The following is a 72,089-nucleotide window of genomic DNA, read 5'->3' as shown; positions in this document are numbered from 1 at the left end:
CATTTGTAGCACTACGCCATGCGCTAGAGCCATGCCGCAAACAAAAACAAAACAAACGTGCTCCTGTGAGTAAGAGGTGAGCCCTTGGGACCCCGGTGGGGTCTAGTGAGGCGGAGGAGATTCCCAAAAGACCTAAAGAAAATGGCCCTTGGTCCAAGGGAGAGATGAGAAGTAGGAAGGGGGAGAGTTACTTTGACCCCAGAAGAGGGGATGTGTGCCACAAAAGAAGCGCTCCTCAAATCCATAAGAAGGGGTGCTAGGAAAGAGAGAGAGAAAGAGAGAGAGAGAGAGAGAGAGAAAGAGAGCGAGAGAGAGAGAGGCACCATATCCCTAGGATAATGAGCAGGGCACTATATTGCCAGGTGTGGATTAGGGAGCAGGGCACCATATCCCTGGCTGTGGAAGTGATTGCTATGGAGAGGAGTATATATATACCTGGGTCACCTGAAAAGTGGAACACAGTTCCCAAAACTGCAGCCACTGTGGCACCAGCTTCTGATCTGCACATGATCAGATGACAAAAAATGCACACATGCCCCCAACATGGGCCCTAAGTGCTTAAACTGACATTGTCTGCTGGGCATGGTGTAGCCATGCTCAACTCCTCCTCCTGCTCTCAGTGCCAGAAGCAGGAAAAGCAGCTGTAGAGCCCATGTGCCTGAAGATGGAGACAACCCACCTGAGCGGCCCTCGCTTGCCAGCAGATCAAAGCGGTCACAAAGCATGCAGTGACTGCAGCTGCATGTCCCAGACAAGGCTGGGCTGAATGGATGATGATGGGATGACTGAAAGGCGCAACAGCCATATGTGTAGTGTATTTGGCATTTGTGTAAAAGACAGCCATTTAACACTAGTATTTAAGTTAGGGGCAGTAGTGTTCACTTCAGTTGGTTGCACGGCAGTGAAGAGTGGGTTCAACCTAAAAGCTGCAAAATGTGTAGAGTAGTTGAAAATTAATTTGAAGCCGAGAAGGATATGCATTCTAGCACCTCTGATAAAGGGGTGTCAGGGTCCCCCCTCTGCCCTGAACTCTACCAAATCCTCCCACTTCACACAATATATCTCTCTCCTTCGCTGTCAAGCCCACACGTGTTCATCTACCCTCCAATCGTTGCCAGAGTGGGACAGGATGGCCTTCTATCTTGGTTTTCCAGTTTGAAACACAAATCCATTGTCACTGCTCCTGTGGGGCATATGTATAGCACACTCCTGTTGTCAGAGTCTGCATGCTCTGCTTCACCAACTCCAAAGATATGTTCTCACTGGCCACGGGAAGTTCTGTTATTTTTTCTACTACCTTTTCCTGTTGTTGTTGGTCACATTCATACACTTAAACTGTCTTAAGCCTGACTCAAACCACAGAGAATGGAGGACAGAGATGGAATGTGTGAACAGAGAAAAGTGAAGGCCAGATTATCATGCTAGTTCCATTTTTAGAATCGGATCTAAGCAGACCTAAAGAAATACACTTCGAAGTACTGAGTAGCAGAAGGCAGGGAAGGTAAGGGAAAGCAATAAATAGACAAAGTGAGAGGCGGATAGAACTATAATTTGTTGTGGCTATATGAGGGACTGCGTGTTTGAATATTTAGTGGATGGAAGTTTCTGGTGGGAGCTATTTTAGTGGTTTGCAGTATTTTTTATTTGTATTTTACATTTGTATCGCGCACATGACGGACCAAAACGTATAGAGGGGCAGTTGGAACAACACATTCATGTAAAGCAGAAGCAAGCCCAAGAAGGGAGGCAAACAAAAAACACAGGTATAGAATAGTCCTATCTAAACATACATTTCTTCCGGGCCCTACGGAACTGATATAATGATTTGAGGGTCCTGATTTATATTGGGAGCAAATTCCATAGTTTTAGGCCAAAGACAGCATACACTGAGTCAGGGATAGACAAGAGATGACAATCTCTGGATCGCAGATGTTTTGTAGGTTGGTACGGTTGCATCATTTCCCTCAGATATGCTGGGGCAAGCCCATTCACACACTTAGAAATATGGCAGGCTACCTTAAATCTAATGCGATCTTCTACCGCTAGCCAGTGTAGAGCACAGTGTGACGGTGAAACATGGGCGGTTTTGCCCAATTTAAAGATCATCCTAATTGCTGCATTTTGTGCTTTTTGGAGTCCCTGGACTTGTTTGGACGGAATGTGCATTAGTCAGGGCACCGACCACCGAGGCATGGAGGGGAGTATCTGCCGTAAGAGTCTGAGACCATAGTACACCACCTGGACTATTGCTCCAACCTGACCTTCACTAGCCAGATCATCCTGCCAGTTACAGCCCAAGTTCTTAACCTTTAAATTTGTTCCTAGGAGGGTCGGTATAGGCAGCTTCTTGGCAGAAGTTAGAAGGTGTCTTGGGCCGAACAGAATAAGTTCAGTTTTGGCTGCGTTTAGTTGAAGTTGAATATTGGACATCCAATGACCAACGTCATCCAGGAACTGCCCCAATCTACTAAATGCTTCATCAAAATGAACAATCCTGATGAAGATTTGGGTATTGTCTGCATAGGAATTAAAATTCATTCCATGTCATCTCAGAATCTCCAACAAAGGGCGCATGTACAAATTAAACAATAAAGGTGAGATTGATGATCCCTGCGGGATGCCACAGTTCAACCTCATAGAATCTGACAGAAACTCGCCCAATCTCACCTGCTGAAGACGATCTGTCAAACAGTATTTGAACCAGCCAATAGCATGCTCAGAAACCCTTCCTACCACTTGCAATCAGTCTAGAAGAATATGATGATTCACCGCAGCAAAGGCTACAGACAGGTCCAGCATCACCAAAAGGGAGAGCTTGCCTCAGTTCACGGCCCCCAGTAAATCATCCTGTATGGCTAGGAGGGCAGTCTCGTTTCCAAATCTTGGTCTAAAGCCCGATAGGGACATGTCCAATAACAATTCTTTCTCCACAAATTCCTGCAGCTGGCCAGTGACCACCTTTTCGAGGATTTTTGCGGGCCAAGGAAGACCAGCAATCGGTCGATAATTCTGAATGAACTCTGAATCCAGAGTACTTTTTTTCAATATGGGTGTAACTATAGAGTGTTTTAAAATATTAGGTACTATCCCCTGCATCAGAGATTTGTTAATGAACCTAGTCCCAAAAGGAGTCAAGTCCGACGATAAACATTTTGCTGCATAGGCAGGAAGAGGAAACAAGGAGTCGTTGGTAGGTCTAAGAGCCTCCAATAGTCGATGTGCTGATACTTGATGGAAGTCAAAAATGGGCAGTGGGCTCTGCCTCTGTGGGTCAGTTAATTTCACAGAGGTTTGACTGGTTAACGATCCAGATGAAGTTGTGGCTAAGGCCGGAGTTTTAATGGCGATATCAGCCTTAATACGTTCAATTTTGTCAATAAAGTAAGAGTTTAAGAGATTAGCCTGCACAGAGGTGGATTTAATCAATGTAACTTTACAACTAGGGTTATAAAATTTTGAAACAATGGAGAAAGTTTCCATAGGTAGGTTACTAGCAGCCTTTAAATGTTTGCATCGACAATCTTTCTTAGCTTGAAAAATGGCCAGTTTATAATCAATTAAAGCACTCTTGGCTTCTGGTCTCCAGTGTTTGTTTCTCCTGCCATTTTCTTCCTACCCTACTCACTATCTTATGCAGAGGGATTAGACTCTGCTTGAACCAGGGTTTCTAGGTCCTCATTTCTTTTTATTATTATTATTATCTTTATTGTTTTGGTTTTTATAAACCTTTGCAAAGTTATTCAAGAAAATTATTTTTACAAAACTTTTAAGCTACACAAATTAAACCAATACAATCGAAGTAATCATACTCATTACAATCCTATAAAACCTAAAATATTTACCTTAAGAGAATAATTCATTTTGCTAATACGATCAACCTTTCTTAAAATTAGAAGTCATTAAAAAACATATTACATCACATTAAAACACTTAAAACTTCATCAAACTTCATCATTATAGCAGAATTTGTAAAATTAATTCACAACTTATAATTTATAACCCTTCAATTTGTAGTACGTATTCCAATAGTTCATGTTACATCACATATTATCCTCAAGAATTCATTAACTCTTATTTTCAATATCGTTGAATTACCAAGAAGCATCTCGTACCAAATATTTTCTCGATTTACATTAGATATATCATTAACACATTTTGAGAAATATTCAATCCTTTGCTTCATCAGACTTGGACAAATCAATAGCAGATGTAATAGTGATTCTTTTGTATCAGGTATATTGCAATGTCTGCAAATTTTATAAGCCATCACATTTTTGGCACGAATGCTTTGTATCTCATAAGTGTTCAAAACATTAAATCGGAATCTCATTGTTGAATTTCGAAAGGACCTCGATGGATATTTCACTATATATTTCTCTGGTACAGCATACCATTTCCAAAAGGAGATTAACTGTGTATATATATAGACGAATTTAAAATCACCACATTGTTCTCGAGCCAGTCATATGCTTTTATCAGTTAATTTACTTTCCAAGGGTTTACTATTAAGGTCTCATTAGTAAGACCAAGATCCAATAATTTATCACATAGCTTTTTTAGATCTTTCATAAAAGCTCCATCTAGGACCATTCCCATACTTTGATACAATGTATTTGTTTCACCAAGAAGACACTTGCACAGTAGCGTTAGTTTTTTGCGATATACTATACTTTTCAGAGATGTCAAACCTAGTCCATAGCGAATCATTTCTATAAGAAGGCATTTTGGTAAGTGTCTCAATACCTTACGCAATATACATGCTTGAATATTTTTTAGATATGGTAACAAATCGTTTGAGCAAAATTCAAGGCCATAAGCCATTTTTGGAATTGCTTTTGTGCGATAAAATAGAATACAAGCACTTAGTGTAAATTTCCCATACCTCCTTTCTATTATTGACATCTGGTTCGCAATGCATAATGCTTTCATTTTGAGTTCCTTCTTCATATAACTAAGTGTATGTTTACTGGTAAGTGTATAACCCAGGTATTTCAGTATCGGTTGATTTTTTATTTTTATGCCACCACAAAACTTTACCAGAGTTTCTTGTTTAAGTGGTTTAGTCCCTGTTTGATAAATCACCGTTTTGTTTGGGTTTATTATCAGTTTTCCTTCCTTTATAAATTCTTCAAAATAGTTTATCATTCTCTGCAAACCAATTTTTGTTCCATCAAACAAGAGAAAGTCATCTGCATATGCAACCCACTTTATGATCACATTAATATTAGTCTTCGGGGAGACTAAACCGCTTGTATCCAGAGTTTTACCTACCTGGGATACATATAAATTAAATAGTGTTGTGGCCAGTCTACAACCCTGACACAGTCCATTATTCACAGTGATTTGTTCTGATAAGTCTCCTTTATTACTTAAATGTACTTTCAATACAGTACCTGTATATAACATTTTTATGAGTTCTAATAGACCTTTATCCATTCCCAGATCATCAAGAGTCTTCCACAATATTTGCCTATCAACCTTATCAAAGGCCATGGAGAGGTCCATTGACGCAATATACAGGGCATGATTACCCTTCGTCTTAGCTTTCTCCTGCAAACTTGTTACTATCAAACCTCCCATATCCGTCCCCATTGCTTGTCTAAATCCTATTTGTCTTGGGTCCAGGATATTATTGATGTTAATCCATTTATTTATTTCTTCTAGGACTATTGCAGTAAATATTTTTGATTCAACATCAGATAGCATAATTGGTCGACAGTTTAGAGGGCTAAATCGATCACCTTTTTTGAATATTAGGATTGCATACGACAGTTTCCAAGATAACGGGATAATTTTCTCACTTACGATCTGATCAGATAAGCAATTCAATAGGTTGGCCCATAAGTCACTATCATATTTTAAAGTAGTGTATGATAAATTATTTGGGCCAGGGGTGGATGACACTTTTGCCTTTATAATATACTTCGAGATGTTCTTTGTTGAAATGTCCAACACCCACGGCTGGGTGCTGTTATAATTCATCGTTTCCTTCACATTCGAACAGTTATATAAATTCTCAAAGTATTTCAACCATACATCTCCTGCTATCGGATTCATTGAAAGTTGCAATTGCGTAACTTCAGTGCTGTTGATAAGTGACCAGATTTTACGAGAGCTTTTACCTTCCATAGCAGATATCATTAATTCTCCATCTCGTTGAGCCATATGGGCTCTATGGGAAATAATCCAATTTTTGTATACCTGTTTACAGTGCTTAGTTTTTTTTATAATTTCGTCCGAAGTGCACTTTGATTTTTTTATACTACGCACTTCTTTACGCAGTTATGACTTTCTTTCCTTTATTTCTTTATCAAACACATGAATACTTTTGCATAATATTTTTTGATCAAATGTTTTCCTTACGTAAGTTCTACCTAACGTTTGTTGTATATAGTCTTTAAATGTTCCACCGGAATAGGTAACCAGTTTTCACTCAAGCGGATAGCTTTGATAATCCTGTAAAAGTAAAGAATTAACCTTTTACCCCCTTCTATGTTATGGGGTGTCCATTTCACCCTATGTTCCGCTACATTAATTTCCAAACGTAGATCACATAAATCCGTCATCGACTTTTGTTTATACCAGGGAAAACTTGTAGATATCATTGCATGATCACTTTCCTTAATATCATGAAATTTCAGATTACATCTGTCTTCATTAAAGTGATTGCTGACTATTATATAGTCTAGAATTGAGTTCAAGCCTCTAGATTGCCAAGTAGGAGTGGTGTTTTGCATTGGTTGCATTGCCCAACTTGAGGCAAATTCCAGCCATAGGCTACCTCTATATACTTTATTTGATGCTGAAGTAGAGTTAACTATTAATGATGCTAACACCCATGTAACTTCAGGAATCTCTAAATTGCAGTTGGCGTTCAGATCACCAGCTAATAAAAGAGCCCCCATTGGATATAATTCGAGCCAGTCCGCTATCTTACGATTCAGCATATCCATCAGACCGATAAGCTGTTCATTCGTGCATGTCACTGCATTCCAATAAATATTCATTATCATAATGTCTATATCTGTTGGTATTGCTTTTAATTTAAAGGTTCCAATTATCACGCAATCCATTATCAGCTGATTGGTCATCATGATGATATTTATATCCGATCTGTAAGCCATTAAAAGACCACCACTAGGGCGACCAGATGAGCCTTTATTTGCTTTCGAATTTATGGCCCCATATCCATCCCACAATAGATTTCCAGTTGCCCATGTCTCTTGTAATAATACAAAGTCATATTTCTCTAGTAAACTCACAAGTTCCTTATTTGTAACCATCTGTGAGTAACCCCTTGTATTCCAAGAGACAATGCTAAAGTTCACGTGCTGGCTAAAGTGGTTTCTTCCCCGATTTTAAATTCTCTAACGATTCTCTAAGTGACATTGCTACGGACCTCCATTCCTGCATGTCAATCAAGTGAGACCTTGCTTCCACTAATGCCAATCTATCATATTCATTAACAACCGGTGTCTGAGATTCACTTCTTACATTACCTGAAATCACTGGCACATGTGTTCTAGATTCCTGAATGTTAGGAGCTTCATTAAACACCACATCCTGATATTGCAGTACATCAAAGCATCTCTTCTGTAAGGCTCCCGCTTCCTTTAAAATTAATACCCTTACCAATGGTGATTTTATAATCAATCTAGCATAATCACACCTCTCATTATGTATCCAATCCACAAGTTGGATATCAGCAGATGATATTAAACTTAATTCAGGTATTTCACTAAATAAAGATAAGAGGTAATGTCTGTTAAGTGATCTAGGTCCCCCTTCATCAAAAACATATATTACAAGGCTTGGTTCATTTGGAAAAGCAGGATATCTTAGATTTTGTATTAAAGATCTCTTCACATCTTTATTCCAATAAGTAGAGTCATACTCTTGTGCATATTCATATCCCCCGTTTTGGGTGGATTTAATTACAGACTCTGTATGTGACAAATACTTGTTTGTTCTATGTACCTCAACAGGAAGGTTTACGTTAGTCACCATACGTTTTGTTTCACTGAGTTTCTGATTCAAAATATCTTCTATAAGTGTACTTATGTCAGCTCTGTTTAATTGTGGCAACTTTGCATCATTAGAACTAGACCGCTCGAGGTCATTACTTATCTTTTTGTGTGTATTATTGTTTATTGCATTTTCCTGTACTTGCGCAATATTAACTACTTGTGAATCAGATAGTCTGTCATCTAAACCACAATCTCTAGTGCTAATCGTACTTTCCATGTCACTTTTTGGTATATCGGTCTAATTAGACCTCATACTTTTTGCTTCGTTAAATTTTTGTTTCAATAGATCTTCAATAATTAATCTTATAGCTTCACCATTGAGTTTAGAATCATTCAGGACATTATTACAAAGAATCTCCGAAGGTAACATTACACCATTTATTGTTACTTTGCTTGTGTCTTCATTTGCTATGGAGTTACTGCAGTTAAGTTTAACCTCTGTTTCCATATAGTTGTTTTCACTTATCATTGCAGAAGGGCAAGTTGATACATTTACACTTTTGGATCCTTGTGGTATGTCATTTCTATTTTCAGTGTTAGGGACCAGCTGAATGTTGGTTAATACAGCTTCTGAATTAGTTTTATTAATTGGAGTATTTGGTCTGGATGGAGCGTCTAGATTTTAAAAGATGTCAAAGATGTCTTGCACCCCTCTTTCCAGCGCACGTAGATTACTATGGCCCTCATTACGACCCTGGCGGAGTGGGATACCGCCAGCGGTAATCGCGGCGGACCCGTCCGCCCTACTACGAGTTCCCTTAGCGCCATGGAGGTTTTCTCCGCCTGGTTTTACCGGGCGGAGAAAACCATGGCGCTAAGGGACCTCGTTGTTAATTACGCCGCCGTACTTTACGGCGGCGTAATTAACTCCTTCCCCACTCCCATTATACCCTATGGGGCAAGAATGGGAATGGGGAAGGGTAAAATGGGGATTGGGGATTTACCGCTCCGCCAAGGTCGGCATGGGGTGGTAAATCCGCCAACCCCCATGGCGCTATCGGCGGCTTTCCGCCATGCTCCGCGGTGCATTTAGCACCGCGAATTCCGCCAGGGTCGTAATGAGGGCCTATCTATCCTTTCCGAGGTAGCTTTATTTTTCATCACATCAGATAGCAAAGATGTCCCCTCGGTATATCCAGGACAGGTAGAGAAGCCATTTTCTTCAATGAAACCAGTCACATTTTTAGAAGATATGTCATCGGTGACAGTAACGCTGTTCTTACTTTGGACTTGTGCATTCTTTCCTTTGTTGTTTGGCATTCAGGCCACACTTCACGTATATCCACATTTCTCAGGAATTTACGTGAAGTCACATTACTAGCCTTTGTAATTTTTGCCTGGTTTTTTCTTTGTTTTTTCTCTTTTCTTTTGGATATTTTCTCAACAATTGTTGAGTTTTCATCGTCACTTATCACAGTCACGCTACGATTTTTCGTGTTGTCATCACATATATCTTTCCCAGATACATCTAATGCCGGTATTATGTGCACTTCAGGAATGATATGTGTTGGATCTTTTGCTACATACACATTTGTTGTTAATTCGTTTATTTTTAAGGACTCCCTTACCAGTGAATCATCATTCTTATTTTCACTAACTGCTTTACTGGGCTTAGTTGACACTCCCTTAGCAGGCAAATAAGTTTGCCTGTTTACTGTAGTCACTTCACGTGTTTTACTCATCAATTCGTTGATGAGTTCAGGCAAAGCTATAAATGCCATCACCATTTATTTTAGTAAATTTGTGTGTATTTTCAGCTCTGACAGAATTAATGAATGTTTCTCTGTAGTTAAGGACTCTACATCAACTTCTGTATTTACAATACCAATCAATGGCTCAAACACAGCTTCAACCGTCATACTCTTATCTAAATGCTGCGACATAGCCAATAGTGAATTTTCCACTGAGTGAAATATTTATGGAGTATCTTCATACTTAAGAATCACACAATCGTTTTTTTTTCTAAATTGCTAGGCAAACCTGCTAGTTGATTCATCCCATTCTCAACTCCATCCTCAGCAAACAATTATTGTGAGCTTTCACTTAATTGAGCGTTATCATTATTTTCAGAGTTTTCTACTCCTAATCTTTCTTCTAGCGAGCATTGTTGCGCACAATCAAGAAGTTCCTCCGTTAAGAAAGGTGAGTCAAATTGCCTGGCTGCAGCAGCACGCGCAACACTCATGCGTGTAGCCATCTGATTGATGGGCAAGACTGGGGCCATCTGTTGCTTACTAATTACTGATTTCTTAACGCTCATGATTTTAACAGAATGGCGCTTTATCTCATGACATACAGTTTTCTACAATCTTTCTACTTTTACTATAACAGCACAAGCTTAATTGCAAATGTAACAATCGAGTCAAAGCAATAAAAGCATTTAGTGTGTATATACTTCTTACCAGCCCCACCTGCCCCACAGCCTATACATGCGAAACAGGCCACTTGCTGTATAAACAGTACCTCTTGCCGCCAGCCTCCAGCCCTCCACCCTAACAGCACAACAGCACACTTGTAAGCACTTGCAATGCGCACGCAAAATGTGCATGCACTGCAAGTTTTAAACATGTTTTTCTGGATGTTTGGGGGCGGGATCACAGCACAGGGCGGTCTGGTGCATGAAGTCCTTAAGGTCAGCAGGTCTTCGAGCGTTTTGCCTGTTTGTCAATGGAAGCCCTTCCTCTTGCGCATACAGCGCCTCCACAACACAGGTAGTCCTCGAGGATAAGAGTCCCAGCACAACAGCACACTTGTAAGCACTTGCAATGCTTTTTATTTTAAGGGGGTTGTCTTTGCGCAAATGGCGTCCAAGGTCAAACCTCCTACTGCAAGAAATTCTTCACTTGAAAGCAAGGGGTCAATAGAGGTAAGGGTCTCTTTCATTTCCCTGCCAATAATTTGTTCCAAATCGTTAATTTTCTGAGAGTATACAGCTGGTCTATGCTTAACACTAGCCTTGTCCCCCTTAGGCAGAGTCAATGAAAGAAAATGAACAAAGTTTCAGTTTGACGGTGAGGTTCCTAATGTCAAACTGTCGCTGGTCGAGGATCCTTTGTATGGTTTAACATCTCACCATCTAAATAAATACCATGATTCTTTAGACTCCTTGCACAGATCCCCTTCTTTATTCAGAAACCATAGCACAAAAAAATTGAGCCATTAGCTTACTAGTATCAATCAATGCCAATTCCTCTTGGCTAACCTCAGATCTTAGATTCCTCAGAGCAAAACTCAACCATAGGACAAACGTCTATGTTTGCATTCAATTATGATCTGAATTCCATGGCGAAATTATACAAGAATATAAATAGTTTTATTTTATTTTTTTTATTTGGTTTCGTTGATAAAATCAACCTTTCAAATTTTACAAAAACAAAACAATGTAATACAAAACAGCATGATTAGAAAATATAAAATCATCTTGCATAGTGTTTTTACATGAATATCGTGACCACAAGAAATGGGAACATAGAGGCAATATAGAAGACCATTGCAAGTAATTTCAACTCCAAAATTACTTCATTCAAAAACCAAGCAGATTGATAATGAATAGTGATATTAAATTGCAGAATACAGTATTACTATGAATCCGGAAAGATTGCATCCAGAAATTGTACAGTGGCTATCCTTACTGATAGAGAAGTAGTTGCAAAGATACATTGCCACATGTTTCCCTTTGTATACACATTCTGACTCTCAAAGACATTTTTGAAACACTTCTTTCGAATAGTAGATAATTGTGGGCAATGGATTAAACAATGCTCTAATGTTTCCCTTTTGGCAGAATTTTTACAGAATCAACATAGATTTTCAGCCTTTGATATTTGCTTCCTACGCGCCAAAACATCTAGAGTTGGCCAGAGGTTCAAACGGAAGCAAAGGAATTTTTGTCGAAGCTTTGAGCAAGGGGCTTTAGTCATATAGTCAGCCATGACTCTAAAGTGTTTGTGACCAAATAGACTACGATCGAAGTCCTTAAATTTTAGGCATTGGTTTTGTGTCATACACCAGTCATATTGCTGAATTTTCAATTTTGCTCGGGCTTCATTGGACAAAAGCAAATCTAATTCAACAGAAGGATCAGATAAAGCATTCATGGTAAGGTCACACCACTTCCGAGAGAATGCTTGATTTTTCGTGAGTAAATGTGTTGCTACCTTTCCTAGAATATTTAAACGCTCCAATGAAAGCAAACATTTACGAAAGAAAGCGCAATATTTCCAGGTAACAAAGGAAACCATTGATAAAGAACCTAATTCGAAGCGAATTAAGGGTAAAGGTGTACACATGGGTAGGCGTGAAACCTGCTTTCAAAAAAAGGATTCAAGTTTGTCCCACCATGCTACAGGTTTAGGAGCAGTAGCTTCAGACCCATAGGTTAGGATTGGAAGAATCTTCTGGAAATAAAACGTTAGCACATGTTTAATTGTAAATTTCCCAAATTTGCCCATGAGTACTCTTGCTTGAACAACTAAAGAACGCAATTTACCAGTAAGTTCTAATTCAACCTCAGGGCTTGAGCGAGTGTGTACAACTAGTGTTCCCAGATATTTATAGCTGGACACCCGTTCAAGTGGAACATTATGCAAACTGCACCTGAAGGGTTTAACTTTGCAACACAAGCGCCATTTGCATACCATTGTTTGCGTTTTGTTGATGTTTATCTTTAGATGATTTAAATCTACATAGGACTCAAGGGCATCTAGGAGTTTATGTAATCCAGTATGGGTTTTGGAGATGAGAATTAAATCATCTACGTAAAAAAGGTATGGAATTTTTTGAGTGCCTAGGCTGGGAGGATCACTCAAGATTTTACTAAAGTTTATGCCCAGGTCATGTATGAACAAATTGAAACTTGATGAAGCCAAGATGCACCCTTGCTTCAACCCTCTATACGTGTGAAACTTGGAGGTCATGTTGCCCGCCAGGTCTAATCTAACCTGCATGGAGGTGTTGGTATGTAGCAATGTTATCAAAGCTAGCAGGGAAGGTGGGCAATTGAGTTTAACTAATTTGTGATAAAGAAGGGTGCGATCAATAGAGTCGAATGCGACCTTAAAATCGACAAAGGCTAGAAACAGCGTCTGTTTACAAGCAACATGGTTTGATAGGAGCAGGTGTAGTGTTATGATTTTAGGTATGGTACCTAAACCAGCCACAAAACCTGACTGGTAAGGGTCATTGAGCTTAGCCTGTGCAATACACTGTCGTAAATCTCTCAGAATTAGACGAGAGAAGATCTTTCTTGGAGCGTCCAATAACGCTATAGGTCTGTAACTGGATGGTGCGGTCCTGTCCCCTTTTTTAAAAATGGGGACAATTATAGAGTGAGTCCAAGTAGGTGGGAGTTTTTGGGTCATGATGATGAGATTTGAAACAGAATACGACCCCAGATTTCTGGATGGGCTTTTAACATATTGTTAGGGAGTCCATCCGGACCACGAGCACCGGATCGGCTGGCCCTTTTGATGAAAAAGAGAATGTCATCCAGATCAACATTTTTATGGAATGTGGACGGGGGGCATAAGGACTCTAAGGATATACCGCCATCAGGACCTTTATATAGGTCAGAGAAGTGCGCAAGCCAGAATAATTTCATGAATACAAAACTATATTTTTAGAAAGTTTCATTTTTGCATAGAACAGAATGAGAAAGCTGCATCACCAAAAAGATGCTGGCAACGTCCAATGAACCAGGCAACAACTTTTTCATTCACACTGGCTCAATTACAACTTGCCCCCCTCTTTATGCATGCAGCAAAGGGACCTTCTATGGTGCAGGCTAGATTTTGTCTCCTTCTTTTTTCTCTTGTCTGATCCTTATAGGCATTATCCCAGTGAGCTTGCGGGGGAAGCTTCCCCCAAATGAAAGAAGTGACAGCGAAGGGACCTGTTTAGAAAACAAAAAATATAAAAAGAATATGGCTCCTATAAAGAACCCAGTCTCTAGAAATTTCTTGAGAAATGTAAGAAATAGTGTGATGGAATAAAATTCACAACCATCACCAATCGATTCAGCAACACATATGCTTGTCGTGCATCTCCATACATCTAATATAATGGATGTAATTACAAGGAAACCTGTGTCTTTTTAGATGCATTTTGCATCTTTAAAGTTGAGACTACAGAGGTTTCATATTTTTTTTGTTTTTTTTTTGTTGAAAATTTGGTTTTATTGAAATTTTGCAGTTGTGACATAATTCAAAAAATAATGCAAACATCCATATATATGAAGGTGAGGTCTCAACTCTCCCCCCACCTCGCACACCCGCCCCCCCATCTCACCGTATGGTTTAATGGTAAGTAATAACAACAGGGTCCAGCACGTCATCTGAGGATACAATACGAGTGCAGGGTTGCTTCCGAAAGAGAAACGGTGCTCAGAAAATAAGGTCCAACATATAAGAGTCACATGTCTTGTAACAATCGGTCTCCTCCCACTCCAAAGGGGTAGCCCCAATCGTGTTGTTCCCCTCAAGAGAACAGTCTGAAATGGTTACTCGTGCCTCATGCTGTTTTCCCGTATTTGTCAAAAAATGGTAGCCATAGGGCCTCGATGTTGGATTTGGATTCGTCGATCAAGTGGGTCAAATACTCCATATCGTAGATTGCTCGTGTTTTCGCTACCCACTCCCCTTCCCCCGGAGGTCGGGGTGATTTCCATTTCTGGGCCCAGTAGCATCTAGCCGCGACTAGCATAACCTGCAACATGTGGTCATGTTTCACCTTGGGGCCCCCCTCAACCTCAATACCGAACACCACCAGCCAGGGGGACAGAGTTCTCCCCAATCCATCAACTCCCCTTATCCATGACAGGACCTCACTCCAATAGGTTTGTGCCACCTGGCACTTCCACCACATATGGACATAGTCTCCCTTTTCAACATGACATTTCCAGCAGTGGGGGTCGTAGCCTGTTCTCATTCTGGCTATCCTTTGTGGGGGGTAGTGCCATCTGTGTATCAACTTCAGGGCCTGGTGGCAGTATTGGGCCGCAGTTGTGGAGCGGTCTGCCTGCCTGCAGATCTTGGTCCATCTCTTTTCCATTATAGGGGTGCCCAGGTCCTTCCCCCATTGTACTTGGGAGGATGGGGGGTCCCGTGGGGTAGAGAACAGCAAAAAGCTATAAAGCCGCGATATCACCTCCTTGGTACCTTTGTGCGTTATGAGGAATTTCTCAAAATCAGTTAGGTCCCGCCTAAGTGTGTCTCCCCATCTACTCTCGGTAAAGGCACCCTTGAGCTGTAGATATCGAAAGGGGGAGAGGTCAGGGAGGCCCAGGGCATCCTTCAAGTCACCCAGAGAAATAAACACCCCATCCACCCAGAGCTGTCCGGCCCTACACAGACCCACCTCGTACCATTGTTGGAAGGCTAGTGGTTCATTGATCCCTTCCCAAAGTGGTGGGGCCCAGATGCAGCTCAAAGGTGAGGGCCACGTTGTGAGCCATCTCAGGTAACCCCCCTCCTTCCAAATAGACCACAACACTCCCAACACTGGGTGTTTCAGAACCCTTCTTGGAATGGATGTCTTGGGGACCCATAGCAATTCGTCCAATGTGACCACCGAGAAGAGTGTGTTGTGTAATGTTACCCATTGTTTCTTTGGGCCAGTCATCAAGTGGTCAACAAAGACGCACAATTGTGACGCTTTATAGTAGGTGTCAAGATCAGGAAAGCCCACGCCCCCTCATCCTTGGGTCTTGTGAGAGTGTCGTAGGCGATTCTATGGAATTTACCAGCCCAAAGATAACGGAGAAGGGCCCATTTGATCTCCAGGAGGAATGGGTTTGGTATCTGGGTTGGCAGCATTTGGAACAGGTACAATAATTAAGGGAGGATTACCATTTTGATGGAGTTGAGGCGAGCCATCCATTAGAGGCCGGATTTCGACCAACGTCCCAGGTCGTGTTTAATAGACCTCCATAGGGGCGGGTAGTTTACTTTGAAGAGATCCCCTAAGTCTGATGGGATTTGGATCCCCAGGTGGGAGAATCCCTCTGTATGTTTACAAAACGGGAGGTTGTCGACATATCGTCTCTCGGTCTTGTTGAGCTGCCACCGATTTATCTACATTGACCCTGTAGCCTGCCAGGGAACCATATCGCTCTAGACTATTCAACACCTCTGGGATAGATTGGGATGGTTTAGAAAGGTACAGGAGGACATCGTCGGCAAACAGGGTTATTTTGTAATCAGTTCCCCCCATCTTAACACCCTGGATCTGATTGTTGGTCCTGATTGCTATAGCCCACGGTTCCATCACCAGGGCGTTTATGAGGGGGGACAATGGGCATCCTTGTCTTGTGCCTCTCTCTAAGGGAAAGGACTCTGACTCACTTCCATTGACCACCACTTTAGCGGAAGGACGGGAATAGAGGGCCGTCATCCATCCCCGCCACCTGGGTCCCATCCCCAAGGACGATAAAACCCCCTCCATGAAGGCCCAGCTCACCCTGTCGAACGCCTTCTCCGCGTCAAGGGACAGGAGAAGGGCACCATCGGATTTCACCCCATTTGAGCTCAATATGTGGCGGGTTTTGCGCATACTATCAGCTCCTTGTCTGTTTACTACGAAGCCCACCTGGTCAGGGTGAATCAGCAGGGGGAGGCACTGTTCTAGGCATGTCGCCAGGATCCTGGTGAAGATCTGTCTGTGTTCAGGAGCGAGATGGGCCTATATGAGCCACACTCCGCTGGGTCTCTGCCCGGCTTAGGGATGACTATAATTATAGATGCAGAAAAGTCGGTGGAATGGTTTCTAGGGTCTTGATGTGGTTAAATAATTTGGTCAGCGGTTGGGTTAGTTCGGACTGGAATTGTTTATAGAAATCCGCTGTGTACCCGTCTTCCCCTGGGGTCTTGCCTATTTTAAGCTTTTTGATGGCCTCCTCCACCTCCTCCTCCGTTATCTCCTTGTCCAGTGTCTCCCTCTCTAGGTCTGTGAGCTTGGGTAGAGGGTGGTCATCTAGATATTTTCGAATTTCATCCGGTGATTCACCCTCTTGTTTGGTATAGAGGGCCCTATGAAAGGCTGCAAATGATTTTGCTATGTGTTCAGTTTCAGACCCTCTCATAGTATCTCTGCTTCGTGTATCTCATTTTTTTAACTACCTCTCCAATTAGGATTGTATGCAGAGCCTGTCTCTTCTCTCTCATTTCACTCAGGAGGTTTTCGTGGTCTATGTTTCCCTTGGTGAGCTGTGCCCTCATGGCCCGCAGGTCTTCCCGGAGTCTGTATTCTATCAGGGCCCTCTCTCGCTTCTTGCTTGCACCCTCTGCAATGAGGAGACCCCTGAAGGTAGCCTTCGCTCCCTCCCAGACTGAGACCATTGGGACCTCCCCTGTGTCATTTGATAGGAAGAAGGCCTTCATTTCGTTCCTAAGGAATTCCCTGAACACCTGGTCCCTCACAAGGGTATTGTTACAGCGCCGCCTATGTGATTTCACAGTGGCTTGCAATCGCCATTCCATGACGAGGAGCTCATGATCTGACCAGGTCACAGACTCAACCGTAGGGTCCCCAACCTCTCCCCCCCCCTCCTCCGAGACCAACAGTAAGTCAATCCTAGTGTAAATTTGGTGGGGAGGGGAGAAGAACATGTAACCCCCAGGGGTCTGCCAGCATTTGTGCCATACATCAACCCATTAGTATTCTTGTAGGAGGTCCCTCAAGGCGAGATTGTCTTTTGTGGGGGCTCTTGGTCCTGTCCCTTTGGCTGACCACCAGTCCACATGGGGGTCCGTAATGAGATTGAAGTCTCCGCCCTGGATTGTGGCTCCCTCGGCCCACCTGTCCATGACCCCAAAGACCCTGTGAATAAACTTGACCTGGCCGGCGTTGGGTGCGTATATTGTGGCTAGTGAGACTCGTGTAACCTGGGCCAACCCCTTGATCGCCAGAAATCTGCCCCCAAAGCCCCTCTTTGTCTCCACGTCGGTGAGGTGCAGCGATTTACCCAAGAGGATACCCACTCCCTCCTTTTTGGAGGATTTGTGCGAAGCCCAGAAGTTTCTGCCTATCTCCTTTCCCTTATTTGTTGACTCTGCCCCCCTTCTATAGTGGGTTTCCTGTAGGAAGAGGGCCATTAGTTTCTGTTTGCGGAATAGGTTACTCGTGAGAGACCACTTGTTCTGCGAGTTTAGACCTTTAACGTTGAGCGTACCAATCCGACCTTCAACCATGGTCGTCGCTATCCTTGCCCTGTGAAATCTCAGTGAGTGCCCCCGTTATCATCTGTTGGATTGGACCCCAGAACCATGGCGTGGTGTCCCCTGTTTCTTTCCCCTCCCGTGGGGCACGCATCGGGTCTCTGTCGGGTCCACTGCTCTCCCCCGAGGGCCCCGGAGGGACCTCGATCAGCTCGTCGATGCCTCTTTGGATGTCCTCTTCTGTAACGAGCTGAAAGTTTTCCCCTTGCCACTCAAAGGATAGGTAGAATGGGTGTCCGCAGCGGTACGGGATCCCTTTTTCCTGGAGCCACCTGGTGATCGGGGCACATTTTTTCCTCATTTGTACCGTGAGGGCGGACAGGTCCTGGTATATTGCCACCCTGGAGTTGTCGAATTGTATCTCTCTTAGGGTTCTAGCTCTTTCAAGTATTTTTGCTTTGTCCCTGTAATAGTGGAACTTCGCAAGCACGGAGCGTGGGCCCCTACCACCTCCTCCAGCTCGATGCACTCTGTCGATCAGGATGGTTTCTCCGGAGTCAGTTCCCAGGACAATCCTGATGATCTCCTGCACTTTGCCCTCCAGGCCGGTCTGGGTCTCACCATCAACCTCCGACAGGCCGAAGAATCGCAGGTTGGATCTCCGTTCATGATTTTCCATATCGTCCACTTTGAAGCGGAGCTCTCCCTCACGCCGCTGCATCTCCTTGAACCTCGCCTCCATCTGAGTCTCCAGAAAGACGGTGGACGCCTGGTAGTTCTCCACCCCCTCCATTCTATCCTCCAACGTGGAGACCTTGGTGGTGAGGCCGGCCAGCTTGGCACCCATGTCCGTTCTCATCCCCCTGATTTCGTCCAGGATTGTCTGGATATTGCTCTGCATGGTGTTCATGTCGGGGGACGGCGTGGGCGGCGGGTTGGTCTCCATCTCTTGTTTTCGGGGAATGTATTGGCATCGTGCCAGGGTTCCTTTCCAACTCATGGGGTATCTCCCCCTCTAGGTCTTCGTAGTTCCACACAATCTCCCCCTGGGGCTCGGAGAGACGGTCCCCTCGATCAGCGCCAACCCCGATGAGGTGTAGTGGTTAGGACGGGTGGATCGTGCCCCAACCCCCCGGCGGCCACTACTCACGGTTGCTCCGACGTGGGGCCAGTGGGTGCTTTCAAAGGTCCCAGGAGAGCCCAGGTGCGCTCCCGCATCGGCCCGGGCCTGTTCAGTGTAGGCCTCCAAGAGTTGTGTCGCAGCAGTAGCCGGGGGGAGTCTTTGTGGTAGTTGTTACGAAGATGTTCCCCAATGCCTGGGAGGTGAGGAGAGGAAGAAACCCCGGCGCGTTCCAGCGACGGCCCGGGTCAAGGTTCACAGCTGCGCGTGCGGCCGCCGGGGTCCGGCCGTGAAGGCCCAAAGCGTATTAACGTCCAGAGCCACCACAGCCGGAGCCGAGGGTGGGCTCGTCTAGGGGCCCCGGTTTTCCGTGCTGCCTTCAGAGGTGCAGGGTGTCGATTCCTCAGATTGATCATCCGCGGAGAGGAGGAGCCCGGCCGCAGAGCTTCACCTCGTGCATAGCACGGGCCTGGAGGGGGGAGGGGAAGCGCGGATGCTCCAAGTCAAATATCTCGGGGACCCGGGCACCTTCAAGACTCGGGAAGGTGACTCCGGAGTCCCCAGGATTTCCCCCACCTGAATTCAGCCTTTATACGTTCCTTTCATCGCAGTTTACTCCACAAGCCGAACGATCAGGCAGCCATCACGCCTGCGCCCCCTGGTGGCCTCCTTTTTTATGTTTGATGTTGTATTTTCTATGGTGCAGGCTAGATTTTGCCCTGATGAAAGACCATTTGGTCGGAAATGCATTAGCCATTCAGCATCTTCCTGCACATTTGATTAAAACACGATGTTTCATTATAAATACTTGATGTGAAGTAGTATCTATTTGATTTAGAAAGTCATAGATTTCAAGAACTTTTGGATGGTTTGGCTATTACCTTGCTTGGCAGTATTTCTGATATGCTATGTGCCACCTTTACTTAGGGCTGATTGCTCAAGCCCACTGACTAGGTTTAGACATGCTTGTCACTTGGCTCCAACATTTATAGGAGCCTCGAAATCATAACAGAAAGTGAAGGGAAGAATGATTGTAAACAATGGTTTAGGGCGATTTTCCCGAAAACAAATGGTCGCTATGAGCATTTGTTCTAAAAATGCTACCACTAAAGGTTCGAACACCAAAAGTTCGAACCTTTGGTGTAGCATTGTACAAAAGAAATGGGGGTTGGGGGGGTATCCTCTGCATCGCCCCGCTCACTATACTTCATCGTATAGTGAGCGGGGTTGCAGGACACACCCTGCAACCTTCCGTTAAAATAAAAAAAAGAAACAGGGGCTGCGGGGCTGTCCCCCGCATCGCCTTGTTCACTATACTTTATGATATAGTGAGTGAGGGTTACAGGGGACACCCCCGCAGCCTTCCGTTAAAAACTTAAAAAAAAGGAAAAGGACCCTGCAGCGCCGGTTCCCGATCACGGAAGTGAAAGGGAACTGGAGCTGCAGGGAACCAGCGTGAAGATTAAGGTAAGTGGGGTTTGTTTATGTTGGGGGTGTGGATGGGGGTGTGCTGAGGGTGTGGGTGGGGGGTGTGTTATGAGTGTGTTGTGGGTGTGTTGTGTGTGTGTGTGAGAATGTATGTGTGTTCGCATGAGAAAGGTGCAAACTTTTGGTAGTTCGCACCTTTCTCATGAGAACGATTTGCCCGCAGTACTTTCAGCCGCCGGCAAATCACTTGGATTCTAAACAATCTCAGGGAAAAGCAAGAGATCAATATAGGGAAACGCTAATAAGGGTACACTATGAAGGAGGTGATTTGAGTTCATAGAATCGTAGAGAGTGTCTATAATTCGCCCCACTAAACACAGATCAGTTATGGCTTGGAACAATCAGCCACCAAACACAAAAATACCATGTGATCTAAAAAGCTCCCACTTCTAAAGTTATTTTCATGGAATAACTGTGGCCATAATAAAGTATTTAGGCCGATCAAGGATAGCATTTATTTGAGAGACTTTGATAATGTTCCACTACAGGAACTATGCTTGGTCAATAAAACACTATTCGATGGATACAAGGTATTTTCATATGCCGCCCCGAAGGGGAGTGAAGGTCACCTTTTGGGGGTTTAATTACAGCTGTCCGTAATAATCTACAATGTGTTTGTTAAGGTGGATTGTGCAGTCTTCAGACATCCTACTAGTACAAATTGCATGGATTGATCAATTGGATTTTAGGGAGAGGGACAGCCTCCTGATAAATATGTACTGGAAATCTACGAGAGTAGGAAAATTCTACAATTATCGATACTCTGATGAAAATCCTTAATCATTGACACAAAGGGAATTTGGATAGTAGCTTAATAGCATGGGACCTAAATTGCATAAGCAAGGACTTAGAGACTGTCTTTGAAGAAGATTGAATAAGGGAATCTTCTGACTCCAAACCCGAGGTAGATGTTGGAGTAATGTGATGAATATATTGGCCCTCCAAATTCTAAATGATAACAATGAAGGTGACATTTCACCTCACTGAAACTGGAGGCATGGTTCATCATTTTCCACTGTTGATTACATCTTTTCCTCAAAACCAATATTTGTCCAATGTAGATTTCTTAATGTGGTAGAAACAATACTGAGTGATCATTCATCCTTGCAGCTTACTTTAGAACTAAATACAAAAAGGACCTTAAAGAAACGCCCCTTACACTAACAGTTACTAAGGGGTTAAACAGACTAGTCTGGTGATACAATCTGGTACACAAATTTAACAACAAACTGTCAGAAACAGACAACAAACCGGCCATTAAACTGGCAGTAAATAACAAATATTGGTCCTAAACTGACCCGTCTTGCTTCAATGAGTTCTTCCAGGCCTTTGCATCTGGCATGGTGAAAGATTTCAAGGTCTGTAAAGTAAAATCTTTGCCTTGTAGACCAAACACATTCCACAAGACTATGGGCCTCATTCCGAGGTGGGCGCAAAGGGATACCGGGCACCGTTAAGGACATCGGTGCCCGTAATCCCCTTGCGCCCTATTCCAAGATCCCTTAGTGGGTCCCGCAATGGGCGCCTGGTTTTACCAGGCACACTTAGCGGGAGCCGCTAAGGGACCAGAAAGCTAATAACGGTACCACAAATTACGGTACCGTTATTAGCTACTTGCCCATTCCCATTGATCCCTATGGGGGCTCAAATGGGAATGGGGAATGGATTTTTCAATGGGGATTTACCGGTCTCTCCAGGGTCGGAATGGACCGGTAAGTCCCCATTGAACCAGGTCGGACGTGGACCCGGTATGGTAGGTAGTCATGGCGCAAATAGCATGACTACCTCCATACTCGGAATGAGGCCCTAAATATAGCAAAAAAAGAGGAGTGCAAGGTAGTCTACGCTCTCTCTGAAAAAATAAATCTGATTCTGAGTTTCTAAATGCACAAAGAAAACTAAAAACAATTCTGAAAAAATTGGGTGAAATCTCATAAATATTTCATGGTACAAAGAGACTCAAACCTTATGTTGCAATCCCTAGACCATAATCAAGACATCGTTTTTGGTGCATGATAAACAATATGGCTTCTCTACAGACCTACAATCGGACAATTCCAATCTCAGATAGCCTACTTGTCATTTTTAAATCCAAGCAGACAATATATTTCAGTTAATTTTTATTTTTTTAATTTTTTTATTGTGGTATAATGAAATCTGTTTTTTTCACAAATACAAGAAGAAACTTTTCAAAACGTACATTTCACGAGGCACCCTATTCCACATGGTCTGGGCCTGCCCGAAAGCAGAGGCCTACTGGGAGGTAACAAACCATATCAAGAAAATTACCGGGTTATCCATCCCCTGGTACCCCGGCATAATCCTCTTGGGTGAAACAGGGGGAGGGGCGCTCCCGATCTCGGGCCCTATCCCTCACCTGTGCACGCACCTCCTGCTGGCTGCAAAAATTACGATGGCTCGGCTGTGGCAAAAATGAAGACGGACCCTCAGTCGCACTATGGTGGTCAAAATGCTGGGACATAGCTGTCGCTGAAAAGATCACAGCAATCAGGTCGGGCTTCCTGAACAAAGTTCTAAACATATGGGCCCCATTTATGGACTACACAGTAAAGTTTCCAGCTCTTACTAGAAGACCTCCACTTACCAGATGGCTCCAAGGCAGCGCAAACTATTAAGCCAAAGAAGCAGGAGGGGAGAATCCAGGGCACATGGGGCCTCCCTTGGCAATGTGAAAAGGCATGGACACGGATAAATCGGAACAGCTCCCCAGCCATTGAAATAGCCCTAGCTCACGGCCCAAACTTTATTGGTACTATCATTGAATATTGCAATGTTGTTGATGTTGTGTATACTCGTAAAATCCAATAAAATGTTGTTATTAAAAAATAAAAAACTTACATTTCATATTTAAAACCAAATTTTGTTTTCCTTTTACATATTAGCCATGTACAAAGAGAAAAAAAGAAAAAAAGGAAAACATTTTACTTCTCAATTTCATTCTTCAACTTTTGCTATTCAAAGGAGTGGATGGAGACTTGCCATTCAAAATAAAACCTGTCTATTGCAGCACTCTAACCACATTTATCGTCAACGCAGTTTCATACCCTGATGTCAGTCTCACCCAAAAGTCGTCAGATGACAAGCAATCACTTGAGATGACAAAGTGCCCCAAGTATTTCTTTCCAACATCCCATGTTCCGTGACAGAATCTTAGTAAATGCTCGAGTGTCTGGTTCTTTGGGTCTTGACATTCTGGGCATAAAGATCTACTTCTTGCTCCCCACCCCCAACGGGCAAGGACAGATCCTGCGTGAGTCAGACCCAGACTAACTCTGCGAAAGTTATTCCTCCAATTTGCATCCGGGAATTTTGTCAAATAATTTGGTAGGTATCCAAGTGTCTTATCCATTGGAGAGAAAGAGGGCACCACTGTGAAAGATCGTGTGTGTTCGATTGTCTTTATCCAATCTGTTGTTAGTAGCGCCCTCTTAGTCTTCATGGGGTTTGCAGTTAGCGTGTCCATGTCGCTATTGCATCTGGTTAGAATTTCTTGGGATGTTCTCTTTAGATCACACAATACCCCCACATAAACAGACTTCAGATGGTCTCGTAGGTCTTCGTATAGGTATTTTGCCTCAGATTAGAAATCAGGCTAAAGAGTGACAGGAGTTTCCAGTCAAGCTGCGACTTAAGTGAGGAAAGACCCAACTCAAATCTTAAACTAGCTATCGGCAGACTATTTGGCAGTCATAAAGCTTTTTTCCAAATCCTGCCCTGTCAAGGGTCCAGGCTAATGGTTTTGCCTCTAGGCCATGTAGGAGTACTGGAATAATCTTAGCTGTATAAAACCGGATTGCTGGCTGAAGGGAGAACTTACAGTATTGTTTGATCATTTTCTGTAGTTGTGACGTCAATTGGATACATTTTTGTAATATCTCTGCCCATGTAAGGCTAACTCTCGGTGTAGCATAAAGAGTGTAACCCAAGTAAATGACCTCATCCACCACAGGAATACGCTGGCCCCCACCGTCCAGCAAAACCTGCCTCCTCTTCCACCTTTCTCCCAAAAGATCACCACTTTAGATTTTTCTAGGTTTACCTGGAGATCGTTGTCCTTCATATATTGATCAAAAGCATTCAGCAACCTCTGGAGACCCACTGGTGTTTGAACAGGAGGATGATATCATCCGCATACATGAGACACTTAATTGCGTTTGTGCCAATCTTGGCACTGCCCAATGTTGCGGTCACAACCTCCTGTCCAAAATCAGCCGGATAGAAGTTAAACAAAAAGGGAGCAACCATACACGCCTGCCTCACCCCACTTTTCACTGATATGTGGTTTGATAAGAGCCCATCTAGTTTTAGTTTTACTTGCACCGTATTTCCTTTGTGCAGGGAAGCTAGGATGTCTATAAGCGAGGCCGGAGCGCCCCTGTTTTTCAGTGTAGACCATAATCTGTCTCGATTCACCAAGTCGAAAGCACTTGAGAAATCAATGAAGGTGCCATATGGTTGTGGTGTTTTCCCACCTTCTTTGATGTTACGGAGGGTGGAATGTACTATATCATTCAGGGACGTTGAATGCCCTTTCCGAAATCCGGTCTGTTGTTTAGGAAGGATGTTATTTGAATCAGCCCAACATTTAAAATCTCTCAACAGTAAACAAGCAAACAGCTTGATTTCCACGTCGAGGAGAGCAATAGGTCTATAATTTAGAGGGTCCTTCCGGTCCCCCTTTTTAAATATTGGAACAATGATACTTGATTTCCAGGGCACCGGAATCTTTTCATGCTTTATTATCCCCTGGAACAGTATATTCAAAAGATTGGCCCACCTCTTTGGGTTTCCCTTTAGGACTTGGTATGTAAGGCCACTAGGGTCTGCTGCTCTTGAAGCCGAGGACTTCATTGTTAGATCGTAAATGTCCCCTTCTGTAATATCCGGGGTCCACCAGCCCCCAGAGGTGCCGAAATTTGGCTCCCCTTTCGACTTGGAATATTTCTTAGAGAGTAAATGTACCCACTCTAATTCAGAGACTGTATTTGACAAGGCACTGACTTGATCAAATGCTTGTTTATTCATCAAGGACCAAATATTTTGCAGATTTTTAATTGAAATATTTCAGTTAATTAAAAAAGCAAAACCTCATGCTTCCCACCCAGATGGCCTTGCCAAATGTCACACTCAAGGGAGATCCAGCTATGTGGCCCTTCATGAAAGTTAGCCTATTTAGACGTATTTACCAAGTGCAATTCACCCCCTTCATCTTGGAAAAAGTCCCATATTGTGCCAATATGCAAGAAGGTCGATAAACTTAACCCAATTTACTATATGCATACAGTGCTTCTTAACGTCTCTGTTAATAACTTTTCTACAATAATCTTGAAGGACTTAGACCAATGGTCACAAGAGTCAGGGGTTATTGATAAAAACCAATGCGGATTTAGAAAGAGTTTGGATACATAGATAAATCACTTCAAAATAAAACCTAACAATTTTGTCATCTGATTTATGTAGTCTTTTTAGAATTAACTATTGCATTTGAACTGGTGAACTGATCAAACCTCTGGGCCAAACTACACAAATGGGGTGTCCTGACTTCTTGTTAAATATTCTCATGTACTTACACTCTGATATCCAGGTCCAGGTAAGGGTCCCTTCTGGACCCATTGAGGGCTACGAGAGGGCTTTGTTGGCACCTGCTCAGTTCAACCTACATACCTCTGATCTGGCGGTGACCTATGTATGCAAATGTGATGCCATTCCTCCTCGTTTGGGTACAGCCTGTATACAGCATCTGGCGTATGCTGATGGCGTTGTCTTTCTCGATCAGACTCGTATAGGTCTTCACCGTTTGCTAAACCTCCTGGTGATTTACATGAAGGAGAATGATCTAGAGATAAACCGTTACAATCTAAAATCTTGATTTGTAAAACTTAGAAAAAAAAGAAACAAAGGTTTCATTGGCATTTGCACAGTCTTCAACTAGAAGGCGGGGATAATTGGAAATATCTAGGAATTACATTAAAAGAGCGAATTAACAACTCAGTAGTGTGAAGAGAAATGTGGCCATCCATTGCTGTTTCTGGCGCTCAACTGAAAGGAATGAACAGCAAGTATGGACGATTCACTTGGATGCCAGTTGTAAAGTACTGCAAAGCAAAAGTAATTCTGTGTATACTTAACAGTTCTGAAATAAAATGCACAAAACTTGACTGGCACAAAGTTGAAGGCCTTCTTATGGAGGTGTCTGAATTTGCCAAACAGCGTACCCACTGCCCAAATTCGGCCTCTTAACACTGCAAGCTATTATAAACTGGAAAACGTTAATACTATATGATGAACTATTGAACCCCGGGCCCAATTCTCTCTTTCTGGGCCTGAAGAGGTTGGTGATACAGGGCTTATATACAGTCTTGAATGACTTGCTTTATCATTGTAAGGAGCTATTTGCTCAATTGAACAGGAGCCTGGATGAGTATCAAATGCGAATGCTCTGAAAAGGAAGCTATGGAAACAGGACTGGGTTAGCACTAGACAAGTGATCACAAATTATGAATTAAGTATATATACAACTTAAGAAGAACAGTCTTTTAACCAGCTACCAAATGAGCTTGTAAGGGTACCGAATAAGATATGGAGATGGAGAACAACGCTTTTTAACACTGAGGTTTAACCTTTTACCCACGTATGAAGTCCTAGGGGAGAGAGAGAAAATTGACATAGCTCGACAGAATTTGTAGACGTAGCTCAGACGTTAAAAAATAGAGACTCTCGAGAATCTTTTTTTTTTATAGAATTTCCTTCTTTTTAAACTTTGAGAGTGCTACTGTGATCAATATGTGCACAGCAAAGTCAGTTTGCTCACTTCGTTGACTATACTGCTATAAACTACATTTTGAAACAATTTAGTGATATGTAGATTTCTGTTACCTAATTTATTTTTTTCATCGACTTTTATCGACTAACGACAAACTATTCTTTCATTCTTTTAAATTCTTTTTCTCTTTTACTTCCCTTTACATGACATAATGACATGTTTGTGCAACAGTGTGCTTGCGAAAGGTTTGTTATTGTATAAAACAAATCACAAGAAAGAACCCAATAATTTCTGGGAGGTTCTTTGCATGTGCTGTAATGCAAAACATAACAATATGAACGCATCATGCAGCAGCACTGATGACTAATCACTTTGACTATTGGAACTATCAGATGAATCAAAGGTGTGCACCTTTTAATTCAGGATTAGCCCACTGCTCTGGTGCCTTGGGAGCTCAAACTAGATGAAAAAAAACATAACATGAAATTACAGTGAGGTGAATTATTGACAAGCCACAAGTTCATAAGAATAATGTTCTTTAAACAAAGTCAAGATGTTCAAATAAAATATCAAAAAGAAAAATGTTTTACTAAACTTGAGGCCTGAAACCACTTGACCATTGGCTGTATGGAATTACATAAAAGTGACTTTAGCTCCTGAAGAAAGTGGCATAAGTACCCAAAAAGACTACTGAAACTGGTCGACCGTTGCTGTGGGATGCTCATGTACTGAGTACCCACCTTAATGGCTTGGTTGTTAACATGTTGCAGATGAAAGGGAGAAATACAATTTTAAGAAGCAACTCCCGTCTGTGCCCAACCATTCGGCCTCTGCATACTAAGTTTTTTAACACATGACGGGTAAAACACATGTTTATCTGGGGTCAGGGTCCGTTTTTCTCTTTCCTATCTTTCACCCTAGACAGGAGGCCCACCAGCATACCCTACTGTTATAAAAAAACACAGACGCTCAGCTAGTACTGGTTGGCGGGATAGAACAGTGTGTAAAAAATAGAAAAAGGAAAAAGTAAAACAATTGAATTTAAGGACGGATACTCCTATTGTGTTTGCCGATTTGGGCAATGCAAACGGTCCAGTTGCCCTTCGGTCCCTTTGTGTGTTATTAGTGCACCTTTAAATGCCATCAAATGGAAAATGTTGTACAACCACAGAACGGAGACCCATTTTCAGATTAGACATATTTTCCCAATCGCCCCAATTAGGCAAACATTGTCAATAAAGACCTGAGACTCACCCATACGTTCACCTGCTGTTCTTCCAGCAAGGCTCCACCAATAACACATTCTATTCCCCAGTTTTGAATTACTTCAAGGCCAACACATGTACCAACACAACTCCCTCTCCCTCCCTTAAATGGACTCCCCAAGGAGTGTGCATGTGTGTCTGTGTTAGGATGGTGTGCAGGCAGGGCCTTAATGCAAAGCACAGACAATTTGGCAAAAAGGCTCATCCAATCAGGTGTTGCACTCCTGTTCAGCAACACTTCAGCATTTAAGAGATTAACATGCCAGAAGTAATTCCTAGTGAATGCACCAGCCACTAAAACAAGCATTGACAATACGTGCAGATTTATAAATTAGAGAACTAGGGAAAAACAAGCACTGTCAAAGTCATTCAGTCTTGCTTTGATAAAAGCAAAGGAGTACCCTTTTTGTCAGCTTTACAATACAAAAAAACTTACCATATATATTTCCAAACCAGTCCTATTGGCTTTGCCAAATATTGCCTTTAAAGCAGTCATGGTTATGGTAACGTTCCTGATTTGTCAACTTTAATAAATACATGTTTTAATTTGGTTGCTGAATTTTAAGTTATGATTATTCATACTAACCTCTTTCCATGTCTGTTGTTCTTTGTTTCTGGTCATGTGCTTTTTGCTGCATGGGTAACGGGTGTGCCATCAATGATATACATTGCCACTTTTTATGCAAAACACTGCCACACATAAGTAGCAGCTATATTTTTGGACCAGTGCACAATTACTAAGTTCCTGTTTCAAAGTATCTCTCTCTGATGTACTTACCTGACCCTGTTTAGTTCAAGACTAATTGATCACTATGCGTAATAGACTAATTGATCACTAGTACTCCAGTAATATAGAAAATGTATCAGATTACTTTTGAAAAAAATATAAACTATGATCATATGCTGCATGGATGTGGATTGTTTTCCCTTGTGAAGAATTTAGCACAGATTTGAGGATCTGTGTTGGGCAAATGCTCAAGAGTGATGCAATTTATTCAGAACAGCAATGGATGACAACCTACTATTTTATTTAATGCTTGCACTATAGAACACAGCTGAAGCAACAATGATTGGCGTGTCATGACAAAGTGAATCAGTGCAGTGATTAAAACCCAAATGTACAATTATCAATTCCAAACTGAGCGAATCTAGCGCTTGATCACACCACCACAACTCTATGATATATTTTGGTATGGTGCTATTTTCTCACACATACTATATGATGCATGAACAGTCAATATATTTATTGTAGCGATGGGCAAAGGGAATGGGTATCATAAACCAAACCCAGATGCTGAAACAATATAAATGCCACTGCTCGAACGTCTTAACATTTACGTACCCCATTGAAATGCTGGTAGGCATTAACCACTTTTACATTCTTGAGGAATCTGGCCAACATTAGAGGGTCCTACCTCAAAAACGAAGTTTCCAGGGCCTGCAATACGAAGGAATGTTCCTCCATCCTGCCAAGAAGCCTGAAAGCCATCTTGAGCCTTCAGATTATCTCCAGTGGGTCATGTAGCACACTGCCTACCTTGTAATTGGGTCTTCTCTGAGTGTTCAGTCCAAGCCCTAAAGGCGAAAAGCAGCAAAGGGTAACTCCCTGTTTGGGCCTGTTAAGGGCTGGAAAGGTCAAAAGGCCAGAGTCCTTGCTCAAGTACAGAACCACGAGAGATCTCTGTTTTGGCCTGCTAACTGCCTTTTGTTAACCTCCAGCCCTATCCTAGACCAACTAGGAATGTGAACTTTCCCCATTCAAGCCAACATTCCCCCCTATTTCTGCCCGCTCAACCACCTACCCTTTCCCTCTTGGGCTGTGCCATTCCTCCATTGTCTTTAGTTGCTTACATCCTTTAGCCCTCATCATGCACCATGGCTTTGCTCCCTTCCGCATGATACTCACTCTTCTTCTCCCCTTATCTCAGTCCCAACTCAGTCTACTTCAACCTCCTTCTCCACCCTCCCCATCTTCCTCCTTTACTTCAGCACCCACACCCTCAAACCTGATGTGCCCATTTGTTCACAATCTCCCCTGAAAGAATGGGCACATCCCCCCTGCCCATCGCACATCAACTTCTCCTCTACCCCCCTCCTATCGATTTTGTACTTATCCCCTGCAATGCACAATCCCTCAGCAACAAACCTTATATCACTGACCCATTCAACTCGCATCACCCTCAATATTCACCTCTTGCTGTCACCGAAAACTGGATTTCATATCCAATACCAATCAGCTCCTTCTTCCCTGACCTGAACCTTTTCATTGAGTAACTTCCAATAGACATTATCATTATCTTGTTGGGGTCCTCTAACCTTCCCATGCTGGTGTGGACCCTCTTGATCTTGTCTTTCTCACTACTTTGCTTTCCTCTGCTGGCCTCTCTAGTGACCCCCCTCCTCTGATGACTCTATTGTTCACTTTAATATCTTGCACTGTTAATGACTCCAATCAAGCATTCCACTAGGTCAGTGCCTTGTCTGGGATTGCTCAAGGGAAGCCCTTATTTATATATTTTTATGACAAGTTATAATCTGGATGATGAACCCTTGTATAACGCCCCTCTCTTAGAATCCCCCTGGCTTCACTGAGCCAAGAAGTAGGTTTGTTTTGCAAATTAAAAAGGTTTATTTGAAAAATTAAACAATGGATATATATCACACTTTTATAATACATTCATATTTGATATCACACTTATGAGTATAATGTCGATCAACAATGGATAATGTTATACTAGCACACTTATTTTATTACTTAGAAGTTGGTACGGAAAGAACAAGGTAGCTGGGAATGCTTTATGGTTTCAAGGAGATGCAAATATGAATAAAAGGCAGTACAGAAATAAACTTGATATGATTTCAGCAAAAGATAATATGATCACTTTTTCTCTGACAATTCACTCCCCCCCTATGCAATGTAAGGAGATGGAAGTAACACACACAGTCTTCAGGAATACAATCACAGTACAATACGAATTCAGTTCCCCCCTAGCATGCTTAGAGAAACAGGGATGATTTTAAACACAGGCAAAGTACTTTAAAGGTGGTATGCAAAGAAGGGAAAATAGGCTAAAAATGATTTTAATTCCCTATAAGAGATTCAGGGTGGGTGATAGCTACTTCAAATTAGTTCAGGATCACTTTAGCAATGCTCTATGAATGATTGTCAGGTTGCAAACGAATTTCAGCAAAGGATAGCAAGAAGCAGCTATTTTGACAAGTGAAGAAATTAAAGCCCAATCGCAAATCGTGGCACTTTTTCCGAGTGCGTCAAGCGCGATTACGGAAAAAGTATAATGAAAGTTCAAGAGATACGGATGATTTCGTGAAGGTAGTTTTTCAGAAATTAAATAATGATTCAAATGGCAAATGACACTTTTACAGGTTTAAAATCAGAGAAGGGACACACGATTCTATGATGCAGTTTTGGACAAGTTAAACGTTTTGAATCAGATTATTTTAAGCTAAGAGATGGGTTCTGCACAGTTCTAGCTGGGTACTCACTCCTAATTTTGGAAGGAATGGGCCTCGTCACGGATCTGGTCAATAGGTTTAGCTGCAGTTCTCTCTGCTCGGCGGGTCAATCAGGCACCGGTTCTGCTCACAGCGGGGTCTGGTCTGCGGTTCTGCTATCAGCACTTCTTTCTGGGTCTGCTAGCGGTTCAAGCAAAAGTTCTTGGCAAAGAATTCAACAGCTAGCCCCGGCTGTAGAATAGTTTGGTTGGATTGCTGGATTCTAAAGGCCTGCTGAAAAAGGATTTAGCTGGTGGTCCAGGCCTCTCTTCTTTAAGTTCTGGAGTTAAGTTCTGGATCCTGGAGTTCTCCGTCAGCGTGCTGCGCAGGGATTCAGTTGAAGGTTGGAAAATTAATGTCCCTACCTGGGTTTTGGTGTTCCTTTTATGTCTTTTGAAAATGGGTGTGGATGCTAACTTTCTTTGCCCAACCCACTCACGATTTGATAGGTCAAGGATTTCTCTTTGACCTGATTTGAGAAGGGAGCAGTGAGTCAGAGTGATGAGGTAGGTTTATGGTCAGAGGATCCTCCCCTTGTCAAATTGCACACAAATCTATTTCTGATCCAAATACATATTTCCCAGATACACAATTTGTTGAAATTACATACACACATCATATATCACATAAGGTAGTCTCTGTTCCAACTCTGATGTTTCTAAGAGCTTGGATTAAGAAATGACAACATTTTGCGGTTTTTGGTTGGTTTCCCAATATTGGACTTTTACCAAAAATGACACAGATGTACCCCGCCTTTCTACACATATTCCATTAAATTTTCATTTTTCTAGCGTGAACCCAGTGTCTGCCACATGAATAAATTGCGGGGTTCGGTCCCAGAACATCGTACGGAATTGAGTTTAGACTCAAATTGTAGGTACATATTCCATTTTAAGGATCTCCAAATTGTACATTCCTGTCATCTGGTTACAATTAGATATCAGTGTTTTTATAAAACATATATTTGCCTTCAATTCAATTCACAAAAAGTGTCTGGCCCGCCCCTAGGAACTGGGTGAGTCATGGATCACATGTCTCTTCTTCCAGACAGAGCTCTGTTTACAGTCCACACCCAAATCAGCATACTCCATTCAATTGAAAGGGTCTATTGTGTTGGGTCCTGCAGGCTGGAGGAAAAACCCCTCCCTCTCAATTAACAGGGCCATGTGATATCCTGCCTCCTGGTGTGGGTCTCTGGGGTGTTAAGAGTTCTCAGGAAAGGCATGTCTTTTGAACTTTTAATTACATAAGACCCCCTTCTGTTCACTGCACAGTTCTGCAAGACAGCTCTCCTGTCAGGATTTATAGAGCGCCAGCGCCGGTCAGTGTCCAATGCCGGTACTGCACCTATTTGTGACAGCTGTCTTGAATTAATACATTTCAAAAGGAAAGGATTTTACTTGATAGTATATGATCCTTGCTTGACATGGCATTGATGTGGATCTGTAGTAGAGTAAAGTAAAACACTCAACCATAGTTGGATTTTTGTTTGGTGGTTCCGGGCCCATGATCTTAGCAATTTTTGACATTAATAAAAACGGGTTTTGAACAGAACCATCTTTCTTTGCACTGGTGGGTGGCAGGTACGGGGACCATTTTTCTGTGCGCAAAACTGCACGGTTCTCCAGGATTCTGGCGCAAATGTGGGATTTTCCGCCCTCTTGGATCTCCTAAACCCACAGCACCAAATGTTGCAGCATAATAGTCTAAACGTGGGTCAGGACACCCAACAAGCCCCCCCGCCCGACTGCGCTTTGATTTCGAGTCGAGGGGGAGTCGGGTGTAAAGGATGTTTTGATCCACGCGCTGGTATGGCCGCATCACCTTCTTCCAATTCCGCAGATGGCACAGTTCAGCATCTTTTCCTCCATGCGGTTGGATCGATCGGTTCTCCTCGCCTGTCCTGGTGGGAATATTGGGCGGTACTCCGGGCCCCTCGGATCTTTGCTCCCGGTCCCCGGGTCGTTCTCCTTGGTCAGTCTCCATGGTTTAGCTCTCCTAGGATGATAAAGCAAAGCGGCAATACACATTCCTAGACATTTTTCCACCACTATTAATGGTGTGGCGAACATATACATTTTATACATCCGGATACGTTTTGCAGTTTTATTTAAAAGAAACAAGATATAACAGGAAACATTTTCATACCAGAATCATGATATTTTAGAAACTGAATTACTCTGGAGCGGCCCCCTCCGGGATTCCAGAGGATTCCTCCAGTTGCTGCAGAGTGTGCCTGGGATGGCAACACTTTAGCTGATTTATATGTACCTACTTGTCTTCCCCTTCCGCTAAACTACCTTTTTGGGGATGCAGATCTTGTATGCAACTGGGGAGACCCTGTCTATAATTTCAAAGGGTCCCTTCCATGTAGGTAAACATTTTCGCTGTTTGGCCTGGTTCCTTTGGAAATTGTATAGATAGACCCGGTCTCCCACATTATATACTTTCCTGGAAGTTTTCAAATCGTAATGGGTCTTCATTCTATCAGCTGATCTTTCTAGATTTCGCTGAGCATAGGCAAAAGCATGTTGGAGGCGTTTCCTCAAATTCTCCACATACTCATGAGTTGTGGAGGCATTGATCAACGTCTGCTCTTGGGTCCTGTATAGCAAATGCTGGGGAAGCACCATCTTGTGTCCAGTCATTAACTCAAATGACCAGGACCAGAGGTAATCGGATATCCCAACTTGGCCCAGAATCTGCCATAAACTTTTTTAAGATGCTCACAATGGTTCGGTTATAGCGTTCTACTGCCCCAGAAGAAGCTGGTCAGTAAGCAATTAGTAGCTTCCTTTTGACCCCCAGTATCTCCCACATCTTAGTCATTACTTCGCTGGTAAAATGGCTACCTCTGTCTGACTCAATCCTTTGAGGTAGACCAAAACGGGAAAAGATGTGGTTAATCATCAGGGCAGCTGCTGTTTCTGCCTTGCAGTATGGGGCCGGGAGACATTCCACCCACTTGGTAAACAAGCATGTGACCATCAACATGTACTTGTTTCCTCTAGACGAGCGAATCACAGGACCTACGAAGTCGATTTGCAAATCTGACCATGGCAGTGTCATCCCCCTCTTTTGGAGAGGCGCCCGGTGTGTGAGGAATGTTGGCTGAAATTGTTCACACACAAGACACCCGTATTGGTCGAGGTCCTGCCCCATGTCTGGCCAGTAAGCAACCTCTCTTAAGATTTCCAGTGTTGTGTGAAACCCCCTATGACCGGCGGTGGCCGCATCATGGGCGTGACTTAACATCAGGCTTCGGAATGAGGTAGGAACCACCCACTGATCATGGCCAGCTTGGGATTTCCTTACCAACAAACTGTCTTGGATTCGGAACATTTTTGGACATTTCATCAACACTCTTAGGTCCTCTTTCCCAACGTAGTCGGTATCCATCAGGGAAAAGTTCTCAGGGTCCTCAATGTGTTGGTAAAACTTACCAATTATTGGATCCCCCTTCTGACCCGTAATTAAATCAGCATCAGGGGTCTCCTTACTCCATTGTGCAGTTGAAAGATCGTTGTGAGCATTTGTCTGGGGCCTAGTGATAGCAGTGACCTGGATTTCCCCCAACATGGACTCTATTTCTATTAGATCCCCTTGGATGGCCCCGGATTTGGCCTGCTGATCAGCTAAGTCATTTCCAGTTTTGTCTAGTCCCTCTACTTTGGAATGACCCTTGATCTTTTTCCAGTAGATGGTCATCCCATTCGATGTGACCAGATCATCAATATTTTGGATTAACTTCCCATGTTTCAGGGGTTTGTTATTAGCACATAACATGCCTCTGATTTTCCAATTGACCAGGTGCTCCACAAACCTGTTCCGTACATAATCCGAATCTGTGATTATGACCAGTTTGTGGAGTTAATGTTGGACAGCAGTGAGGATGGCTTGATGCACAGCCATCAACTCTGCTACTTGACTACTTCGGGGACCGATTTTGTACCCAGCGGAGGGTTCTGGAGACTCATTCACCCACGCATTCCCTACGCCGGAGAGCATCCATCCACATAGACAGTGGGCATTCCCTCACACTTGTCTTCTTCAAAGACTTTGTGTGGGGAACTAAGGTATGCCTCCATGTTGTCCTTGATTTTTAGACTTTCGTCCTCGATACAGTATTCTCTGGCACAATCATGCAAATTAGCCAGACCTTGCGCGAGGGGACTCTTCTTGTTTTGGCCATATCTGACCTCCACAGGAAAGCCTTGCATTGACAGAATCCAGGAAGTAATTCGGGAATTACTCACGTTTCCGGCCCGGATTCTGTCACTTTGGAGATATTGCAGAGGCTGGTGTGGAGTCTCCACAATGATGTGTTCCCCCTGGATGAACCGGCGGTAATTCTTCAATGCCCACACCGTTGCCAGGAGTGCCTTTTCACAATCATTGAATTTTTCCTCCACAGAGGATAAAGTTTTGCTCGCATAGGAGATTACTTTATTGACCTTGTCATGCTTTTGGTATAATACTGCCGTCAAGCACGTATTAGAGAACCCTGTCTCTAGGAAGAACTACTTGTTTCTGACAGGGTAAGCTAGGCAAGGCGCTTGTGAGAGGCTTCTTTTGAGTTGTCTTACTGCCTCGGATTGTTCTGAACCCCATTCCCACTTGACCCCCCCCCCTTCAAGAGCTGAATCAGGGGTCTGGTGATCTCTGCGTAGCCCTCAATGAACTTTCTGCTGTAATTAGTCAGTCCAAGGAGGCTCCTTAGTTCCCGCAGAGTTGTGGGGTCTTTCAGTTTCTGAAGTGCTTCCACTTTCTTTTCCTGGGGACAGCGACCCCAGGAAGTAACCTCCTGCCCCAAGAAATTAACACAGGTCCTACACCACTATGCTTTCTGAAAGGAAAGTTTTGCTCTGGCGGCCTTCAACTGTGTCAGAACATAACGGATCTCTGCTATGTGTTCTTCCACAGATGAACTTTTGATGAGGACATCATATACATAAGCCAGGTTACCCCTCGCACCCAGGTCGGCCATGGCCTTATGTAGGAAAATGTTGAACTCATTGCCGGAGTTGAGGTATCCGAAGGGAGTCCGGGTCCATGTGTACTGCTGGCACCCAAAGGTAAAAGCCAGTTTGTATTGGTCCTCCCTACTGACAGGCACAGTCCAGTATCCATTGGTCAGGTCTATTGCAGTGAATACCTGTGACCCCTGAATCTGGGCCAGCCCTTGGTCAATGTAGGGCAGAGGCCATCGGGAAGTATGGACCCATTTGTTGAGCTCCCTAAGGTCGGCGCAGAGTCTCCACTGGCCGTTTGGCTTCAATATTCCCAGCACCGGATTATTGAAGGTGCTGTGTACTAGACGGATTATCCCCCAGGACTCAAGGTTCTTAATTATTTCAGTAAGGGACTCCATGGATGCGAGAGGCAAACGATATTGCTTCACAAACACTGGAGTCATGCCAGGGTCCGTGGGAATTGTTGTTGTGTGGATGTCGGTGCGACCACAGTCATATGAGTCTACCTCAAAGAGATCTTGGAAATCCAAGAAAACTTGTTTCAACTTTTGCTTCTGTTCCAGAGTCAAGCAGGCATCAGCTAGGTTGACCCTCTCTTCAACCATCTGCCTGAAGCCCAGAAAGACTTCTGGTTTTGCTATCTCAGCGGCCTCCTCCAGCTGTGTGGAGAAGTCCCTGGTTAAAGTACTGACTTGGACTGATGGCTTCAGGTGGGTAGGCAGTCCTGGTGGACTTGAAAGATCATCTTATCCCTCCTGAAGTCACAGGTCACATCTTCCTTACCATAAGGGCAGTAAGAGTGCACCAGGAAATTCCCCCCATGCGGGGTGAAGATCCTGTCTGGTTTTGTGTCATTGTCGCTATCACTGTCAAAACAGTCATTGGTGATTGGTCCTACCAGTTCATTACCTAAATCTATGGAAAAATGTTGGTCATCAACCGCAATTCCAATAATGGTGCCTGCGCCCAGAGTGATACTCCTAAGGTTGCTGTTATCCACCTCTATTGGAATGGTGCCGTGTTCAGTATTGACTAGTGGTGTTGGGTTTAACCCCAAACCTTTCTGTTGGAAATGGGCATTGAGGTGAACATATGCGTCAGGATTTTGCAATTTCTGTCCTCTTTTAATTTTTACTTTCAGTGAGAATTGACGGGTCCGTTCTGGGATGGTGACTTCCTCTCCAATCTGAATTTCAACTGCATATGGCAGCAATTGAGCTGACCGAAATTCTTTCTCTGCGTCATCAAAGTCCATGGGATTACCCGCTAATCGGGACCAGGCTTTGAAGTTTATTAGGTCCAAACTAATGGCAAAGTGATTGAGAATGACACTGCCTAAATAAAATGTAGCACAGACATCTCGCATGACCCAACAATTATGGACTATGCTCTTGTTGCCAATGGAAATATTGTGCATACACCTGCTAGGCAGGAGATGTTTGGAATTGGGTGTTTCCAGATCCATTTCCCATTTATCTATCAATTTAAATGTGGGAATGGCTGGATCTTTTGGGAGCTTTCAGAACATGGCTTCGCTGATGAAGCTCTTACCGTTGCTCACACACACTTCCCCTCATTCAATTGAATAGGGATGAACAACTGTTCTTCAATTTTCTGAATGTCAGCCAAGCCTTGAGCTGGTTTCTCATCATTTTGAACTATAGCAGTGGGATGTTCTGGTTGTGAATCTGTATAGAATTTCAGAGCATTCCCTTCTAGTGTGGAATGCCACTTAAAACTGGAAGGAAAGTTGATTTTCAGAAATAGAGAGGACTTCCCATCACCAGTTTGTTGTCCTACTGCAATTACTGTCACGTCAGGGATTTGATTGTTTCGCAAATGGAATTCAATTTGGTCAGGTTTTTATTCAACCATGTGGCATGTGCCATTTAAACTAACATGGTTTACACTATGTTTTAATTTTATTGGTCGGTTAGTTTGGGTCCAGAGGACCATGTTTACACAATCTATCAGGGGAGACAATCTATGCATGATGTCATTCCCTAGTAAACATATTGTGCCCTCTGGAGTCACAACTATGACTGGATGTTTCACCTTGTGTTGCCCAATTTTAATGTCTAAATCCACAGTCCCCTCAACAGGAATTTCATTCCCATTGAAGTTCTGGAGTTGTCCAGGAAGAGGGGTGAGAGGAATTTGGTATTTCTCCCCCCTTCCTGAATTCAGCTGATCAAATGCCCTTTTTGACAGAAGGGTGGCTTGGGATCCAGTGTCCACCAGTGCCAAAAATTTACATTGCCCCTGTATTTGGATGGGGCATATAATCTTTCCTCCTTTTCCTCCAGGCGGCAAAGATAATGCGCATTTCGGGCCTATTGGTGGATTCATTTCTTTGCTTTTGATTCTGACAGAGGGGTAATTTGGGCAGGATTTTGTTTGGGATCTCGGGTACCTGTAATAAAAAGGTGACAATTGGATTTTGGGGAAGTTTTGGACTCCCCTGGTTCTGATTCTGGGCTGTCCCCCCTTTTTGGAGGCAGTCACCAGAATTGGTTTGCACAAGGTGATTCTCTGGTTTGTCATTCTGGGGTTCAATGATGGGCGTTTTTAACTCGGTCCCCGCATCTACCCAGTCTTGATCAGGATCTTTTGGGACCCATTGTTCTTTGGGAGGAGTTCCCCCATCCCTGAAGGAGAAGATCCTTTTCCCAGAATCCTCTGAAGACTCCTCTCCTTCAAATTGGAAGATTCTAACCTACTCCACAAAATGGGTCTTTTTAGACCCTTTATTTCTCCTACCCGCCCTCTGTTCCTTAGGTTGCAGATTTTCAAGGGCAGGAGATTTTGGTTCCGGTTCCTGGGTTTCCAGGGACTTTTCACAAGTGGGGAAGGAAGCTTCCTGGAAGGCTTTACACCCCCTTTCCCACTGTACCTCCTCCCTGGGAACCGGTGGGTTGTTGGGGTTCTCTCCCTGTCATTGCTCTGGAGTACAAGACCCTTGATTTGAGGGGTTCTGGGCCTCCATATTCATCTGAGGGTTCTGCTGAGCCCTCAACATGTGAACCAGATCCTGCGACAAGTTCTGGACCTGGCGCTCCAGTTGGGACACCCGCTCTGGCTGGTACGGGCTTCTCTGGTCATCATAGGTTGATCACGGGAAGGGTAACTGTCCCATCTCCCATAATACTCTTGGTTGGGATAGTTCTGGTACCCCTCCACCCTTGGCCTCCCCTCTCCCGGATTAGGTTGTCTGGGCTCAGGAAAGTGGGGAAAGAAAGAAGGATTGTTTTGGGGGTTGATGTTTGGCAGGTACTGGGGAAAGAAACTCAACACAGCATTTGGGGGATTACTGCCCCCCTGGGGAAAGTTAGGAGGGAAGTTTCCTGGGTTGGCAGCTACCTGGTTGGATCCCCACCCCTTGGGCTGAGGGAGTCCACACATAGCACAGGATGGGTCTGCTGCCCTTGTAGGGAGGGCTGATATAGTCTGGGGAGTTATGAGTCCCATTTGTCGGGTTACCTCCCTGGCTACCTGTTTGGGATTGGCCCAAGGGCCTTCTGGGTCTTTGATTAGGGGGATTTTGCGTAGGAATATTTTTAGCCCCCCCCCCCATCTTCAGATATAACATGGGGGCAACCTTTACCTCTGCCACCTTAGCAGCAGCAGGGGTGTTGGGTGGTTTGGGGCTTTTATGATACTTTTATTTTCTACCAGTTTCTGCACTTCATAAATGCGAGTTGCTTGTGGTGGTGGTCTGCGCAAAGGCACGTTTTAACACTTGTACAAATTCTTGTGGGGCCTGGTCTTCCCCACATTGCAGATTGTAGGCCGCCTTGCGGGCCTCTTGAACGTTTCTATGCATGGAGAAATGCTTTAAGAGGGCCGCCCTATAGGTGGACCATCTTGAGTGGTTCTGATCCACCAGCCCCACAAAGAAGCTGAAGTATTCAGGGGAAAATGTCCACTTGACATATTGAATACAATTCTGGCTATCCTTCAGGTGCAAGGTATCCATCATTTGCTCATACAACTCGAGGTGCCCCCAAACTGAATATTTGGCATTTGTATGGTAGGGAGTTATGATGCTCCTAATGGCCTTGATTTGCTTCAGGGGATCTTTCAGTAGAGCCCTCTTAATTATGTTGGCCTTTTTAGTTTTGGTCACCCTTGTCCACTCATCCTCTGACTCAGAGGCACTGCTACAGGAGGTGGCTATCTGATCCTCTAGGCTCTCCCTAATTCTGTGGGCTTGGGAATGGCTTACAGAATGTGGGGGTCTAGTCTCTTGAGACCTGTGGCACTCAGAAGAGTCTTCTGACTCTCCCTTGCTCCCAGGATTGGCTGAGTACACCCCCCACACCACTGCCCTAGCTGGGAAGAGGTTTTTAAGATACTCTTGGTGGGTCTAGTTTCATGAAGTTCCCCACTAAATTTGATGGACTAATCACATGGTAGGCGATATTTTTGAGGATACAATTCTCTGATTCTCCCCTCACTGGAGTCTTCCTGATCAGAAAGGCTAGCCCTAATATTTGGGAATCTGTACATAGATGCCCGCCCATCCATTTCTGGGAGGCGCTGATCTGTCAGTCCCATATTTCCCATTGTGCTGAAGTCTACCATCCCTGTGGCCCTTGGTTCATATGAGCCAGTGGACATGAGGGTGGCAGAGTCCATGGAACTGAAGGGATTAAAGTCCCTGATGACAGGGGTCCTGAGATTATGCTCAGAGGTTTCTCTGTCCCTTCTTACCTCAGCTCTTTCAGCCCCTATTCCCTGATGACATTCCAAAATCTGACCCTTTTGCTCCTCTATTAAGGCCTTACTGGTCTCAATGATTTCCTGCTGCATGGCTATCTGTTTTTGGAGCCTGTCATTTTTTTCACAGTGAGCCTCGTTGTCTCTCTGTGCTTCCTGATTGGATTGGAAATACTGGGCTAATTTTCGCTGCAGAAGACTCACCTCCTGAGTTTGGTCATTATTGGTCTGCGTGTTCTTTGCCAGAGCAACCTCCAACCACCTGGTGTGCTCTAGTAGCTTTTCATAATAAGTTTTAATTTCACGAAAGTCCTGAAGCGCCAGCTTTCTTTCTTCTAACTTAGTTTTTAATTGGCTGACTTCCTGGCCTAAGGTGTCCCTCTCCTGAGTTAGAGTGCCCCTCTGTGCAGCCAGGTTGTCCCTCTGTTTTTTAAATGCACTAGATTTATGGCGCTCCTCATCAAATTCCTCTTGAGAGTGGATGTCTTTAATAATGAATTTATTATTTTCCTCTTTCAAGGATTCCAGGTGGTTCTCTAAAGTGACTATCTGTTCTGCGCATGCTCTGTTAAAAGTTAATTGCGGCGCAAGTTTCTGTTGACTCTGTTGTAAAGAGTCAAGCCTTTCCTGACCTTCTTTTTGCAGTGTCTGTACTTTGAGATCTTGTTCTACATTCTTTTGCTGCAAGAGAGCCAGATCTTCTTGGAGTTTGGTGATATGCTGTCTAGGCTCTGTTTCTGATTCTTTGCTATCCTGGAGCCTTTGCTCTGCAGAGTCCAGATTGGTCTGGATTTTCTGCAGTGTTTCCCCTTGACTCTTTGTCAAATCTATATTGTCTGCATGCTTTTCCTGCACAATTCGTATGTGGAGGTACAGGTAGACCGCTATTTTGGCAATTTTACACTTCTCCTCTTTTATTGTTGGGGCCATTTACAGCTCGCTAAGCACTTGATATAATGGGCCCTGGTATCAAGGTCGATTTCAGTGACTTGTTGTTTTATTCCCTGCAGCCATACATGTTTGTCCTGTTCTGGCCATTCACCAATGACAAACTGTTTGTGCAAGAAGTGTTCCCTAGCAATATTAATTTCCACTGGGTTCGTCATTTCAGAAATATTAATTTCCTTCTGACTTATCTCAGGGTTAATTTACTTTTGGAAATGGGCCCAATTCTTTTGAGTATTTCTTTTGAGGGGTGCTTGTACAGTGTAGGACAGTACGCCAACCCGACAAGGTTTATGTACCCTGCCGGCTAGTATGCTGAGCTAGACTGTCACGAGTGGTAGATCAAATTCAGGATCCCGGATGAGCCCCCAAGCTGTAAAGGGATTTCAATCAGGCACACACCCAAGTCTCGCCCAGCATGTAGTGCGCAAATGAAAGCCTTATTTATTTTTATCTATAGGTTCAATATTCTGAACGATATATCACTCATAACACACCCTTCTCCTGATACCCCCGCCCCAGTCACACTGAACCAGTAATCAGGCTAGTTTTCAAAGGTAAATATTTATTTATTTATTTAAAATCACAATATATTTTAATATGGAGGTGATAGAACACTGAATACTATCTTTAATGCACTGGGAATCGGGTAATGAACACAAAAAGAATGCAGCACAGTATCACGATTCCTGCCCCCAGCCCTCCGGCATATCGGGCTGGAGTCAGGCCACGATCACCTAGTTGGCCTCTAAGGGCCTCACCATCTCCCCAGAGACCTACTTGGACTCAGACCTGGCGCCTTTGGCATAAATCTCACACATAGCCCTAAGATCCATTTAACATTGGATTTGCAATGTATTATGGGCCAATGGATGCCCCCATGTAATTCAGTTCCCTAAACTGAATGAGCAGTCTAGCCTTTTGGGTGTGGCTCAGCCCAGGGAAACCTGGGATACCCACAGACTACTTAAACCACACCCGGCACAAGAAACACTCTTTGCGTTTCTCTGCACCTGCAGCGTGACACTCACTGTGCTCAGATCTCTCTCAAAGAGGCCTACTTCTTTCTTCCGCGCCACCGCTCCTGCAAGAACAAGAACATCACTAACAATACTCAACTTGAAGAGCATCCAGATTCTGCCCAGCTCTTTCTCAGTCTTGCGGATTCCACCGGCGGTGTCATCTTCACCTCGGCACGCCACGCAAAAAGGGAGAAGAACAGAAGAAGAGCATTAGTAAGCGTTCAGCAATACCTTAACCCTCTCGAAACTACAAGGAGAGTTAGTTCCTTAACTGAATTCCTGCCGATCAGACATCTTCTGTTCCGGAGCATTCCGCCAATCTGAAAAAGGGAAAAGACACATCAGGTTAGCGCAAAAGACATTTATGAGGCGCCGCACATTGCGCTTACTCACCGCAGCTCATCTCCTCAGCTCGCTTCCACGCTGGGTTACTGCAGCACCTAAAAGGACACAGAATAAACGAACATTGGTTAGTGTGCAGGAAACCAACTAGCCTCGCCCTCTGCACTCTTACTCACCTCAGCAGTGCCTCGCCATCCTCAAGACCTTCACCACCTAAGGAAGGAAAGACATAGTTTAAAGCCATCACACTTTTCGCAAGGCTCATTCCACTTACCGGGCCGGCTGAAGTCTCAGCAAGCCCTGCCCGCCGGGCCCCTGCCAGTGAAGCAACTAGGCACCATCCAGCACCGCATCACCCAACACACCCCTGCATCGAAGGCAGGACGGATAGCGCCCCACATCAGAAAACAAGGTGAGGAGAGAACCCGGGGGAAGGTTGGGACCCACGGAAGAAGGGGAGGTTAGACAAGCAAAACCAATAGGGAGTTGACCTTTGGCCATCCTGTGTTTCAGACCCCCGTGTTTGGTCGAGCAGATTCCAAGGAAGGGTTCGAAGTGGTCGGAAGTCCAAACAGGCTGAGTGACATCCCTGTGGATACCAGGTGAGCGTTACACACAGAAAAGAATACTTTTGTGTTGGTTTGGAACAGATAGCGCTATGGTTAGAGTTTCCCCCTGTAACACCCCTCAACCCACCAATAGGCAATTAAAATAGATGTGAGGAGAGAGCAGGTACTCTGGAATAAAACAGATCAACAGACTATCACTCCCACAGTTCCCGCTTTAAACACAAGAGAAAAATGGATTTGACTTTTCAGCTGTCAGCATGGCTTTGAAATTGGCTGAGCAAAAACACTAAAGGGGTAATTCATAGAATTTAGCGCACAAGTGGCGCACACGGCTGGCGCACAGTGTGCGCGTGCGAACCCCTGCGCCAGCCGCGTGCGCTAAAATCCATTTCCGCGCACAGCATATTCATGGATTCCAGCTACCAAAACCAGCCGTGGCGCACAGTGGCGCACCGACCCTGCAGCAGCACCAGTTACGCCCCCAAGAACGCCTCTCGCGCAGGGAAAAGCCATCAAAATCCCCAATCCAGCGCAAAGGGCTGCGCTAACCCTGTACCAGCACGGCAAGTGGGCTACGTGTATCACTGGGGTGCGCAGGAAGTACCTCACGTCATTTCAGCTGGGTACGTGTATTTCAGGGGTGTGCTGGAAGTTCCACACGCGATTCCATCAGGGTACGTGTACATCAGGGGTGCGCGGGAAGTTTCACACGTGAATTCAGCAGGGTACGTGTATATCAGGGGTGCGTGGGAAGTTCCACACCGAATGTCCTGGCTACGTGTATTTTGGGGTGCGCGGGAAGTTTCACACGTGATATCAGCAGGGTACGTGTATTCCAGGGGTGCGCTGGAAGTTCCACACGCGAATGTCCTGGCTACGTGTATCTTGGGGTGCGCGGGAAGTTTCACACGCGATATCAGCAGGGAACATGTATATCAGGGGTGCGCAGGAAGTTCCACACGCGCATGTCCTGGCTACGTGTATTTCGGGGTGCGCAGGAAGTTTCACACGCGATATCAGCAGGGTACATGTATTCCAGGGGTGCGCTGGAAGTTCCACACGCAAATGTCCTGGCTACGTGTATTTCGGGGTGCGCGGGAAGTTTCACACGCGATATCAGCAGGGTACGTGTATTCCAGGGGTGCGCTGGAAGTTCCACACGCGAATGTCCTGGCTACGTGTATCATGGGGTGCGCGGGAAGTTGCACACGCGATATCAGCAGGGTACATGTATATCAGGGGTGTGCGGGAAGTTCCACAAGCGAATGTCCTGGCTACGTGTATTTCGGGGTGCGCGGGAAGTTTCACATGTGACATCAGCAGGGTACGTGTATTCCAGGGGTGCGCGGGAAGTATCACACGCGATTCCATCAGGGTACGTGTATTCCAGGGGTGCGCGGGAAGTATCACACGCAAAAACAGCAGGGTACGTGTATTCCAGGGGTGCACGGGAAGTATGACATGCAAAATCAGCAGGGTACGTGTATTTCAGGGGTGCGCGGAAAGTATTACACGCGATTCCATCAGGGTACGTGTATTACAGGGGTGTGCGGGGAGCACCACACGTGAATTGCACATGTGGGTCCTCCCAGGTGTTCCCTATACACCCTCCACGGCCCCTGCAGGTGGCCCACACCACAGGGGCCTACCCTGCACATGTCCTGCAGGCACCACATCCACCATGGCCATGCCCCCCAGCCAACCCACATGTCACCTTGCACTACTGCCCACCAAAGCATGTCCCCCTGCACCCCCAGCCAGCAGGGGCAGCCTCCACCAGGCCCCCACCCATGTCTCCCATCACCCCCACGCCCCAGCAGTGCAGGGGCAGCCTCCACCAGGCCCCCACCCATGTCTACCACCACCCCCACCCCCAGCAGTGCAGGGGCAGCCTCCACCAGGCCCCCACTCATGTCTCCCATCACCCCCAGCACCGAGCAGTGCAGGGGCAGCCTCCACCAGGCCCCCACCCATGTCTCCCATCACCCCCACCCCCCAGCAGTGCAGGGGCAGCCTCCACCAGGCCCCCACCCATGTCTCCCATCACCCCCACCCCCCAGCAGTGCAGGGGCAGCCTCCACCAGGCCCCCACTCATGTCTCCCATCACCCCCACCCCCCAGCAGTGCAGGGGCAGCCTCCACCAGGCCCCCACTCATGTCTCCCATCACCCCCACCCCCCAGCCACCAGGGGCAGCCTCCACCAGGCCCCCACTCATGTCTCCCATCACCCCCACCCCCCAGCCACCAGGGGCAGCCTCCACCAGGCCCCCACTCATGTCCCCTATCACCCACACCCCCCAGCAGTGCAGGGGCAGCCTCCACCAGGCCCCCACTCATGTCTCCCATCACCCCCACCCCCCAGCCACCAGGGGCAGCCTCCACCAGGCCCCCACTCATGTCCCCTATCACCCCCACCCCCCAGCAGTGCAGGGGCAGCCTCCACCAGGCCCCCACCCATGTCTACCACCACCCCCACCCCCAGCACTGTGGGGCACCTGCCAGCAGGCCCCCACTCATGTCCAACTCATGTTCCCCTGCACCCCCACACCCCAGCACTGTGGGGCACCTGCCAGCAGGCCCCAACTCATGTCCAACTCATGTTCCCCTGCACCCCCACCCCCCAGCACTGTGGGGCACCTGCCAGCAGGCTCCAACTCATGTCCAACTCATGTTCCCCTGCACTCCCACCCCCCAGCACTGTGGGGCACCTGCCAGCAGGCCCCCACTCATGTCCAACTCATGTTCCCCTGCACCCCCAACCCCCAGCACTGTGGGGCACCCTCCACCAGGCCCCCACCCATGTCTACCACCACCCCCACCCCCCAGCACTGTGGGGCACCTGCCAGCAGGCCCCCACTCATGTCCAACTCATGTTCCCCTGCACCCGACCCCCCAGCACTGTGGTGCACCCTCCACCAGGCCCCCACCCATGTCTCCCATCACCCCCACCCCCCAGCAGTGCAGGGGCAGCCGACACCAGGCCCCCACTCTTGTCTCCCATCACCCGCACCCCCCAGCAGTGCAGGGGCAGCCTCCACCAGGCCCCCACTCATGTCTCCCATCACCCCCACACCCCCGGCAGTGCAGGGGCAGCCTCCACCAGGCCCCCACTCATGTCTCCCATCACCCCCACCCCCCAGCAGTGCAGGGGCAGCCTCCACCAGGCCCCCACTCATGTCTCCCATCACCCCCACCCCCCAGCCACCAGGGGCAGACTCCACCAGGCCCCCACTCATGTCCCCTATCACCCCCACCCCCCAGTAGTGCAGGGGCAGCCTCCACCAGGCCCCCACTCACGTCTCCCATCACCCCCACTCCCCAGTCACCAGGGGCAGCCTCCACCAGGCCCCCACTCATGTCCCCTATCACCCCCACCCCCCAGCAGTGCAGGGGCAGCCTCCACCAGGCCCCCACCCATGTCTACCACCACCCCTACCCCCCAGCACTGTGGGGCACCTGCCAGCAGGCCCCCACTCATGTCCAACTCATGTTCCCCTGCACCCCCACCCCCCAGCACTGTGGGGCACCTGCCAGCAGGCCCCCACTCATGTCCAACTCATGTTCCCCTGCACCCCCACCCCCCAGCACTGTGGGGCACCTGCCAACAGGCCCCAACTCATGTCCAACTCATGTTCCTCTGCACTCCCACCCCCCAGCACTGTGGGGCACCTGCCAGCAGGCCCCCACTCATGTCCAACTCATGTTCCCCTGCACCCCCAACCTCCAGCACTGTGGGGCACCCTCCACCAGGCCCCCACCCATGTCTACCACCACCCCCAGCACTGTGGGGCACCTGCCAGCAGGCCCCCACTCATGTCCAACTCATGTTCCCCTGCACCCGACCCCCCAGCACTGTGGTGCACCCTCCACCAGGCCCCCACCCATGTCTCCCATCACCCTCACCCCCCAGCAGTGCAGGGGCAGCCTCCACCAGGCCCCCACTCATGTCTCCCATCACCCGCACCCCCCAGCAGTGCAGGGGCAGCCTCCACCAGGCCCCCACTCACGTCTCCCATCACCCCCACTCCCCAGTCACCAGGGGCAGCCTCCACCAGGCCCCCACTCATGTCCCCTATCACCCCCACCCCCCAGCAGTGCAGGGGCAGCCTCCACCAGGCCCCCACCCATGTCTACCACCACCCCCACCCCCCAGCACTGTGGGGCACCTGCCAGCAGGCCCCCACTCATGTCCAACTCATGTTCCCCTGCACCCCCACCCCCCAGCACTGTGGGGCACCTGCCAGCAGGCCCCCACTCATGTACAACTCATGTTCCCCTGCACCCCCACCCCCCAGCACTGTGGGGCACCTGCCAACAGGCCCCAACTCATGTCCAACTCATGTTCCCCTGCACTCCCACCCCCCAGCACTGTGGGGCACCTGCCAGCAGGCCCCCACTCATGTCCAACTCATGTTCCCCTGCACCCCCAACCTCCAGCACTGTGGGGCACCCTCCACCAGGCCCCCACCCATGTCTACCACCACCCCCAGCACTGTGGGGCACCTGCCAGCAGGCCCCCACTCATGTCCAACTCATGTTCCCCTGCACCCGACCCCCCAGCACTGTGGTGTACCCTCCACCAGGCCCCCACCCATGTCTCCCATCACCCCCACCCCCCCAGCAGTGCAGGGGCAGCCTCCACCAGGCCCCCACTCATGTCTCCCATCACCCGCACCCCCCAGCAGTGCAGTGGCAGCCTCCACCAGGCCCCCACTCATGTCTCCCATCACCCCCACCCCCCAGCAGTGCAGGGGCAGCCTCCACCAGGCCCCCACTCATGTCTCCCATCACCCCCACCCCCCAGCAGTGCAGGGGCAGCCTCCACCAGGCCCCCACTCATGTCTCCCATCACCCCCACCCCCCAGCCACCAGGGGCAGACTCCACCAGGCCCCCACTCATGTCCCCTATCACCCCCACCCCCCAGCAGTGCAGGGGCAGCCTCCGCCAGGCCCCCACTCACGTCTCCCATCACCCCCACTCCCCAGTCACCAGGGGCAGCCTCCACCAGGCCCCCACTCATGTCCCCTATCACCCCCACCCCACAGCAGTGCAGGGGCAGCCTCCACCAGGCCCCCACCCATGTCTACCACCACCCCCACCCCCCAGCACTGTGGGGCACCAGCCAGCAGGCCCCCACTCATGTCCAACTCATGTTCCCCTGCACCCCCACCCCCCAGCACTGTGGGGCACCTGCCAGCAGGCCCCCACCCATGTCCAACTCATGTCTCCCACCACCCCCACCCCCCAGCTTGGTACATTGTGTGTTGTTTCATGGTTATCTATCTCTAGGATTTTAGTAACTCTTTTGGTGAGTTTGAGATTTATACTGTTCATATAAAGTCTAAGATATCTGAGACGTTTGCTTTCATTTGTGAATGTTTAGCTTGTAACAAAACGGTCCTGTTTCCAGTCATGTTTATGATTAATGTATGTTTTTGTGAGGGTTGTATTTATCTTACCTCTGAAAGCCAACATGTATTCAATTTTTGGTTTAAAATGTGTACATGTTTTCGGTCTTACAAATGACATAGCCAATTGGATTAAAAATATCTGCGCCCAGGAAGGGCACTCAGCCAATCAGGTGGCTGGAAATGCATGTGAAAACACACTGTGCACCTCCTGCATTTTGCAGCCACCCGAGGCCCTTCCGGGGGTGGTGCCATTTTGATTGTGGGGAAGAAACAGGAAACCTCTCCATGTTGCCTCCTCATGCCCACATCCTCCCCCCACCTCTCTTTTTTTTTTTTTTTTTTAAATTTTTATTTTAATTTTCAAAATTACAATAAGATGAGCAAAAACATATTAAATGATTACAACAAAAACACATATACTCTTACCTACACACTTAACTATATACAAACCCCCAGAGTCAAATCAGATCTAAAATCAGGCCTAATACAATAAAAGAAATTTACCCCATATCTTATTGAACAATGCACTCTTTTTCTCCCTCAGGTACAAAACCCTTTCGATATCAGCCAAAATATGCATCTCAGCAATCCACATTTCAATTGTAACAGGAGTAGATGTTTTCCAGTTTCTCAATATCAATTTCTTTCCCACCATTGCTCCCCGAAAGATCCACTTTCTCTGGGAGGTACTCAAGTCTTCCAGCACATCAGTGCTGCCCAGCACAATAGTCTTGAAATCCAAGTGGATTCTCTCTTCGAGAACTCTCTCACAAATCTGATCAAATTCGAACCACATACCCCTCACTCTTGGACATTCCCACAACATATGTTCAAAGGTGCCCCTCTCCTGAACACATGCCCAACAGTCAGAGTTACCACTCATTCCTCTTTCCATCAAACGCTCCGGTGTCCAATAAGTTCTATGTAGAATCTTAATCTGCCGCGATCTTTCAACCAGACTCAAAGAACACAGTTTCACATTCTCACAGATTCGAGACCAATGCTCTTCCGCAATGTCTTCACCAATCCTTTGGTTCCAACCCAGTCTCACAGCATCATTTATCTTGTAGTTGGACACAATTTGTTTATAAACATAGCTGACCAAGCCACAACCACTCCCCCCAGGTATCCAGCCAAGCAAATCCAAATTGACTCCCTTCTCCATATTCACGTCACCTACTGCTCTCCGGATCTTCCGATAGTCCGCCATACAAAAGGTAGGGACATCAAACTTCAACTTGACTTCTCTGGCAGTCATCCAAGTCATACCATTGAAAAGGTCCCCAATCCACTGAACCCCAGCAAGGAACCATTCTTGCCAGAACATAACTTTCCCTTCATATGTAACACTCGGATTCAGCCAAAGTGAAGCATTCGGGTCTCTCAATGCATCGAAACCCAAACACTCATTCAAAGCCAACCACGAAGTCCGTAGACTCTTAGTCAACGGATTCTCCAACCTCCGTCTGCATGGCTGACTCGTTAATAAAGCCCGGGGTGACAACGGACTCACATGACTAGATTCCGCACCAAACCCATCCGCACCATCTGATTTAATACATGCAAACAAGGTACGGGCCATGAAGGCCAGATGATATGCCCTGAAGTCTGGCACCCCTAGCCCGCCTTTCGACAAGGGCAATTGCAGTTTACTTATCCTCAGTCGCGGAGGTTTATGATCCCACAAGAAACCCTGCATAAGCCTATCCAGTTCTCGCCAATACCTTTTCTCAATTTCCAATGGAACCATACTTAAAACATAGTTCACTCTGGGGGTTGACACCATCTTTAAAGCATTCACCTTCCCCCAAAGGGAAAGTTGAAGCAAGGACCATCTATCTATATCTGATTTGAAAGCAGCACAGACCACATTCATATTCACTCTCACAAAATCTGCAATTGTTGGCAAAATCCAAACACCCAGGTACATTAACCTCTCTCCCCCCACCTCTCTAAGACATCACAAAGCCTTTCCACACCCACCTCCTAGCCTTCCCACTTACCTGTGGAACCGGAGCTTTGTGCACCAGTACTGGCACTTCCACCCATACTCAGCGCCTGACATGGAAATAGGAAAAGGACTAGGAAACTTTTCTATTTACTATGGGGGGGCTCATCTGTTTTTTGGTTTTCTTGGAAAATTGGACAGAGCAATGTTCTCCTGTGAGAACGGAAATAACATTTTCTTACCCCGATGGAGCCCCTCATACTTATTCTCAAGCCAAAACATGTGGCTTTGCCAATGCTCGTAGTTAACAGGACTTCAGCAAAGGACACACATAGTGCTTATAAATCGAGTGGCGGAAGGCAGACCTGGATAAGACATTTATATGACATCAGTAGCTTGTTTACAACACCAATTAAGTCATTAACACCCAGAAGACTTCTTTGAGCAAATGTTGCACTCTGAGTGCAACGTTTGATGGTAAGGCTTGTTTAAAGCAAGCTGGAAACATGAGGGGGTATTTTTTGGGTGCGTAGGGGCAATAACTGGGTGCGAATGTCCATAGGGATTAGCAGCATGGCCATGGGCAGTCAATGGATGGTTTTATATCTAAACAGCACATACTTTCTCGAGTTCTGTGAAGTGAAGGGAATACAAATGTTTTGGCAGTTCTTCTCAGGCTGATGACTTGTGAAACTGATGTACCAGGACCACCTGTCACATAGCTAGCAAAGAACATACCAGGGATGGAAATTAAAGCACACAGGTAGCAGCAGATAATTCTGGAGAACCCTAGTGTGGTTTCGAGGTCACTTGCAGATGAAATGTCCCGTTAGTGAGGGATGGATCTTGGCAATTCTCTGCCACGTTGCACTTCACTATGTCAATCCCCGGGTCACTATTGCTCCTAGTGGCAGGCAAGGCACTGGGGCTACACGATATCCCCTGGATATTAGTGCTTTAAGCTGCAGCAAAGGCACTGGAGCGACATGTCTTAGGCGCACACTGTCGCCAGCGTTTCTACAATGCAGTTGACTGAAGAAAGGCTTTCCCTATTGTGCCATCATGAGGGAGGGATAAAGTGAGTTATTATCAGCATCAACGGAAAGTTTCTCATTCCCAGGATACAACAAAGAGAAACAAGAAGACGACAGTTTTGTCTTTTGTGTAGGCATGAAAAAGGCATTTGCCAGGAACTGCCATAGTGCTAGTAAATGGCCACCAATGGCACCAGCTGAAACATGTTGCGAGTGCCTAGGCATATGCTAGCAGTGCCTTGCACATGCCTAATACTGATAAGCAAGCTGGAACTCCTTTTTTTGGCAATGCTTGTTTTTGACTGAACTTTAGTGAAGGGCCTGCATAGTGCTTATACATTGAGTGGCTGAAGGCAATCTGGTTAGGGGATTTCATTGCACCAGTAACACGTTTGCAGCTCCAATTATGTCATTAACTCTAACAAGACTGCTTTGAAAAAATACTGTCAAGTACTTTGAGCACAAAGGTTGATGTTAAGGCTTGATAAAGGTAACTCAAAGAGATCCCATGAAGATGTGTTTTGGGCAGGGAGGGCAGGAAGTGAGTTGGAATGGCCATAGGGATCAGCATGGGTATGGGCAGTCAAAGAGTGGGCAAATAACCAAACAACAGATACAAGCTGTGTATTCCCCTTCATATTTCATTTTGTACTCTAATGCAACAGTTTCATCTTATAGGTGGCTCGCCACCTAGTAGCCAACACTAAAAAAAGGACACACGCAGGTCTTGCAAGAGGTCAGCTACAGAACACAATAGTTTAGCTCTCACTGCTTTTTTCCTTCAAAGCATAGTAGAAGTCATGATACATACTACTTCAAGGCATACTAGGATAGTAGGGGTCATGAAAAATACTGTTCTTTCGAGCATGGATCAGGATTATCACCCAATTCAATGCACATCATGAAATATGTACAGAGATAACACTTAAGTGCTGCAGTGGGTGGGTCTTACAATGATTTCCTATGCAAACCCGGAAGGAAATATGTGCCCTCAACACTTAAATGGTATGGGTTAAAACTAGCTGGATCAAAACTCAACTCGTTGATCAGATAGTACGTAGCTAGAGAGTCCTACCAAGGCACAGTGACTGTGGAGGTGTGCTAATTTTGTAGACTTGTTCGCTTGTTCTAGAGCAGAAAAAATATATTTCCCTGATTGGTCAATGCAATGTGTACATTTACCAAGCCATGCATTCCATGCCTGTGAAAGATTCCTGGCTTCAGATTTGGGCTTGGTTGTTTGCACGAGCACATTGCCATCCGCTATTCTGCTAATGCGGAACATCTGTTTGGAAACAGGAAACAATCATGTTAAATTAGCGTGCAGGCCATTTACCAAGTCAATTATCTGCACGATATTATTCAGGCGAATTTTCTGAGCGCGGTCATGGCTTGAGTGTCCTATCTATATGCATGGAATGCAGAGAGGCTCTGACTGGAAGAACATTTCACTGCAAGTGAAGCGATGACAGATAGTAACAACCTTTGTCCCCATTGAACACATACTTCATGTTTGGTTTGGTTTCATTGCACATTACCAGCTATTTCAATAAAATGAACTACAAAACAGATAGAAAAGTACACCATTTGAAATCTGGTAGTGGTGACAATGTGGTTTACAACGCATCAAGGGGGCGCCTGTGAAAATATAGGGAGAGACACCTGAAATTCAAAAAGAAACAAGATACTGGGCGGATTGGGGTAGGAGACACTGAATAATGGGGCCCCTCTGATCTGCAGGCCCTGTATAAGTCACTTTTCCCCAGTCAGTCCCCACACTCAAAGTCGCCTTCTGTATTATCTCAGCTAGATAGACAGCAAGATGTTGAAACATCTAAGACAATACCAATTTGATAGATTTCCCAAGACCCTGACTGTTCACAGAAAAAGATGAAGTGATACATTGATTATTGCAATTATTATTTTTTAGATTGCGTGCATGTTTATTTTCTCATGTTCAACTTTCTGTAAGTAGCCGGCAAATGTGCAGGACACAAAGTGGGAGAAAGGAAGGATATAAAATCCGGTTGTAGGTAGACCCTGGGAGGGCTCGTTATTGTGTGATGATTACTAACCCTCAAGTTATTGTCTGAAATGAAGCCTGCCTGGGGCTATACGTTGAGTGACAATGACCCTTTCCTAGGTCCATAAGGCTAACAGCGCATATAGTTCTGCAAGTGAAAAGGAAGTGTTTTTATTCTGCAGTAATCAATGAGCACACGCAAGTAACTTGTAGCGTTAATTTAATGTGCAAGGAACCGCGGAAAAACAACTGTTTCCTGTTCTGATTGTCAGGCTGCTGCTTAAATCAGAATGCCTATACCAGATATTGTAGATTATGTTCCGAGCATTCCAATTGGCTGAGTTGAAGTCTACGAAGGAATCAGAATTAATCAATAAACTCTGCATTCTGAGCCCCGGCAGCCTCTGGACTGATTGGGTACCAGTGCTATCCCCTGCCACCACCACAATCGCTCATAGAACGCGATATCCCAAAATTACAAATGACCTGCCACCAGTCCCTATCTCTCAGGAATGATGAGCATGGATAAAGACAAAGGTTAACATGGGGGACATCTTTCTTTTACCTTCATGAGTGTATTAAGGATTACGCATTTTTTACTTACCTGTTCGAAAAACAGTATGAATATGGACTACAGGATTACCCTGCAGGTAACAGCACCAGCATGGCCCCTGTTACACATCTTCCCTTCTCCCTGGCCCTTAGTGTGGGCAGTGGGTCATTATTACCTGGGTTTTCCAGCCTCTGTCTTGCTATAAGGAGGCCAGGTGTTGAGTGTAGGGAGGTTGAAGGTGAAGAAGTTCAGAGTACCTGGATGTCACTGATGGCCACCATCGTGTTCGAAGGGGCGAGTAGGGGCCCAAACAAAGGCAAGCTGGTAATATTAAGTGAGAGAAATTAGGTTGAGGAAATGATTTCACAAGACCATGTGAGAATACAATCCCCGATTATTTCTGGTGCCCTCATGCCTTCAGTATAGTTTTCATTTCTTGCCATGCAATGTATCTGGACATCAATCTTCTTTCACAACATAATTACATTATTATCCAATGTCCAGTCTGAATTTATTTACACAGGTTGTATAAACATTATGTACCTCCACACGCAACCTATCTTGACCATCCATATTTCTGATTGAGAGACCATTTTTAGCTCATAGAACATATTATCCTGAACAGGAAACTCTAAGTTCAGACCAGCTGAATAACCAACAGATGAGGAAATGTCTTAATTGGCAGTTGTCTCAGCAAATATCATATCGACTCTTTGTATCCCTGCATCATCAATGAATTGACCTGCCTAATTCTAGATTACACACATTTGACTTTGTACGGTTATTGATTTAAAGTGCTAAGTGAGAAATTACCCGATCCATTTACTTTTTCCCAGAAATTCTTTTCATATGATCTGTTTCCCCAAGAACACCCATTCCATATTCTCACCCTTTTTAAAAAAAATATTTTTATTGCATTTTTATAAACAACAACCATATAACATTGTTCAACACATCTTCTCAGCATATTGGTTTATCAATAACTCCTAATCCTAACCCCCCTTAAACGTAGCCTACATGGCCCTTCCAGTTTATATATTCTGACATGTCGCTTCTCTCTCATACGTATGTATAAGCCCAGCATTTTCTGCCCTACATCTCGGGCATTCTTCTCTGGTTGCGCCTTTGAATGTTGCAAAAACAGCAGGTGTGAAGTATGCTCTGTTCGTGATGTGCAATTGTATTAGCTGCAGCCTAGCATTTCTAGAAACCTTTTTAAGGTACAGTGTTACCTTTTTCCATTCACTATCCTCCAAAGTTCTCCCCGAGTCGCTTTCCCACTTCTCTTTGCACTTCAGTTCTGATTGCAAGGTTTGACTAATCAATATCTCATAAATTCTTTAAATCGCATGTCCGCCTTCCGCCACAGTGAGCAACAGCTCAACGTCCTCCTGACCTATAGTTTCCCCCGTAATGTTTGGCCATCTGTCTCGCACTGTCTTCATTATTGTGTTGTGCAACAGGAACTGGTCTACGTGTAGGCCCGTTTCTTCTTGTAACTCTCCAAACGTCTTCCACCCTCATTCCTTCCACAGGTCTCCCACCGTGGCTACTCCACACATTTCCCATTGTGCCCTCACCATGGCTCTGCTGCCCGGTTTCCCATTCAGCAGTGCTGCTATGAGTATCTGTGGTGAAAGCAGATCTTCTAGCCCCATGACTTTGCAAGTCCTGTTCCAAATCTGGACGCCTAATTCCACCAGATACGGAATATCAGCTTGTTCCTTAAAAGGGATCCAAAGGAGGTCCCTCATGTATCTCCCTTTCACCGTTGGTTGCAGCAGTGTAATTTCCATTGTAGGGTCGTCTGCCATCTACTGTACCACATATTGCAGCTGGCATGCCGGAAAATACAGCTCGAAATTGGGTATCTTTAGCCCCCCCTGCCCATGCGGTCTTTGTAGCATACTCAAGGCCACCCTGTTCCTCCCGTCTTGCCACAGGAACCCTCAACATATTTTTTCTAGGTCCTGGAATTACTTCCTCGGTATATAGTATGGGACATTCCCAAAGCAATGTATAAGTCTTGGTAGTGAGATCATCTTCAGCAATGCTGCTCTGCCCATTACCGAAAAGGGGCAGCTTACTCCAAAACTTCCTAGACTATACCAGTCCGAGCTTGACTCGCACTGTGTTACATTGTGTTACATTCATGTTCTCGCTTCGGGTCCTGATAAATGCTAATTCCCAGGTATCTGAAAGAGATCCTGCGCCAATGCAAGGGAAGGACTGGCAGGTCCTCCTCAGCCCTCTTTGCTGTAGCGGCTAGCAGAAACAGGCTTGATTTATTCCTATTCATTTTAATTCCTGTTAATCTGCTCAAGTTACCCAACACTTCCATGATGCATGGCAGGTTCCTTGCCCGTTCACTTAGATACAATAGTACATCATCTGCATAAATACATACTACATGTCTCCTCCGATGTCTATTCCCATGTCTCTATATTCCTGACTGAAATATTTCACCATCAGTTCAGCCGCTATGGTGTAAGCATCGGCGACAGTGGCTACCCTTGCCTCGTGCCTTTATGCAACTGCCATGCTTTCGAGTATGTGCTCCCTGTCCTGACTCTAACCATTGGCTTAGTATATATCAATCTCACCCATCTCATGTACTGTGGCCCAATCCCCATCTTCATCATAGTGGCATATAACCAGTCCCAATGCACTGAGTCAAATGCCTTAGTCACATCTAAGGAGGCTACATCCCAATCTGTGGTGCTTTCTTCTGTGCTGTGAATGGGATGTAAGGAGGCTACATCCCATTCTGTGGTGCTATCTTCTGTGCTGTGGATTACTTAGTGTAATCTTCTGAGGTTCTCTGAAACATTCCTGCCTGGTACATACCCTGTCTGGTCTGGATGAATCAATACATGTATCACCCTGTGAAGTCTATTTGCTAGGATGGCTGTAAGAATCTTACTGTCTTGGTTCAACAGTGACAGTGGCCTTTAGGAGCCGCAATTTGGGCTTATTTTATCTGGAACTATCAGGGCTTCTCTCAAGCTTCTGAGTAGGATATTGTCTTCATACGCCTCATTATACACTTGAGCCAGTAATGGCGCCCATATCTCCCCCTAAGCTTTTTAAAATTCACTTGGGAGCGCGTTCGTTCCAGGTACTTTCCCTGTGGGCAATGTCCTAATAGTGGCTATGACCTCTTCCGAAGTGATGGGTGCCTCCAGCAGCTCCGCCTGGGTAGTGTCTAATCGGAGCAGTGCTATCAAGTCCGAGGACCCCTGTATATCTTCCTCCTCCCTCCCCTGAGGATCTGCGTATAATGCATTATAGAATTCAGTGAACACCTAATTTATGCCTGCTTGCGTTTTTACCTCCTCTTGGTCTGTGTTTTGAATGGAGCAAATTGGGGATTTTGTGTCATTCCGCCTGCACAGCCAGGCCAACATTCTCCCAGGTTTATCCCCTTGTGCATGGCTTCTTTCAAGGAACTTTGCGTAATTGAGCTTCTCCAGCCTGTCCCATTGTGCAAAAGCATGCCTTTTTTTAATTCAATTACCTCATCTACATATTCCTTGTCATGCCTGGCTTCCTCTTCGCGTGCCCTCAATTTCTCTTCTGTTTCCTCCAGTTACCTGACAATGACCTTCTGTATCCCTCCTGATTCTGCTATCATTTCTCTCCTTATGACCACTTTATACGAATCCCAAACTGTGCTCACCTTCCGCACACTTCCTTCATTTACCTTAATGTATTCTACTTTGCTCTTCCTTATGTGCTCAGCAAATGCTGTATCCTGCAATGCTTCACTCCTCGGCCTCCAGGTGGGGTTGGGTGGTCTTGACACGGACACCCTCCACCTCACCACAAACCATGAGTGGTCAGACAGTACTCTAGCTAAGTATTCCAGCTCTGTGAATGCTAGCTTGTTTTCTCCCCCAGAGAACTTGTAATCAATGTGTGTATACACTTTGTGAGGGGCCAAGTAATGTGAGTTCGCTCTATCCTAGCCATGATTCACTCTCTGCACATGTATCAATTGGAAGTGCTGCAGCAGCGAGTTGAGCTGGGGGGATGGCCACTTATGTTTCCCATCTGACCTGTCCTTTGTGGCATCCACTGTACAATTAAAATCATCTCCCCAGAGCAACCTACCACCTCTGTAGGGCCCCAGTCGCGCATGCAATAACCTGAAGAACACTGTAGCATCATGGTTCGGGGCATAAGTATTCACTATACAAATCTCCTTGTTCTCCATTATCCCATGCAACATTGCCATCCTGCCTTCATTATCTGTCTTTTTGGTTAGTACTTTAAATTGTATGGCGGGGTCCACCCAAATGAGGACCCCCGCCTTGCATATGTCAAATATGTGGAACCCACCATCACGCCTCCCAACGCCCTTTCCAAGTTCTTTTGATTTTGTGTATCCAAGTGTGTCTCCTGTAACAAAGCTATCCCCACTTTATTCTGCTTGATATACATATGTACTCTCCTCCATTTCACATAGTTATTAAGCCCTCTGACATTCCAGGTCATAATTTTAACCGTACTTGCCATTGGATGCAATGTCTAAGGTTTTAGTAAGGCTTCCAGCCTGTCACCAGCCTCTGTAAGAGTTTAATGCAACGTGCAATCATATATGTTAGGCTCTCTTCCTCCCTCCCTCTGCCCTCCCCCTCCTCAATGCAAACACTCCAAACATAACTCGTCCCGCTATGCCGTTCATGCAAAGACTTTCCCAGTTCCGCTCAATTCAACCGGGTCATGAGACTAGTTTCCTGGTGCCATAAGGTGCCATATGGGTGGGCCCTGTACTGTAGCCCCTAAACCTCTTCTCCGGGGAGGTAGTGGGTTCACTCAGAGATTTCCCTTTACTGGGTTTCTGTTACTCACGCTTTTGCTCCTGCTACTTATCTTATAGCTTCCATGTTACTTGCAATTCCTACTCCTACATAGCGTAGGTACATTTATCTCTCAATATGCACATAAGTTCTTTATCACTTCTGCTGCCTCTGTCTGCACCCGGAGTCTGTCCACCGCTTAGGCGCATTGGCTTGAATCTGATGCCTCCGGAATCTGCGAACTATCCATCCACTCCTGCGCTTCCCTTGGCATCTCAAAGAAGAGGACTTTTCCATTGTATAGCACCTTGAGCTTGGTTGGATATATTACAAGTATTTTAGTTCTGCTTTCCTGAGTCTGGCCTTTATCGCGATATACTGGGCTCTCCTCTTCTGCACTTGGAAAGTATAGTCCGGATACACTGAAATCTTTGCTGACGCCATTTTTATCACTCCTCCCGATCTAGAGAAGGACAGGATCTTCTCTCGGTCCTTATATTTCAATACCTTGGCTATCACAGGTCTGGGTGGAGCACCCAGCGGCGGACGTCTCACAAGGAGCGGTGCGCTCTTTCAACCGTGAACCCTTGTGTGAGTTCACTGGCCCCCATTTCTTGGAGCAACATGTTTTCAATAGAGGTGGTTGGGTCGGACCCTTCCATGCCTTCCGACAGTCCTACGATCCTTACATTGTTCCTGCGTACGCGCCCTTCCGCCTCCTCCACTCTAGCTTCCAATAGTTTGACTTTCTGTTGCAGAATATCAATGCCTCTGGTTGCTTGCACCTTCGCCTCTGTGTTCGCCTTAACCTGTTCCTCAAGCTTTACGGTACGTTCTGCTATGGCACGGATGTCTTCTCTCAAAAATGCCATATGGATGCCCACCGTGTCAATCTTGGCTTCCAACGTCATCTGCAGCGCTGCAATACCTTCTAGGATTTGTTGGTTCCCCCATCCACCATTTCTCCTGTGGGAGCTGTCTGCCCCTTCTCTTTATCGCTACTTGCCTCCTGACAACTGGGTGGACCCTTTGTGAAGGTATCTAGTGTGGCTTGCTTGTTTTTTCTCTTGTTGGACTTGCTCGCCATCTTTTCTTGTTTGCCACGTGATGCCCCCTACGTGCCGTGGATCTCCAGGGTCCGTTCCTTTATCACAATCTTCTGGGTCTTGTCTTATATTGCATTTCCAGCTCAACATGCCAATTATGTCGTGCTGTGCCACCCTTGCCTCTGTGATTTCAACCTTTTTCGTCCTTGTTGGGACGAAGTCTTTTACGTAGCAACCTTCCTTGTTATCCCTGTGTGCCCAGGTCTATAGCTTCTGGGTTCTTGGGTCAGCTCAGCTTGTGCCGGCTTTTCTGTTCTCCGACTTTTAGGGACAGGTCACAGTTAGCCTTTCAACCCCTACACTTGGGTGGTGTTCCCCCTGTTGGCAGGCTCAGTAGGTGTCTAATCTTCTTCTCTTCGCTGTCCCCCAATCAATCTAGTCCGGGTGGGAGGGGAAGTTGGTGTTCATCTGGTCTGCGAGTAGGGATCCCTGTCTGCTTTTCCGCCTTTTGATTCCCTGCCCCTTGGCCGCTGTTTACAGGGTTCCCGTCTCACAAATTGTGATTGTGTCAATGGCTTAACTCCTCCCAGGGTCCGCAAAGATCTTACCCCGCTCCAGCGGGAGAGAGACCACCGTTTTAGGGGGTATTGTATATTGTGGGGAGTGCACCAATTAATCTGCTGCCTCGCAATCCTCCTTCCGCTTCTGTTATAGATACACTCCAAAATGTCGTGCACACCGTGGGCCCTTTGTTTCCAGTATATGGGGAATGTGTTTTCCTTTTTCCAGAGCCTCAGCCTGGGCATCTAAGACCTGGTGAGACACCTTCCGGGCAATCTCGTGCCCACTCCCTTTGGATTGCTGCTGTGGGCATTGTACGGCGGCCTCAGCCATGGCCCGAGTGTGTTTTCTATTCCTTGTTCAGGGCCTGCATGTCCACATTCTCTGTTATGGAGGCACCCCTGCCATTTGTTGTAATGCTCCCTGGGTTTGCCGTTATCTAGAGGCACAGCCATTATGCACAGTGTTGTCTATGTAGGAGTGGGGCAATGGGGGACACCCTGTTTCATTACTATTATTATGCTGCCCAGACTTACTCGGGCTCCCCCACCTTCCACTCCTTACCATGTGCTCCAGAGTCCTCCGGCTTCTCACACTGCCTCTGCTTTGCCTCTGCTCCTCGTGTGACTCTTTCAGCTCTAGCCGGGAGACATCAATGTGCATTCACCTCTATATTGCAGCTCTCCACGTTTTTCCTCTGGCAGCCACCCGTGATGAGCCATGCTTCACTCACCAGGTCTCCAGCCTCCCTCCTTCTGCCACTGCTGCGCGCCCCTGACTTCTAGGTGTCCCGTGGAGGCCCCCTGTTATGCTGCAACTGGTGAGGCTGTGTTTCGCCTTCCGCTGTGCACCTCTCATTCACAGCACTCTGCCTTCTGCCGACGTGCTCCTCAGTGTTGTTCTTGGTGGATTTTGCATCACACAGCTATGATTTCTAGTCGGCAGGGCTTCCGTACAGCAGGCGTACCATCTCTCTGCCCGAGAAATGGCACAGCAGTCCCAGTGGCTGTCTTTTCGCCGATGTGTGGGGGGCCTGCTGGGGTGTCCTGTCTCTTTGTTGTTGCCATCCGGACCTGCCACGCCAGTGGTTACTGCCGTCTTCACACACGCAGCCAACAGGCTCTCATCCTCCGGTCCTCCATCCCGCTGCACACCGTTGCCCTTTCCACGCAAAAGTTCTGAGGTAGTTCGGCGTAGCGCTGTCCTCTTTACTAAGCTCACAGCTTCCCCTCAATTCAGGCGCTCCAACTCTCCGCTGCAGCATTCCATCAGCTTGGACTGTGTCACTCTGTGTGGAGCATCCCCATAGCTTCATGCCGCTATTCACTTATTGTTACACGTTTTCCCTTCGTTGGTTCGGTGTATGGAGCTTATAATTGTACGGATCCGCAGGAGCTCATAGAGAGCATGTCCTCCTCACATGGCTGCTAAGCCACACCCTCCATATTCCCATCCTTTAATCTCAGTTTACTCATCTTAATTGTGTAACCCACTGTGCAGAACCTTTATGGCTAAGTAAGCCACTTTATGATTTTATCACACAAATATGCTATTTTTACTGATGCTAGATGAAGAGACTATGTGCCTCATTACGGCTTTGGCAGGACCTCGATGGTCCCGCGATGGAACCTCGTAATGAGGCGGAATGGGTTTAACGGGTCCGCCACCATTAGCGGCACCCGTTAACCCATTCCGCCAGGGTCGTAATGAGCCCTCTGTCTCAACAATGCCTTGAAACTATCACGCACAGCATATCAAATTTTGGCAAATGCATACAATCTTGTCTGCCATCAGGAATGTATCCATTCTTTCTCAACATTCCCAGATGATTCTATGTCCTTCATGGCACCATGCATTGGTCACAGGCTTTAATTTATCCACTAATTGTATACTGGGAGTAGTAGTCATAAGCACTGCAATGGAAAGAACATCTAAGTGTCTCCGCAGATTCCTCTGGTGAACTTATTCTTCACATTCAATTTCAATAGCTAGCTTTACTTTAATATCAGTAGGTAAATCTATATATATAAAAGTCAAAAGTTTTGTGTGGGTTTGTGGCATGAAGCGTTGTTTCTTATACAGTTCCACATGGTTTCACCAATCTGCACCAAATTTTGCATAGTAACCTTAGGACCCTCTGGACGTTACTGGCTACATGACATTTGGACACCCCACTATTAGGGAGATTTATCATTTGTATGCTTCATCCCCTCTCCTAGTGAGACCCACCAGCACTTTTTCTGGACTTCTGGGCCTTTTACTTTCTATCCTGAATGAGGGGTGCCTTTTTAGCCTCATTAATTCTTATTTGCTCTGACTTTTGGAACTCTGTTCTCTGTGTTTTACCTACACTATGGCGTCTGTTGTTCTCCATATCTCTTTAATGGCATCTATGTTTAACTTTTGCAGGACACAGCACCTTATGTGCCATGTTGCTGTGAAGCCTTTGGGTTCTCCTTTGAGATTATTTCTTTATTCTTACTAAATACAGTTCTTAAGGAGGGATACTTCCTAAAATGTTATACTATGAGAAATTAGGACACACCACCTTATGTGGAATGCTAACCTTCTATCTGCTCCTGTGACTTTTTAGTCACATAAACAACTCTACAGTTATGGCTAGTGGCAGTAGACATGTTTTACCAAATATTGTGCTATTTTCTACTGCAGACTGTATTCACAGTCTCAGTTGTGCACAATAGGGCTACCTATGTTCTAACATAGTGCCTCCTTTCTTTTTTCACCATTTCTATTGTGGTTGTCCTGTGTTAGCCCTTCTACTGTTCTGGGAGGAGGAGGTATGTGTGTGTGTGTTTCGCCTTTGGTGGGAACCTTTGGGTGTCCCTGCCTAGGCTCCAGTGTGTGCGGGCAGGCAGAAAGTGTGGGAGGAGTTATTCACTCCCTGCCCGTTGTCTGCCTGAGTGCCTGAATGGAACCAGTTTCCACCGGGGGATGGCTGTCCTGATTCCTTATGAGGACAACTCATTCCCTTTGGTTGGTGGAAACAACCAGCCCTGAGACAAAGTAAAAATTGAGAAATCTCCCAAGGCACTGTTCCTTTCCAGAGCTGCAGACTGCAAATACCAGGAGAACACAGACAAGTTGCAGTGCAACAACCTGCTGAGGTTGATCTGTCCAGAACATTGGTGAGTTTCAGCTGGACCTCAAGAGGTACGATCCAACTCATCTAAGTCCCCTCACCAGAGTGCAGGATTTCAGAATCGAAGAAGATCGACCAGGCAAATTCTGTTCTTTGTTGGTGCTGAGAAAAAGGCAACAAAACAGCAGAACAACCAAAGAGACTGAAGAAGTCTGTGCCAAGGATGCTCTCTCGAGACTGCTGCTGAGACATCTCATTCAGAGCCCTTCCTTTCATCACCAGCCGAGGAATTAGGAGACCGGGGTCTGTCGCTGCTGCACAGAGGAGAATCCAGCTATGAGCATTTCTTCTAACCTAAGGAATTGTGGGGTGAAAGGTATACTTTACCTTGAACCGAGAAGTCACTCCAGAGTGACTGGAGTGCATCAAGAGGTTGCCTACCTCTGAACCAGGCTTGCCAGCTTGTGTCCCTTTAGGGGATCCTTTTGTAGGGTCCCCCTCGCTGTGTTAAATTGCCAAGTAATTTATCCTAGAGACTGAAAGTATTCTGAGGAACTTTTTGCTGTTATGCATCTTCTTAAGACTTTGGATCCACCCCTACACTGACTTTTTCGTATAGTTAGAGATTGGACTTTTAAAGTGTTAGTTCCTCTCAAAAGGGTCTCTAGAATGTAATGTAAGCACTCCTGCTGTGTGATTAACCAACCTCTTTTTTACCTAGAAGACTTTATTTTATGTGGTTTTGCTAACTAAGTACAATTGCTGTATATTTTTGAGGTAACAGAAGTGCGCAGTAGTACCAAAAATACAGTTGAACTGTCATTAATGTCAAACTCTGTAACAATTATACCACAAGAAACTACCATTGAAGCAATGACCTGGGAAAAGTAGTATTAAGAATCCTTATGTGTGTTGGTTAAGGGAACTAAGTGTGTATCTTGTGTAAATATAATAAATGTATATTTTAATATAACATTTTATGTGTAAGTGTTTCTTTGGGACCATTGTATGTACTGGGTTCAGTGTACTTGCCCTCAGCTCACATCTTCCTACTATGATAAACCTGGCTGCTCTGCCATTCTACCAAGATCCTTTGGGCAGTACAGACTTATAATAAGAGTAGGGACCTGTATGCGAAGGGATAGTTTTATGAAGTCTTACCTCACGTGGACTTTAGGAAAATTCTCCCAACAACCACCCCTGTCTCCAGATTTCAGCAAAAGCTAACATTTGTTTGTGGGTTTGTGGCCTGCCGACAAAGCCGTAAACCATCTTCACCGGGAAGGGAAACAAAACATTTATAATAGGCGAATAGACCTGAGTGGCCAAGGTGAAGGCAGGTAGCATTCCATGAGTTTCCAAATTTTTGTTGCATCGGATGAAATTACTTTTCAAGAGGATTATTTCGAGATGATGCCTGCCGACAAAGTTGTACACCGGTTTCACCGGGAAGGGATAGAAAAAATGTTGCTTCTCAAACGGACTCGACATGAGGAAAACAACTCGAGGTGCTTATGGTACCTCGGAAACCACATTTCAAGGCGCTATGATGCATGATTTCTGAGATATTTGCACCGCAATGCACCGCAATGAACTGCACCATGCCAGGGTAAGGCGGAACAGTGACCTACATGATCATTCATTTTGAACAATTAATGAGAGTGTTATCATGTCTTATGGTGGCAATGCTGTCATACACTGTGGGATCCAGTGTCATTAAAATGCGTCACAGTGGCCATGCTACTATCAATCAAATATTTTTTGATTACACAAATTTTATCTTATTTTATTTATAGATTATGTTTTCAAACAAGTATTTGGGAACTCTAAACCGAATTTACAGATAACACAATTATGACAATTGATCTATACACAATTTATTGTGTACATTATTAACCATGTCAGTATGTCAACAACAATATATTTGGTGTTTAAGTACACTTATAACAATTGAATATGTTCCATATATCCACCCAAATGCAATATGTAGACCAAATTTAGACATTTTTTGATAGATCATGGATAGGCGATAACTTACAGATCTTCGAAATTCCACATTAGATCCTAAGGCAGGCCCACCATCTTCATAGGGGATAGTTATGTATAATTATATCTCTTCTCTCAAACCAAATATATTAAAACATATATTCATCCATATTGACATCTATTAAGACTTACAGTATTGATCCACACAGAAAAACAATGTTTTCTCAAAAGTGTTTGTTAAACATATCATACAACTAAACATTAAACATTACTGTACAAAGTGTGTTTTACAGTGGCAATGAGGAAATATATTGGAGAATCAGCTTTGCATCAAGTAAGTGTTTAACATGGCCATGATGACATGCAGATCACCATGACAATGGGGGTCATTACGAGATTCACAGTAAACATCAGTTTTTACTGGCATTGAGTAAAACCGGGTAGCAATGACGCCTCTAACAGCGGCCGATTACGAGAATGCGTGCACGCGCGTAGCAGCATGCCCGTATTGACAGTATTGACAGTACCGGCTTGCTGCAAAAGTCCCTAAAACATCCCTCAGCGGCATCATTGAAAGCGCTGAAAGCCCTTCCGCATCCGTCCCCCTCTAAATAACGGACCCGGCATTAGCGGGCCCGCTAATAGCGAGGCCGCCAATACCAGAACCGGAAGTAACGGTACGGGAAATGGTGTAACGGCCATCTTGAAAAACACAATCCATTGCCATACGCAATAGACAGGACCTGGAGCCTAAAACCAACACCAGAATATCTACCACACCACCAGCACTACCACAAAGGCAATTAAGAAAGGGGCATCCCGGCAGCGCAAGGAGCGGTTCTCAGAGGATGAACTGAACATGCTTGCTGACACTCTGGCTGAAAATGCAGAGGTGGTCTTTGCCACACACCTGATAAGAGCGGCAGAATTTAAAAAAAAAGGAGATCTGGGAGTAAGTGGCCCAGAAAGTCAGTGTGGTAGACACCACCCCTCTCACAGTAAAAGACGTCCAAAAACATTGGACGACCTGCACCTCAGAGTGCGCAACATCTTGTCGGCCAACCGGAGCCGGGGCCTGGCTACTGGCGGGGGCTCCAACTTCCCAATCAAACTCAGCCGCTGGGAGGAAACCTGCTCCAGCACAATCGGTATGGAGTCAATAGAAGGTGTGGGAGACATGGAACATGGAGCCACGTCATTGGCAGATGGAGGTGAGTGTCCTAAGGAAACACAGTATTGTTAAATATGATGATAGTCCACCAATGTGACCGTGCCATGAGGCAATGCATGGCCCATTACACACACATGGACACATCCCTGCCTAGATGCCGTCCCCAGCACTTACACATCCACATGCATGCAGCATGCCTATGCCATACCTGACACACACCACAGACAGGGAAACGGCATGTGTCACACTGCACGCAGTCCACAACACAAAGGCATGTCTCACAGCAGACACCACCTCACACATGTCTGAACCTAATGTATGCCTCAGCAACCCTACCAAATAGTAGATAACCGGTATGCCACAAGAGCAGGAAGCAAGCCATCAAATGTGTACAACTGCACTAATACCATTGTATGCATGATGCATGTACAACCATCACTGATGCTGTCCCTCTTATGGTCCCCCACAGGCTGAGATACCGACGACTCTGCAGCACAACCCACCACACCTACCAAGAGGGACAAGTCCAGGGAAGAAACCAACAGGCCTTCAACCTCTTAGAGCACTGGGAAGGCAGATCTGCATCCGGGGACAGTGACATCATTGGATGCCAGGGTACAGGGCCGTCAAGGGTCTTCCACAACTCCACAAGTCCCAACACCTGTGGAATCCGCAGCTGCAGAGCTGGTGGCAGATGGGACCCTCTCTGCAGCTACCATTTCGGTTGGGGAGGCAGCTGTCACTGTGCCACAGAGTGGCAATGAGGTCCTTTCACAAGGTGAGGTCTGTGTCCCTGAGGAGGACTCCCACTCCATGGAATTCCTTGGCACACCAAGCCCCTCACAGGAACACCAGTACACACCCATCAGCTCACCCGATGGTACCTCTCCTGTTTAGTCCGGAGGAGAGGCTGTAGCAGAGGCCTGGAACCCCACACAGGACACACCTGAATTGGGCCCATTGCCATGCCTGCCATCCACCTCCACAGGGGTCCGGGACGGGGAGTTCCGGATGACACAGATGGAGGCGCGCCAGCAGGAGCTGACTGGCCTAGTCAAATAATATGTCATCAATGGTGAAGTGATGAGGAGGGAGGCCAGAGACAACACTGCAGCAATGAAAAGGGCTATAGAGGCGAGCACACAGAAGATATGTGAGGGGCTGTCGGCTGTGCGGCAGTTCCTTGGCAGGATTGCGGATGCCATGGAGGCTCTGCGTCCTGCCCCGACAGTTGAGCATGTGCCCACGGGGTCTTCCTCGAGCTCCACGCAAGCAAGCCCCCTGCGCATGTCTATGCGCACCATGCTTCGCCCCAACATGCCACCCCCGGAGTCAGACTCAGGCCATTAGTTGGAGGCTCGACCTGTATGTGCACACCTATGGAGACTCGAGTGCCATAACATTGCACGCCATGTATGGGGGAGTTGTGGGGGTAGGGGGGAGGGGTGTGTGGGGAAGTTGTGAGGGGAGGGGGGAGGGGTTGTGGGGGAGCGGGAGGTGGGAAGGGGTGTGTGTGAGGTGGAGGGTATGAGCACTTGTTACTTCTTACTGTTAAATACACCCGTTGTGTACCTGAAAAAATACTAGCCTGGACATTGCTTATTGTGCATGTGTCATTTATTGGTTTACAGTGCATAGTTTTTATGTACTCCCACACCCAGTGCTCACAGTCCGACATTCAGGCCACCCTCAGCACCGATGTCTCTTAGAAGTATTGGCCAATCACTGACTAGCACACAGCACACCCCTCCTGTCCATCACCACTGCGATGCTGTACAACCACATCTTCTTCATCTTCTTCATCATCACCTGGGGGTTGCTGTTCAATGTCAGGGTGCAGAGGAACATTCCGTTGGATGCACATATTGTGCAGCATGACACATGCCATGATGATCTTGGCCACCTTCTCATGACTGTAGAGGAGTGCCCCACCCGAACCGCTAAAACAGCGAAAATGTGCCTTCAACAGGCCAAATGTCTGCTCGATGACCACACGGGTACGGGTATGGGAACAATTGTAGTCCTCTTCGTGCCTCTTCTGTGGGTTCCAGACAGGGGTGAGGAGCCACATCTTCAAGGGATAGCCACTGTCATCTGCATGGGTGCAAAAAAGGTATGTGTAAGTCAATTCCTGATGGACACCTGTACTTATCACACATGCCTGCAGATTTCTGTTGTTCACAGGCACATGTCCCTTGTTGTAAGCATACATTTTACCTTGCCACAATGTGTGCTGTGCCATGGACTTATGGTGTGGGTTGCGTCTTCCAGTTGATACAGGGTATAGACTCCCTTGATGTTCTGCAGGCACTGTGGATGTTTTCCATTATGTTTGTTATCATTATGTGACGTGTAGTGATTAGTATAATTGTGTTACTGCCAGCGTTGCCAGAAGTCTCAGCATAATTTGTCATTCAGCGCTTATTATTTCCATACTGACATGCAGCGCTACCGTGCTGGTGGCCCTGTGATAAGCAGTGTGTACCCTTGGTGGAATTGATGTGTGCACTCTCATGGATGCTTGTCCTGTGTTGTGAATTGCTGCAGACATTTACATTGTGCATACTCACAGCATGTTGCTGGATTGTGTTACTGAGGCTGAGGTCTGATGATGTGTGGTGAACATGTTGTGGGATGTGGGCTGGTTGTAAGTTAGGCATGCTGTAATTGGTGTGCAGCTACCATCATTGCTATGGGGATTGGTAGTCATGTTCAGTTAGTGATGCTTTGGGGCACAGTGTTTTGCGAAGTGGACTTTGAGCTGTCTCCACAACAACGACGCCATGGTGTGTGCATCTCTACCCCCATTACACTGCCATGTGCCTGTCATGTAAGTGGAGCACAGACACTACCTTCAGTAGAGTGGGGATGGTGGTGCGTATTTCAATCAGGCTGACCATGTCGTCGTGCATCATGTCCACAATGGTGGTGATGGTGTCCCGGTCCAGATGGTACAGGGTGTGGATCTGCTCAGGGGTTAGGTTGAATGGACTGGCTCTGATGTGAGGGGTTGGGGGCTGCCTGCATGGTACCACTGGCTGCACTGTTGTGGCTTGCTGGGCCTGTCTCACCCTCCTTCTCCTCCTGCGTCTTCTCTGTGGTGCCTGTTGTTGTTGCTGGTGTAGCAATGCAAGCATGTCCTCCAGCCCCAGTGTTGCTACTACAAGTGGAATCATTTTGGTGTGGAAAGGGTGTGGTGTGTGGGTGTGCTCCTTTTGTGCTGGCCCAGACTCCATTGCCTCCACCTGTGCTGATTATGTGCACCTGTGGTAGTTGAGAACACTGCACATTGCTGTTTGCGGGTGGCTCACGATGCCGGTATTGCCGGCATCCCGGTATCCCTTATTACGACCTTCATGATGCCGGTATTGTCATGTCCGCATGACTTGTGATGTCCTCCTGTTAGCACCATCCCGGTATTGCCGAACCGAAGGGCCGCATGCCAGTGCGTATGCTGGTACAGGGGAGCACGGTATCAGCGGTGGCCCTAATACCTGGTTGTTGAGTCGGAATAGCCCGGAGCGGTATGCAGTG

Source organism: Ambystoma mexicanum, chromosome 6q, assembly GCF_040938575.1.
Source record: "Ambystoma mexicanum isolate Mex_15411 chromosome 6q, UKY_AmexF1_1, whole genome shotgun sequence".
Classification (NCBI taxonomy): Eukaryota; Metazoa; Chordata; class Amphibia; order Caudata; family Ambystomatidae; genus Ambystoma; species Ambystoma mexicanum.
Note: the sequence above shows the minus strand (reverse complement) of the source record.